The 70,677-nt window shown below is 50.1% G+C and overlaps 1 protein-coding gene across 2 annotated transcripts; it reads right to left on the bottom strand.

Moving 5' to 3' along the window:
• Nucleotides 1-6,347: 6,347 nt before the first annotated feature.
• BLK (BLK proto-oncogene, Src family tyrosine kinase) lies at nucleotides 6,348-52,750 on the bottom strand. 2 transcript variants are annotated; one of them, XM_004278695.4, is made up of 13 exons: nucleotides 52,576-52,750; nucleotides 25,391-25,499; nucleotides 23,051-23,105; nucleotides 21,474-21,567; nucleotides 20,462-20,560; nucleotides 19,357-19,460; nucleotides 14,871-15,017; nucleotides 14,277-14,429; nucleotides 12,846-13,025; nucleotides 11,643-11,719; nucleotides 8,951-9,101; nucleotides 7,713-7,844; nucleotides 6,348-7,014 (listed from the first exon to the last, which is right to left on the bottom strand). In XM_004278695.4, the coding sequence occupies exons 2-13, from the start codon at nucleotides 25,496-25,498 to the stop codon at nucleotides 6,809-6,811; spliced, it is 1,506 nt and encodes a 501-aa protein (XP_004278743.1). In that variant the 5' UTR covers nucleotide 25,499; nucleotides 52,576-52,750; the 3' UTR covers nucleotides 6,348-6,808. The 2 variants fall into 2 exon arrangements, with proteins under 2 accessions (XP_004278743.1, XP_033259516.1); XM_033403625.2 differs by lacking the exon at nucleotides 12,846-13,025.
• Nucleotides 52,751-70,677: the final 17,927 nt, after the last annotated feature.

Below are 70,677 nucleotides of genomic sequence, written 5' to 3' on the forward strand. Positions count from 1 at the left end.
CACGTGCCAGGCTTTCTGCGGAGGGCTGGAGACGCACCGCCTGTATCATGCACGCAAGGTGAGGCCCCGCGTAGTGGGTGCACTTGACGAGGGAGGACTCGGGCTTGAGGAGTCAGCTGACTTGCCAAAGGCCACCTGGCTGAACAGGGCTCCAGCCCCCAGAGCCATGACCGCTGGCTCTTGTCTTCCCAGCCTCAGCCCCCTTATTGATGTGGCTCACACCATCCTTGCCTGAGCCCTGATTGGGCCTATTGTTTTGACTTTAATATGTTACTATCTATCGGATGTGGACAAAGAGCAAAATAGCAACTCGTCCCCATTCATTCATGTATTTGACGAATATCCACTGAGCACTTTCTATGTTCCAGGCTCTGTACTAGGGGCTGGGGACACAGTGGGAAAAAGAAACAGCCCAGCTCAACAGAAGGGACGGCCTGGCCAAACCTTTCCGCATTTTACTTTATCATTTACTCGCTCACTTAATAAATACCCGTGGATCATCTGGGATTCAGGAGGCCCTGCCTATTTTTCTTAATCTCAGGTGGGGTGCACGGGGGTGCAGCAGGCCTACTGTTCAAATCTAGGGGCTAGAAATGAGTAAGAAAGAAGCAACACAATCAAGAAATAATGCCAATGGCAAAAAGCTTGCACAATTCTGGGACTGAGTCTCTTTCCCAGGTGCCCTTGCCTGGTGAGTTAGGCGTGCAGGCAGGCCCGCCGGTGCAAGCACTCATACACCCTCACGTGCACGTGCCCCACCCCTCTTGTCCAGCCTCTGGAACAGAGGCCACATATTCTACTTCCCTCTGGAGAGCGGAGGGCTCGCAGGCCAGTCGGTCTGTGCAAGCCCAGTCCTGGTGGCTCATGGGAAAGGCCGTTCCATCCAGAGTGATGAGCTGCAGAGCGACCTTGGCCCAGAGGGAACGGCTCCAGCAGAGGTGCCTCCAGATGGTACCCTTGTCCTTCCAGAAGACCTCAGGCTGAGATTAGGGCCCCCCTGTCCTCCTGCCTCCCCTTCCTCGCAGGCGATGCTGTCAGCTCACGGGCAGCTATCCCCTTCACCTCATCAGTCCTCGGTAATCTGCCTGAAGACCTCTTGGGACTGGCTCCCATCAGCCCCGACAGCCTCTGCTGCCCACGGGGGCCTGGTGGCCCAGGGGCCAAGCTGATTGGAAAGGGGAGGCAGATGGGCCCCGGGGTGGGCAGGCTGGGCTCCCACACTGACTCCCAGGTGACCCCAGGGAGATGCTGTCCAGCCTGGGCCCTGACGGGGGAGGGGCCGTGCATGTACTGACCTTCTACTGCACGTGTGACCCACACCCGAAACTTTATGCACGTTATCTCAGCTCATCCTCAGCTTCCCTGTGAGCTGGTACGTTTGTGTCCAATTTAAACGTGATGGAACTGAGGCCGAGAGGGGTTAAATAATTTGCCAGGGATTCCACAGCCAGTAAGAGGCACAGCCAGGAGGTGAAGCGAACACGGCCTGGTTCCTCCAAAGCCCGTCCTTCCACAGCAGGCTCGGCAAGTGGCCAGGGAGCGAGGCCACAGGGGTCTGGGCCCAGCCCGCGGATGGGTCTGGGGCAGCTCCAGCTCTGTCTCCAGCAAAGCCGTACCTCCCTCACTCTCCCAGGAACTCCCGCAGGAGGAAGCTCTGCACGGAGGCTTGCGTCCCGGATGCCCAAGCTTGGCAGGTGACCTCACCTCTCACAGCCATGGTTTTCTCATCCATGAGGGGCATGGTTTGAAACATCTAGACCAGATTCTTCCTGGAAGAATGGTTAAGAGTGGTGAGTCCTCACTCCACCATTTACCAGCTGTGTGGCCTCAGGCCAGTTACTTACCCTCTCTGTGCCCCAGTCTCCTCATGTCTAAAATTAGGATCATAGGATCTACCTCTCTCTTTATACCCAGTAAATGTTGACTGGTCATGAAGGTCTATTCAGCTCAGAATGTACACGTGGTGTCAAGGATAGCTCTTTCTTTAATCCAGAAGATTTTATGAGCTCAGCTTGGCTGGCTGTGGGACGCACCGAACAAGCCTATGTCAGTTGTCTGTTTTCCCTGATCTGCCTGCGAGTCATGGTGGCCTCTGCCCGCAGCTCTCTCCTTGTTGCCTCTGCGGCTGGGTGCCCAGAACAGGATGTGTTTCTTCCCTGTGAACATGTTGGGGTGGAGGTCTGAGCACGTGCCCACGGATGCAGACCTGCCTGGGGACGGCTGGTGAGAGCCTTGGGCAAGTAAACCCCGAGGCAGTGCTGGGCAGACTCACCCAGGGGGAAAACAGAAATAGAGTCCTTTCCCCAGAATAGAGTCCTGCCCGCCCCCCCACCCCAGACCTCCACTCAGCAGGGACCTCTCAGCCAGGTCCACAAAGCCCCCCAACACCCAGCCGCAAACAGCAGAACTTCAGAGGCACCAGCCTGAAGGGGCTTGTCACCAGCAAATACAGGGAAAAGAACTCGGGAAACTCAGACATCAAAGAGGACTGAGGTCCTGTGGTGTCCAAAGTCACAGAAACTTGGGTTAATACTATTAAAATGACACTAGCCGCCCCAAACCCATTAGGATGGCTATTATCAAGATATCAAGTGTTGGTGAGAATGTGGAGAAATCAGAACGCTTGTGTGCTGCTGGTGGGAAGGTTCAATAGTGCAGTTGCTGTGGAAAACGGTATGGTGGTTCCTGAAAACATTAAAAATAGAACTACTAGATGATCCAGGCTTGGGTCTCAAGAGATATTTGTACACCAGTGTTTATTGCAGCATTAGTCACAAAAGCCAAACGGTGGAAACAACTTGTGTCCATCGACAGATGGATAAACAAAATGCAATATATAAAATATACAATGGAATATTACTCTGTCTTAAAAAGGAAGGAAATTCTGACACATGCCACAGCTTGGATGAACCTTGAGGCCACTATGCTAAGTGAAATAAGCCAATCACAAAAGGACACATAGTGTAGGATTCCACTTACATGAGGTTCGGAGAACAGTCAAATTCAGAGACAGAAAGTAGCATGGGGATAGCCAGAGGCTGGAATGGGGAGTTAGTGTTTCATGGCAACAGACTTTCAGTTTGGGAAGATGAAAAACTTCTGAAGATGGATGGTGGTGAAGGTGGTTCAACAATGTGAATATCCTTGACACTGAACTTAAAAAGTGCCGAAGTTGGTCAATTTTATTCTATGTGTATTTTACCACACTTAAAAAAAACCCCAGACAACATGAAGCCTGGGGAAACTCGAGCCTTCCTTTTAAAGTACCTAAAGGAGTTTGTAGTGGACCCCTTTGTAAGATAAATCATTGGAGACGGTTGTATCCTTTGCGTAAATCTGGATTATCGTGTGTGAGTTTGCTGAGAGCTGGTCCACTGGTTTTCCAGCTTAGCTTTGGTTCTTCTTTATTCGTAGATGGGAAGTTTATTCACACTAAATATTCTTGTTTTTAAAACTGGTCAGTTACAAGGATACATTGACACCTGCTGTATGTCTTGCACTGGGAAGGTAGAATGGAAGGTACAAAAGAAGAAATAATTATTATATTATGTCTGTGTGTCACTATTTGCTATGGGCTGAATTTTGTTTCCCCTAAATTCCTATGTTGAAGTTCTAACTCCCAGGACCTCAGGATGTGGCTGTATTTGGAGACGGACCTTTTAAAGAGGTGATTAAATTAAATGAGGTTATTGGACTGGACCTTAATCCAACACGACTGCTGTCTCTGTAAGAAGAGGAGAGAAGGACCAGACACACACAGAGGGAAGACCACGTGAGGACGAGGACACAGGGAGAAGACGGCCGTCTGTAAGCCAAGGAGAGAGGCCTCAAAAGAAACAACTCTCCCGACACCTTGATCTTGGACTTCCAGCCTCCAGAGCTGTGAGAAAATAAACGTCTGTTGTTGAAGCCCCGCAGGCTGCGGGGTTTGGTACTGCAGCCAAACGCACCAACTCAAAGTCTCTTTAAATCCTGAAAACAGCCCTGCAAGGGAGTCACTGCTCTTCCCTGCCTGGAGGAGGGGAAATCGAGGCTCAGAGGACTTGAGTTACTCACTCAAGGTCACACAGCTGGAAAGTGCTGGGTAAACTCAGGTCCCTGACTTCAACACCCGGGGCTGCTCTTCTCGTAGTTCTGCCCCGAGGGTGGGAGCAGTGTGACGGCAGACAAAGAAAAATCCTAGCAACCAATAAAGAACAAAACGCTGAGGGGCACAGTTTGAAGCCCACCCTGGGAGACAAAGAGGACAGGGGACACCCAGTTAAGGCGGTTGGAGGTTGTGGATCAGGGTCTCTGAAGGCCTTTCTTTGGGGGCTGTCACAATAATAAGAGCTTGGGCTTTCCCAGTGGCGCGGTGGTTAGGAATCCGCCTGCCAATGCAGGGAACACGGGTTCAAGCCCTGGTCCGGGAAGATCCCACATGCCACGGAGCAACTGAGCCCGTGTGCCACAACTACTGAGCCTGCGCTCCAGAGCCCGCAATCCACAACTCCTGAGCCCACGTGCCATAACTCCTGAAGCCTGGGCGCCTAGAGCCCCTGCTCTGCAACAAGAGTAGCCACTGCAATGAGAAGCCCTTGCAGCGCAAAGAAGAGTAGCCCCCGCTCACCGCAACTAGAGAAGGCCCGCGCACAGCAACAAAGACCCAACGCAGCCAGAAAAAAAGAAAAAAAAAAGAGCTAAAGTTTCTGAGCATTTACCATAAGACAGGCACTGGGATAAACACCCCATGTGTTCTATTTTGTCTAAACCTCAAAACAAGCCTATAACGTAGGAGTTATTAATGTGCCCATTTTCCAGATGAAGAAACTGAGACTCAGGGAAGTCAAGCAAAGTGTCTGAGTTCACACACCCGGGAGAGGAAGAGCTTGAATTTGAACCCAGGTGTATCTGATCCCAAAGGTCTTGCTGTTACTCATTTTACAATAGCACTGCAAATGCCCTGGCTCTGGAGAGGGAGGGAGAAGGGGAAGCACAAAATCCATGAGGGGTCCGAGGCTGGGGCGTACTCCTTACCAGAGCTCTGGTTGGGGGGCAGCAGTCATAGGCTCCACTCTCTCAGGCCTGGGCCCCTTTCCAATACCCTCACACGGACAGCTTGGGGCTGGGAGAATACTACCTCCACAGCCATGAATAGGGGCTGAGGGCAAAGAGTGGGTTCAGATCCAGGGTCCAGCACTGGCCAGCTAAGAGCCTCTGGACAGGCCTGGTGTGTGGAGTCTCTGCCGGTTTCCTCATTTGGGAAAAGAGTTTAGGCATAATAATGGTGAGCCCCCGCCCGCCTCTCCATCCCTCCCGGGGCTGTTTGGGAAAGCACCCTGGAAACAGCAATACTATGCAGGTGTCTGTCCTCCTTTGCCTGTGCGGCAGCCCCTCCTTGAGGCTCTCCCAGCCCAGCATCCCCCATTCTCTGCTGCCACAGTCCAGCTGCTCTGCTTGGGGGCACATCCCTATCCCGCTACTAATGAGCTGTGTGACCATGGAAACACCGCGTACGCTCTCTGTTGCTGGTTTCTTTCTCTGTATTCCCACCTCCTTGATTGTCACATGATCAGAGGAGTCGAAACAAGGCAAGTTGTTGGCCAGAGGTCCAGGGGGAGGGAGAGAGGAAATAGGTGGAGCGCAGAAAATGGCAATGAAAGTATGCCGTATGGTAGTATGATGACATGCGATTTTACATTTGTCCAAACCCACAGAATACAAGGCAAAGAGTGGATCCCAGCGTAAACTATGGACTGCAGTTAATAATCCGTCAGCGTCAGCTCATCAGTTGTAACAAATGTACCGCCACTATTGCAAGATGTTAATTATAGGGGAAATTGGGGGTGGGGCGGGGTGAGGGGTAAATGGGGATTCTCTACACTTTTCATTTCTTTTTCTGTAAACCTAACAGCTCAAAAAAAGGAAAATCTGTTACAAACAAAACAAAAACATGACAAATGGGGAGCCTCCATGAACAGTGAGGAACCCTGGAACCTTCCTTGGTGTTACCAGCCCCGCCTCATCAGTTTAGGCGGCTGGTCCCGGCGCCACCGGAGCCCAGGGCTGCTTCGCCTCCCCGGTGCGCGCACGGTCAGCTCTGCGCTCTGCAGAGCAACGGCCCTCCCACCCGCGACCCCGACTCAGACCTGGAGGCCAAGGATTTCTGAGGTGAGAGCGCCACCTGCTGGTCCTACTCAAGCTGCCCTAAAAGGCAGTGACTGTCGGGTCTGCGTCCTCGTCCTGGGGGGATGGGGGCTTGACTTTCACCCAGGGCCGTCCGCGAGTCCCTAGCGGCACCACTCATGCAAACACGAAGGTCATGTATGCGATGTCCAGGCTTTTCACCAGGAACGACACGGGAAAGGTCAGATCTCGTGACTTTATTACGGAAAAGTCCCAAAGTGCTCGAGCGCAGTACGGGTCAGGTGGGAGCCCGCGGGATTCAGGTCACCTGCGGTAGACTCCTGGCTTTTGGTGCCAGCACAGGAAGCCTTATATGACATGAGGACAAACACTTACGAGTGTGCCGGACACTATTCTGAACACCTTAGCGGGTCATCCTCGTGAAGAAGATGCAAGGTAGATACAACTGTGGCTCTTCCCCGTTGTGCCAATGAGACGGCGGAGGCACAGGGAGGCTAAGTAACTCGCCCAGGGGCACACAGCCGGAGAAGGTTCGTGCTGAGATTGGATCCGGAGTCCAAGCCGTGACCCACCTGCCAGGCCGCTCTACCTCTAGTTTGCTCATCTGAGAAATGGGCTTGCCGACCCCTCCCTGCCTTTCCAGCGCATCTGGGGCTGAGGAAGCCGCCAGTTGCACACGGGCCTAGGGCTGCAGCTCGTACTGGCCCTCGGTGGCCGTGTGGAAGTCCTCGAGCACCGACTGCAGGAACTCAAAGGTGGGCCGCTCCTCAGGCCGGCTGCGCCAGCACTCGGCGATGACGCTGCTGTACAGCTCGGGTGGGCACGAGTCTGGGCACGGCATGCGGTAGCCGCGCCCCAGGTTGCCAATGACTTCGGGGTTGCTCATCCCTGGAGGCGGAGGGGACGCGGCTGAAGGGCGGCAGGGGCCCGCCAGGCACGGACCGCCATCTCCGCCCTCGCAGCCCGGCTGGTGCCACCTTTACGCATCCCACCGTTTACTTTCCATTGCTTGGAGAACAGCCGGAAACGAGGCTGTAGATTATCTCAGTGCGGGACAGTTCCTCCTGGGTGGGACCCTACCTCGCTTACCCGTGACTGCGCGGCACACAGGCGAGCATCACTCACTGCGCAGGTACTTGGTGAACAGGCCCCAGCCCCTCCCAGAGGCTGCTAAGAGGCCCCAGCCCTCCGGGCCTGAGGCTGCGGGGCTGGGGGTTGTTGACCCTCAAGATGGGGCTTTGTACGCAAGGTGCAAGACCAAGGGAGGGGCCACCTGCCCTCAGTTGAGGGCAAACGAGTTGGAGGAAACCTGAGTTCAGACCCCAACCTTAACTGAATTCCAGGTTTGGGGGCTCAGGGACCTCTGCTGGATGAAGGGGACACAGCTCTGTTGCCAAGAGCAACGTTGAGGAAGGGGGTGGAAGCCCCGCCCCCAGAGTGGCACCCTTGGGTTTCTGTTTCAACCACTGGGCTCCATTCTGACGTGCAGGTGGGCAACCCCAGGCACTGAGGATGGGACATCTGCCATCGCAGTCACGTCAGGACAGCCCCGAGCAGTAGAGTCGCTGCACGATGCAGCCGCCTACCTGGGTAGGGCACACGCCCGTAAGTGATGATCTCCATGAGGAGGATTCCAAATGACCACACGTCTGCTTTGATGGTGAACACCCCGAACTGGATGGCCTCTGGGGCAGTCCACTTGATGGGGAACTTGGCCCCTGTGAGACAGCCAAGAGCAGCTCTGTGAGGCCGTGACTGACCGCCCCTGCACGCCCCCCGACGCCCTGCTGTCCCTCCCCTCCACCCTGCCCTGCCTGGCGGAGTTAGGGCAGCTGCGCCAGACACAGATGCATCCAGGGAGTCACTCTGACCCCTAGGACACACGACCAGGAATGTGCAGACCCCGGGGGTCCGCAGCATGAGAGGACCAAGACCACCCCTGTCACCCGCTTTGGGTCTTTGCCCAGTGGGCTTCATTGGGCAACCAGCATGTGTTTCCATCTGGGATGGAAGAATCCTTTGCCACCTCCCATGAGTCTTGTTTACTAACAGGAACCCATGGCTTGGGAAAGTCATTTAACTTGTCCCCGCATTCATCCTCTCCTGCAAAAGGGAAGTGGTGACACATGACTCATATACCTCCTAGGGCCACAGTGAGGAAGGAATTCAAATCCTGCTGTCCATGAAGCCCACCGGACGGCCCTGCCCTTGATCACCTGCACCTTGCCTGGCTTTATCCCCTGAAGCTCCCTCAGGGAACGAGTCATGTCAATCCTTCTCCCGTATCAACTGATGAATGTGCTGAGCTAACACTGCTCACTAACTTGCTTGATGAAATGTATTTTGATCCTTTCAAATCCTCTTGTGAAGAGGGTTTTTTGCCAAAGTTTTACAAAGTAAAGTAGAGACCCGTGGAGACCCCAATTCAGGTATTAGGTTTCGCCGCTCATACTTAAGAGCAGTGTTTTCCAAAGTGTGTTCTGTGAACCCCTGGTTCTGTGGGAGGTTCACAGAAGTTACATGGAAAAAGTATTTGGGATTCCAATTAGTTTGGGAGACCCGAGGTGAGGCACAAGTACACTGTTCCTTAGCTGCAGGACTTCTCAGTGCCTTTAATATGCTGCTGTGGGCTGGGAGTCTCCAAGGGAGGGCTGGATGGACTGGGCGGTGTCTCCAAACTTACTCCCTCGCAGAGCTATTCCTCCTGAAGCACCTGTGCTCTACAGAACACTTTAGGGAAAGGCTGGACTAGCTGGGGGGCAAGGCCAGAATTGCACGACAAGGAGTCCAAAGGGACTGGGGGGAGTTGGGAGGCTCCGCTCACCCTCTTGGGCAGTGTACTCATTGTCGATGATCCGGGCCAAGCCGAAGTCACCGATTTTGCAGCACAAGGTCTCAGACACCAGGATGTTGGCCGCCCTCAGGTCCCGGTGGATTGAATTCATCTGCTCGATATACGCCATTCCTTCTGCAATCTGAGGGAATGGGCCCCACGGTGAAGGCCAGCGCCCCTCGGGGAGAAGGACTCCGGCCGCCCTCTGCGTCAGAGCCAGGGGCCCTGCCCTGCTCACCCACCTCTCCTCTCCTTCCAAGGGTCTGCAGGGCAGGAAGGTGGCAGATGGCAGGCAGGAGAAAAGGAAGGAAGGGGCGTGAGAGGAGGGGAAGGCAGGAGGTTGGGCAGAGGGTTTCATTTCCTCAGCAAGTTGCAAGCAGTGGTCCTGGAGCAGGGAGCCCTGGATTGCAATCATTGCTTAAGCTCCTCGGGGGAGGGGGAATCACTGCCCTGACATGGAACGTGAGGGGATGGGTCTCCAGGGCCCCAGGGTTGCGGTGAGCATTAGGTGAGACCGGTAGGAGGACCTAACCCAGCAGGATCCTGACAGAACGGAGGCAGTGAAAGAAAAGAGTTGTTTCTGTCTCAGGTCACCAGCATTGGGCCAGGAGGAGCTGTTTGTCCTGCTCTTGTGCCGTTTAGCCAAAGAAACGAACTCAGGGTTTATTCACTGCGCTCCCAGTGGATGGATGAAGAAACTGAGGCAGAGAGTAGAAAGCCAATTTACCTCCTCAAAGCCAGCACTGGAATTGATCCCACTCCTACTTAGGCTTCCATTGCACTGGTTTATTCATTTATTCATTCATTTGTATATTCTATCTTCATATTTATTCCTTCGCTAAGTCATTCCATCATACGTATGTGTTGGTATGGTACTGTGAGGACTATAGGGCTGAATACCAAATATCTTATATCTGGACAGCATTTAGCAGTATTCATCCCATTAAGAAATATGTACTATATTGTATTCACGTATATATGTACTATACGAGCGGTATTAGAAATTTTAAAAAAAGGTCTAGCAGGACCCGGATCTGCTTTCAAGAAGCAACCACCAGGCACGATGCTAGGGGACACATGACCAAGGTGCTCTCTGCACTTTCTTGTCCAGAAAAAATGAACAGAAGTGACCTTGACCTGGGTCGTGAACGTTGATTAGGATTCTGCCAGCTGAGAAGAGAGGCAAAGGCATCCTGGGCAGAGGGGACAGTCTGGGCAAAGGCTCCCAGATGTGACAGGACAGGGGGGAGCTGCCGTGTGGCTGCAAAGTGGGGCACATGGGCTTGTGGTTGGAGGGGAGCTTGGCATTTCATGCCTTAGAGCAGGAAAAGGAGCGCCCAGGAGGCGGTGAGGGTGTGCGTGTGCGTGTGCGTGTGTGTGTGCACGCAGTGAGGTGTTAGCATGATCAGAATGTGGTTGAGAAGCTGCTCGCCTGGAAGGTTCTGATTTTCTTGTTTCCTAACCTTCAGATTCTTGACCACACCTACTTATAAACTCAGGTGGCTTTTCGCATCTTTTGCCTCTGGGTGACCCAAGATTTCCCAAAGGATTGACTAAGAGACAGCGGACAGAGAGAGAGAAGGAAAAGAACGGGGGAAAAAAAGAGTGGGCAGGCTGATCACTGCGCTGTGCTTTGAAACCGGTCACCAGCGTTAATTTTCCGAGATCACCTCACCAGCCTGTTGGACCCGGCCTGTGCTCACCTCGGTGCAGAGAAGAGGGGTGGTGACCTCAGTGCCTGTCCTGATATTAACAGCAGATAACGGTAGAGGAGAAGGTAGATGCGGGAGGGTGCCCTCTGCAGCAGGATGTGTGTGTGTGTGTGTGTGTGTGTGTGTGTGTGTGTGTGTGTGTGTGTGTGTGTGTGTGTGTGTGTGTGTGTGTGTGTGTGTCTCACGGGCTGACCACAGACCGGAGCTTTTCTGCTGAGAGTTCCAGTTTTAACCTGGAGCCACCAGATGTGCTTTGCTGCCGGTTAGAACCCTCAGCTAAAATCCCCGGGGAGGAAAGATCCCTCCCCTTCCTTTTGCTCTTTACCTCACGCCGTCTGAGTCTACAGAAGGCATTTGTGGGCACCGTCTGAGGACAGGCGAGGTCACCACAAAACACGGGCCTACCGTGTGGCATGGAATTCGTGGGAACTCTCTGGGTCTCCCACACCATCCTTTCCTCCTTCTCGTCCTTATCAATAGAACCCACCTCGCTCCTTCACGGCTGCCCAGGATAAAGACTACATTTCCCAGGTTCCCTTGCAGTAGGTGTTGGCTGGTGACCGCTGGCCAGGGGGCTGGGAGAGCAAGGGTAGTGGGTGACTTTGGGGACGTGTCTCTAAAGGGAGGGAGGTGGGCTTCCCCCCACCCGCCGCCCCCCTACTTCTTCTTGCTGGCTGAGGAGGACAAGATGCTAAAGTGTGAGCAGTCTCCCTCGGTGGGAAGACGACCTGCTAAGACCTGGAGGGTGGAAGAAACCTGGGTCCCTGCTCTGAGGAGTGGCCCCGCTGCCCGCCCCAGGCTGCCCACCTCTGGTGTTTACACATTTAAGCCATGATGACTTTGGGCTCTCTGTCCTTCACAGCCCAGCCTAAATCTAATGGACACAACCTCTAACTAGTTGATATTGTTAAGCCATGGGGACGGAGGAGAGGGTCTGGGGGCCTGGCCCGCTGCACTCGGTTCTCACAAACCTGGGCCGACATGTCGATCAGCCTTGGGAGGGACAATCGGCTACCTTCATCCGTCTTCAGGAAATCCAGCAAGCAGCCTGAGGAAAGAGAAGTTGTAGCTGCATTTGTGCAGTGACCCAACCCTGGCTGGGCCAGCCTCTCAGGGTATGGGCTGTTCCCCACCTGCGGCAGGAAGTGGGTGGCACCGGATCTCTAGTGCCCAGAGACAAACCCACCCACAGCTGCAGGTGCCTCTGCTCTACAGAAACTCCCATCTCAGTCCTCACAGCGCCCAGGAGGTGCTGATCTGCTACCAGCTGCTCGGAGGATGTTAGATCTCTGCCAAGTTCAGGGTCATGCAGCCAGGGAACCGGAGCAGAACATGCTCGTTCCCTGCACCACATTCCGAAGCATCTTCCTGCCCCCTTCTCTGTCTGTTGGCAGAGATTCTTCCTCCGAGGACCAAGGGCACAAGAAAGCACCAGAACGGAGAGACCCATCTCCTGGGTTGGTGCAGGGAACAAACGCAGCTCCCCTTTGGCGTCTAAGAGTTGGGGGATGCTCACCACAGGGGTGGCTAAGAGGTGAGCTGGGGAGTCAGGTGCTCAGCGTGGGCCCCTTCATGACGACCTTTCAGGAACTGTATTAGCAGAGCACGTTAGGATCTGACCAGAATCAGTGTGCCGTCAGGGCCACAGGAGGGGTGAGAAGGAGCCCCTGTCCCGGGAGAGCGTGGCCACACCATGGACCTCAGAGGCCATCTCGCCCAACCTCTCTTTTCATCCATGTTGTAAAATGCTCATAGGGTTGTCAAACGTTCTCTGGACTAGAACCGTCTCTGGACACCCAGCCTACTGTTCTTTGGACTTTGCCTCGCTCTGTCCTCCCCAGGGGGCATCAAGCAGTGCCAGGCACAGAAGGCGCGCTCCAAAAATGCTGGTTCAAGGGCTCCTGCACCGAGGACACCGCTCTGTGAGGACCACTTATCCGTCTTGTTCTCATCATCCTTCCCTCCGCCCCCCACGCACACCGAACTCCCTAGATCTGAAAGATGTTGGCTAACCGATCCAGCCCGTGGCTCAGGGATCTCCTGCCGAGGTCTCCTGGCCAGGCAAGCCCATGGCAGCAGATCAGCCTCAGCCTTCTCGGGCCCCCAAGCCTGGACTCCCACCCTCAAGCCTCCCTGCCTCTGTCTGAAGGATGCAGTCCCGGGCAGGGCACCACCTCTGGCCATGTACTCGGTCACGATGTAGATGGGCTCCTTGGTGACCACAGCGTAGAGACGGACCAGCCTCTCGTGCTGGAGAGTTTTCATCAGGTTGGCCTCACCCAGGAAGGCCTCCGGAGACATGGTTCCCTCCTTCAAGGTCTTGATGGCCACCTTGATGTTGTTTTTGTAATAACCTGAGCCCCAGGGATGGAGAATGAGGAGGACATTCAGAAGACCCAGAGGCTATGGGAGGTGACCCCTTAACCAAAATCGACATAAGCTTCCAGGAGCCATCCCTGTTCTATAGATGGGGCACTGAGGCCACCGCCGCCCCCGCCCCGCCCCCGGAAGTGGTCCTGGGCTGGAATGACAGCTCCTGAGACGGACGGATGTGCCTGCTTACCTTGCGGGATGCCAGCTTGTCCCAGTCTCCCCTGCCAGATGGGAGCGCCAGGCAGTGGAGGAACTTACCCGGCCTGGGAGGGGGGCCCATTTCACCTCCTTGCCCCTACACCCGGGTCTGGGGTGCATCTCTTGTCCTTCAAGTAGCCTGCCTCCTACCCCTATGTAATGAGTCTCTTCTACCACTTGATAGCTTCAGCGTGGCAGGGAGTATCACAGCCCACGACAAAAGCATAGAGAACGCAGAGGGGGCCTGGAGACTCCTTCCCCCTTTCTGCGCCCTGTGATGTTTCCCTTACAGCGCCGGCACCTGCACACACCCACCCCCACCATGAGGTCCCCATCCACACTGAAGGGAGAAGGCGAGTCATGACTCAGACTTGCAACAATCCAGGTGGAGCTCCTGCCAGGGGCGCCTCAGGCATCAGTCCTGGCTGCCAGAGGACTGCGGGGGGTGGGGGGGGCTGCAGGATCCCACCGTGAAATCATGCCCACAGACATGGACCTTTCCGGGGATAAAATAAAGCACCTTGTGTTCTGAGAGTGCCCATGCTGAGCAGAGGAGCGACCGTCAACTGTCATTGAAGGTGAGGCCACAGGAGTCCAGAAGTTAAGGGACTGGCTAGTCTCACAGCTGCAAGTGCTGGCTTTGGTCTGTTACCAGCGTCTTGGGGCCCCTGGTTCACCGCTCACCACGGTTAACACGTGTTGCCGCTCTATGAGTTAGCAAGGCGTTCCAGGTCACACACAAATCAATGGCAAAGGCAGCTCTGGGCAGCGAAGAACCAAGGAGGGGCTGGGCTGAGGGGGTGGGAGAGTTGGATTCTACTCCTGCTTCACCGCCATGTGCGGAACAGCTGAAGGCAAGTCACTTTAGTGTCCTATGCCTCCATTACCTCATCTGTAAAATGGGTATATAGCCGCAGTCCCTTCCCCTTCATAAGCCTTTATGGGAAGCATGATGCCCTGTGCAAATCCCAAGACTTCTGTGCTTCGGGACGCAGGACAGGGAGAGAGCGGCTCCCGGCGTGACACATACTCACCCATCCAGACTTCGCCAAACTGCCCAGACCCAAGTTTCCTGACCAGCTTGAGAGACTGCCGGGGGATTTCCCATTCATCCTGGGCCCAGGGGTTCTGGAGAGTCAGGCTCACACAGGGTTGGGTCAGCCTCTGGCACAAACCATCCCCCTTCTCTGCATTAGGAAAGAAGAGGTGGGGCTGGAGCCAGACTGGTCTCATTCTCATGGGAGCCACATCACTCTCAGCTGCGTCCCTGCCCCCTATTGCCTGCCCTACCCCACCCCTACCCGTCGTGCACACACCACACACACACAGCTCTCTGCATTCGTTTTGCACTAAGCAAGGAATGCTATCATTGTCTTGCTGTCTCTAAGACTGAAAATACTTGTTACTCCCCGAGTGCTCACAGCCAGTAGAGGGGATGAGGGACACAGAATGTGAATCAGTATGTTGACAGTTGTCAACTCCTTAGGTCCAGCCTTGGGATAATCCTCCACCCCTCCACCAAGATGGTACCAGTAATTCACACCATCCTGAGATCTTAGTGATAGGGAGATACAAGGGCTCCTCTGGTACAAGCCCCCCACGCGCCCTCATCAGACGCCCCCTCTTACTAGAATAGTGCTGCACCAGAGCCTGCAGGGTGGGGAAGGTGTTTCGGGGGGAGATGTAATAGCCGCCTTCATCCAGGGAGCGGATCTTATAGTGTTTGATCACCTCCCCCTGGGTGGTCACATCCTTCACAGACAGAGAAAAGGCACCTGGAGGGTTAATAAAGACACATACGTGAGAAGCAAGGCATAGAGGGAAACCCAGGACTGGGATTTGGGCTTCATTTCAATACCCTGGAAAAAAGTTCCCCAAATTCTGCTCTCCATTTTGACCATTTCCATCAAAAGTTATCTTTTCCTTCATCTCACCCTCCACCCTCCTGGAAGCCTTTCCTCTCAGCTCCATCTGACTCTGTCCTTGACGTTCCTCCCCAAAATCTCCCCAAACTCAGCCAGAGAATCCCAGAGCTCTGGAGCAGGCAGGATGTTATCTTAGCAATCAGGCTGTCCCCCAACTTGGGCCCTGGGGCTTGCGGACCCTTTGCCATGGGATATTGAGAAATATAGAGTTGTTGGAGGGACTAAGAGACTGACTCATTCATTCATTCATTCCAGCTGAAAGGCTGACCCGACCCCACATGCAATACTAAATTACAACCCCAAGCACTCCTGTCCATGGGGGAGAACATAAGACACTCCCCAGGGGTTCTGTTCAAATCCATACACACAACTAGGTATTCTGTCTTCTCGGTGAATGTAGCAGATGGCAAGCGTTAAGAGCAATTTAGGTGGCAAGAGTTTTCAGCTGAAAAACATTCCACGAACTTGATGGTTTTTATAAAGCGCCTCTCTCCAGCTCTCTGGGCACCACACTCCTCCACTCTTATTTGGAAGATGAGGAAGCTGAGGCCCAGAAGGGGAATGTCGCTTTGCCCCAGGGCCCTCCGCTGGCTAGCAGCAGGCTTGGGGGCTCCCGTGCCCTTTCTAAGGGCTCGCCTACCTCGAGCAGTACCAGCCCTCCCCGCCAGGTGTCAGGCTTGGACACCTCTTGTCCTGGGTGTGGGCGCTTGATTTTGCTCTGCGGTGTTTGTCTTTACGCGTCTTTCCTCCCCCATCAGACCATCAGCCCATCTCAGATCCCTTCTCCCCTAACCCTTGGCCATTGCGCCTCTCTTATTGCCTACCTGCAAAAGGATGCGGAGAAGCCTTGCGCCCCGCGGCGCGCCCTGCCTCCGCCACAGCCCGCTCCACGCGCCCGACCCCAGCCCAGCCCGCACGCGGCAAACTGTGGTCCCGACTTCGCCCCGGGTGGGTGCAACGTGCCCCGGTATCTCAGGAACCAGAGAGTGGCTCTAGTGAGTCCATTCATCCGCGCATCACCCTAGTGAGGAAGGGAGCTGTTCTCCCCGTTCCCTCCGCTGCACCCTGCTTGTGAATCCTCTAGATCAGCCAGGGAGACCGGGCTCTCCTCCAGCAGGGCTGCAGAAGCTCGGATTTAGGGCCTCTCTTGTGTGGGCTCCTCCTAGGGACTGTCCCGAATATCTATTTACAATCTGGCATTCCTTCCTCTTAAAGGGGACTTCAATCCTTGCGGTTCACAAAATCTGGATCCCCTTGTCCTGTCTCCACGCTGCGTGTGGGCTGCGCTGGGCATAGGCAAGGCTGGGCTCCCAGAGATTGAGATTTCTTAACACTGTAAGGACCACCTGCCCTTGAACTGGGAAACTAGTCAGTCCTCACACAGATACCAATTAAATGAAGCTTGAGAAGCTAAGGGATGTCCTGGAGGCTTCTCGGGGCTAGAACTCGCTCTCTGGCTTCTGGGGGCAGTGTTCCTTCCCCACCTCCCATCCTCTGTCTGTGGCCTCCAGATGCTTTGGAGTTCGGTGGAGTGTGCGCATGTGTATGCAGGGATGTGTATATGTGTGTGGGGTCCTGAAGCCTCAGCTCCATCTGGCCAATCCCAGCCTGGACTAGCTGGGGAGGGGGGCAAGGACAGGAGGAGACACCCGCCACCCTTAGAGACCCCTTCCTCCTTCACACTGAGGCTGGGGACGCCCTTTCCCTCCAGGGGGTCCCTTAGCAATAGGCAACAATTAAAACATCATTTCCGGGTGAAATGACGTGATGTCTGGGATTTGCTTCAAAGTAAGAGTGGTGGGTGGCGATATACACAAAACGAGATTAGCTGGGTTGATTATTGTTAAGCTGGGTGTTGGGTACAGGGGCTCCATTATACTATTTGCTTTACTTCCATATGCATTTGAAATATTCTACAGCAAACAAAACACTTATGTCATCTCTAATGATTCCCATATTGTTTCTTGGACATAGGTGCCCTGCTATTCAGATGGAATAGTGGCAATATCCTAATATGTATGTGTATATAATTTAATGCATCCATCGGCGCATATCCGGAAATTCTGCACAGAGCGCCCCAACGCACCATTGCATCCTTCCACCTCCCCCACCTGGTTCTGACCCTTTGAGGGGCAGTGAGCTGTGGGAGCTCCCCTGAGCCTCCAGTGGGCTGTAAGCAGCTCTCTTTGTCCAGCTTTTGCTGCTTTCGTGTTTCCACTCACTGCAGTTCTCAAGCCATGGATGGAGCTGAAGCGTAAGCCAGTGGGCGGGGGAGGGGGTGGTGCTCCCACCAGGAAAGCCCTGTCCTTTCTCTTTGCCCCAACACAGGGGGCCAGGCTCACAGCCCGGCCACCCTCTCTCCCCTTCACCTCTGATGTCGCTGCTGCCACCTCCTCTCCTGTAACAGGTCCCTCTGTGCAGTGTCCTGATAACAAAGGCTTTCTTCGCCCTGCTTGGGAAACTCCCCTCCATCCACCCAGGTTAGGCCAGTTGGACACGTTTTAGAGCTTGTGAAGATTTTTGGTGCCCCTCAGATGATCTGGGCCCTGACGCTTGTTCACTGTTGGTCTTGAATGAGTCATTTCTTCCCTCAGGGAGTCAGTTTTCTCATCTTTCAAATGGGGGTATTGGCCCAGTACCTCAAAGATGGAAGACTAGTGGCAAACGTGTACCAGGAAGCATATATAACAAGGTTCATAGCAGCACGGTCATAACAGCCCCAAACCGGAAACAACCCCAAGTCCACCAACGTTAGCGTGGAGAAATAGCAATAACTTATGGAATATTCATATACTAGATTCCGTATAGCAGTCAAAGTGAACTGTTGCTATCCTCAACAACACGAGTGAGTCTGTTATGGGCTGAATTGTGTCCCCACATCTCCCCACAAATTCCTGTGCTGAAGTCCTAACCCCCAGTACATCAGAATGTGACTATCTTTGGAAATAGGGTCTTTAAAGAGGTGATTACATTAAAATGAGGTCATTGGGGTGGGCCCTGACCCAATATGACTGGTGTCCTTATAAGAAGAGGGCATGAGGACACAGACACACACAGAGGGACAACCATGTGAGGACACAGGGAGAAGACAGCCGTCTACAAGCCAGGGAGAGAGGCCTCAGGAGAAACCAACCCTGCTGACACCTTGATCTCAGATTTCTAGCCTCCAGAACTGTGGGAAAACACATTTCTGTTGTTTAAGTCCCCCAGTTCCTGGTACTTTGCTTCAGAAGGCCTGGCACACGAATACAGAATCTTACAGTGTTGAGTGAAAGGAACAGGACACACACAAAAACAAAAATACTATGATTCCATTTGTATAAAGGTGAGAAACAGACAAAACATGGGTGGTAAAACTATAAAGAAAGATAAGGAAGGATTTCCATCCAAGTCAGGACAGTGGTGGCTTCTCTGGCGGGTGGGGAGGTGAATCAGAAAGGGGCACCGGTGGGGCAGGGAGAGGGGCTCTGGGTGTCTGGAATGTTCTCGCTCTTGTGGTCACACAGGTGTTTACTTAGCATGACTCTATAATTATGCACTCATTTATAATTTATGCAATTTTTAGATGTGTTTTATACTTTATAGCAGAAAGAACTTTGAGGAGGAAAGACAGAGAGAAAACTAAAGACAGAGAAAGAGAAAACCCAGTGGCCTGAGGGTGGTGGCAGAAACGTTCTGCTCGGTCAGTGGGTTTGAATCTGTGAGTCCACCAGATCTCAGTGATCACTGCCCCGTCCTTGTATATCACAAACTTATACCTCACAGGCTCTTGGAAGTGTCTTGAGTCACAGCCTCTAGCTGAGATTATCTCTAAGGATTCTTTCAGCTCCCAAATCCTTTGATTCCAGACGTGGCCCTGGGCCACACCCCCACTTCTGCCCCCGCCAGCCTCAGCACCCCTGCTGACCGAGGCAGTGCGAGACCAGCCCGAGATGGGAGCCACTCTCGAGCTGGGCACATTTCCAGCGGGGCCCTGGGAGAACTGTCCATGTGTACAGCCTCACGCTCAGTTACCGGATACCCATGGGCTGTCCTGGCTGGCCTGATGTGGGAGGGACCCCCCGGGGTGGACGCTGCCAGGTTCTCCTGCCTAGCACCCCACACGCTGGCCCCCTCCCAACTCCCAGAAGCAAGGCTGCAGGTGGGGCTCCCGGGCTGCACAGGGAGGGAAGCGGAGGCCCAGGCTTACCTTTGCTGGTTTCGCTCTCTCTAATTAGAAAGGAGCCGGCCTTATTGATTGGAGCCAGAAGCTGCCTCTCGGCATCTCTCCGGCAAATTGATCTAAAGAACCACCTGGAAAAGAAAAGCACGAAGGCAGACGGACCTCAGAGAGTGGCCACACTCCCGGGGATACTGCCACCCAAGTCCCTTCCCTCCAGAGATGAAATGTGTTCCCGTTGCCAACTTAACCCTGAGCTAAGCCCCTCACATTTTGATACATGAAACACCCCTCGGTCCCCTTCCCTGCTGTCAGCGATGGACTTGGTGTTTTCTTGAAATGAAAGGAGAGCAGTATTTGGTGCCCTTTGTTAATTTTGCTCTGGGAGAATGCACCTGACACCTTCCCTCACAGCCCACCCTCCTTGGGGTTGGGTCTCTAGTGCCCCTTGAGCACAGGCTGGTCAGGGTGGATGTGCCCGCCCCACACTGGTCCAGGGACAGGCACAGGGCCAGGCGTGCTGGGCAAGGAGCCCTCCTGCTGGCGAGCATCGCTGGATGGGAACACTAGATGAGGCGGCAGACCCGTGCCAGCTCGTGAGTTTGACAGACTCTGAGCTCCTTCAGGGCAGGGGTCATGTCATAATGGGTTTTGCATCCTCCTCGGTCCTGGGCAGAGCTGGGGCTCTGGCTCTGTTTGCTCAGGGCACTAATGCTCGAGGCCCTGGCTGGTGCCGTGTGCAGGTGCTGTCCCCTAAGGCCCCCATCCTGTGAGTCCCCCGAGGTGCAAGCCCTGAGTCCTGTCCTGGAGGCAGGGGAGGAGGGTGGCTGATCAAGGTGGTAGGACATGGGGTCATCTCTACCAGGTTAGCCAGGAAACGGGCAGCTCCCGTTTTACAGGTGGGAAGGGTGAGATGGGCTCCCTGAGTGACACCCTCAGTGTCACACAGAGATTTAAACGTTGCTGGGACATTAGACAAGCCTTTCCCAGCAGCACCAAGTCCCCACCCCTCTCCTGCCCCTTCTGTGCCGGGTTCACACCCTGCTCTCTATTTAGATACTTTCTGGCTCTGCCCTGAGCAGGCTAGAAGCCCCCAGCACACGCCTCTGCTCTGAGGGGCCGTCTGTCCACCTACTTTTCCACTTCCAGGGTCTCTATTCGGGTCACAAAGTTGCTGGGCACGTAGCCTTCTCTTCCTGTGATGAGAGACTTGGCCAACCACCAGTCTCCAGCTCTAGGTGGGAAAGAAAAACAAAACAGGTAGTGGCTCCCACAAGGCTCTCTGGGCAGCTCACAGCCCACAGCATCTCACCCCTGGGAGGCAGAGGATTCGAGAGGCAGGTGGTCGGGCAGAGGGAGGGAACTGGGGCCAGGGGCTCAGTGATGCGGGGTGTCCAGGTCATTCCAACTCGCCAGCATCCGATGGGCCCAAGATGCTCCTGGCCCAGGGGAGGAAAGGGAACAATGCAGTCTCCGGGAGAGGTTTGTCTCCGTAGCCTGATCCACCCACGAGGGCCCCAGTCCTCTGGTGAGCCGCCTTCCTCTCGATTAATGGGACACGTTTAGGGTTTGGGGAGTGAGGTTGGACTGGACGGAAAAGACAGAAACAAGGAGGGCTGCGGAGGAGAGGACCAGCCGGAGCCCACAGGTGGTCAAAAGGTCAGGGCCTTCACACTTCATCGCAGAACATCGAGAAATAAAGGAGTCCTCAGCCTCCACAGGACAAGCCCGATGTGCGACAGAGTGGCTTTAGAGCAGTTTCTGAGAAGAACCTCTGGATAAACTAAAGCTGAATTCACAGGTAGGGTCTCGTGCGAGATCTTGTCTGGCAAGGGAGACAAATCTGGACACAACAGACTCCAGTCCAGAGCTGTGATGGAGCAGCCAGGCAAGCGTTGTGGGCATCAGGAGGGCTTCATGGAGGAGGTGACGTTAAAGGTGGGTTTTGAAGGAAGAGTAGGGTTTTGACAGCAGAGCAGGAGGTAGTGAATACGAACCCCTACTACTGAGTGACTGGGCTGGGCTGGGGGGCAGGGCACTGGAGAAGATATTCTGGAGGCAGCCGTGCAGGGCGGTGGGTTGGGGGAAAGGTAGGTGGGTGGGGGGTGGGGTCCTGCAGTCACAGGGACGGTGTCCGGGACACTTACTCCTTCAGGATCTGCAGCTTCTCCCCCTTCAGCATCTGCAGGTCCCGGTCGTTCACGGCTTTGTAGTCATACAGGGCCACCACGAAGTGCTCCTCTAGGGTGAACAGGGAAGAGATGGTCACTGCTTGGGCTGCTAGAGCGATGGTAGGGGCTGGAAAAATCCTGAAGATCTAGGGAGATCAGCTGTGTGGACCTGAGGAATGCAGACCCACGTCTGGGAACCATCCCTTATCACGTCGGAGGCCATGACCCTCCCCTCTCTTCCCCTTCTCCCCCTGCCCTCCCTGCCTCTGTTCCAAGGGGAGTAGTGGTCTCGGAACATGGCAGCTGTAACTTTGACCTGTAACGGTACCCAGGGCCCTGTCACAGCGCTCTGGCTGGGAGTACCCAGACGAGCTGCTGGTCCCTGCAACGCAGCGGGCCCCGGAGCGTGGCCTATCGTCTTTCCAATGACCACGGCTTTTCTGCACAGCCCTGGGGAGCGAAGACCCCCTGCCCCGAAAAAGGTCACCTGGAGACCACTTAGCGTCCCCAGAAGTAGATGACTCAGCTTGGTCACCAGAGTGTGGCTGTTCCCCTCCCCTCGGCGGGAAGGGGGGCTGGAATAGGTGACAGAGGCCGCCTCCGGTTCTGAGAGTCAAGGGCTTGTGCCAAAGGCAGTTGGTTTTACTTCCTTCTCCTGAACTTCCTTCCTGGAGATGCGAAGCCCCCGGCAGGAAGTAAGGATCTCCCCCAATGGTAATTAACCGTGATCCTCAGCACGGATAAGACACACCAGGCACCAGGTGAGGCCACTAACTGGGTTGCAGCTCTTGACTGACAGACTCTGAGCTCCTTCGCGGAGGGGCCCCATCGTAATTAGCTTTGCATCCTCCGCAGTCCTGGGGCAGAGCCGGTCCCTGGGTTGTTTGTTCAGTGCAGTCGTGCGAGTGCTCTAATGCCTGAGGCCTCCCGGTGCTGGATGCAGGTGGGTTATGAAGATGCTGGGGCAGAGCTCTCCCGGAAGCCCCATCCTGTGAGCCCCCTGCCCCGGCCTGAACCCCCGAGGTCATTCATTATATCACCTCCACAGTCCGGCCCATCAGAGTGGAAGTGGAGACCAGGGGTGGTTAGAAGGCCGGCAGGGGGCCTTTGAAAGTGGGCTGGGAAACTAGATATGGGAAACTCCATATGGAACAGAGCAAGGGCTGGGACGCAGAGCCATCGGCCTTCGCCCTTGGAGGTTGGGAGCTAGAATTTTTGAAAGCCAGGGTTTGACGATGCTGTTTGTATTTGCTGTAACTCTTTTGGTGCTCGTTTGTAGTTTGTAAAGTCTTTAAAAAAAAAAAAAAAGCCCACCCAGGCTCAGGTACACTAAATGAGCCGGTGCTTGGCTCCTGGAGGGACATCCCCCAAGGGCAGGTGAAGCCTAGGGCACCTCACTCAGCCTCCCCCCAGGCCTCCTCCTCTCCGACCCTCGAGGGCCCATCTTCCCCAGGAAGCCACTCCCACCTCGGCCCCTGTTCCAACTGCACGAAGCCGGGGGCCCGGAGGACGTGGCCAGGGGAGCCTCAGCTGCCGAAGCAGCCCCTTCTTACCTTGGTCCGGGTGCCTGGTGTCAGGAGGGGGCGGAGCCAGGTGGTTAAACACGACCTAGAGCGGAAATGCACGTGCTCTGTGTTAGGTCACGCCCCGAGGCCTGGGCAGGGCAGGAGGGGTGAGACTGCTGCGTGCCAGCTGGAGGGTCTGGGGGAGCCTCTGCTGGCCCAGGAGGCTGCACAGGTAAATTCTACACGTGCTGCCTCAAGCCCCAGGTGCCAGTGCCACGTCCCACAAGCCGGGACCGCCTGCCCAACCACACACGTGGCTGGAGGAGGGGTACATGGGGATGCCCCAACTTCGTAAGAGGCAGCTGTGGAACTGTGGGAGGAAGCCGTATCACCCAGGTTGAAGTCCTGGTTCTTCTTTAAAAGAGAAATTGCAAAAGAGTATTTGCTCTCAAGGGAAATTATTTTAAAAGCATATTTCCCTCAAACTCAACAGATGTATTCCCAGGTATGTACCCTGTAGAGAAACCTTTGCACCGGAAGGCTCCCAGAAAAAAAATTAAAAAAATAAACATCGTTGAAGTGTGGAAATCACCGTTTGACCAAAAAGATAGACGAATAGACAAACTGGAGCGAGTCATGCAACGAAACCCGGGGCAAGTGCGTGGCTACAGCCCCAGGCATCCCCGTGGATAAAACCCACAAACGTAACGGAGATCCAAAACCCACGTCTCGGACGAATACGTGCTGTCTGATTCGAATGATTTAAAGTTCACAACGGGTAAAATCAAACTGAAGAGTGTTTAGAAACACATACATATGTGATCACACCGAAAAAGCGAAGCTAAGGAATGATACACACTCTCAGGATAGTGGGGCCTGGGGTGACGAGGATAGACTGGGGGCAGCAGACAGTCTCAACCGGTCACCTTCTACTTCTGAAGATGACGGGGCTGTGCTGGCTCTTCATTCTGTTCTTTGTTCAACTTGACATATGCGTTACAATTTTTTTTTTGGCCACGCAGCATGTGGGATTCCCCCACCAGGGATCGAACCCGTGCCCCCTGCATTGGGAGCATGGAGTCTTAACCACTGGGGCCGTCAGGGAAGTCTCCAAATATTCTTTTTGTATTCCATATTTATTGAAAACAATTTTGAAGTAGGATTTTGCAAAATGGCATGTATAGCGTGGTTCCATTGACAATATAAACATGTAATATAAATAACCCACAGAAAAGGGGTCTGGAGGCAGGAGCTCTGAAGTGCTAACTCCAGGTATCATTGGGCAGTGGAAAAATGAGTATTTACGATGTTTTCCATAATTAATAGATATGATGTGACTTTTAAAAAAGTTTAAAACCTTCCAGGCTCTACTACTTATTAGCATATAATGAACACAGTCCAAGTCGGCGTTTTCCCAGTCGATCATTCATTCATTCAACAAACATTTCATTGCTACCTGCCAAGCCCCGCACTAAATTGGGACACGGATAGATAAGATTTCTCTAAGAAACAGGATCGGCAATCCCCCCTCCCCTCCCCCATCAGGTCACTGTCAGAATAAAGCAATGGCCAGTCGAACGTGCTGGTGAGGGTTGGGGGACCCAGGCATGACTCCCAACTGACCCAAACCAAAAGCGGGTAGGTGGCCGGGCGGGGGAGACACAAACATCATCATCTAAAAGTGCCTCTTTGGGAATGCTATCGTCAAAGGGTGCCAACAGCTTTGTGAACAGACCAGAACTGCATGACAGGCTCCATGAGAACTTGAGGGCCTGCTGTGGAGGAGAGGGCCCCTCCAGTACTAGGCTGCCTTATCCCAGGACGGCAAGCTGCTTGCAATGCCAGCAGCAGTGCCACGAAAGGGACAATGACCATCAGGAGCTTCTGGGCAGGGGGTGGGGGCAGCAGATGTTGCTAAATGCCCCAGACCCCCCCTCGCCCCACCCTTTGTTCAAGTTGACATTTTTGATTTCCTTTCCTCTTCAAGGCTGCCCGTGTGCATTGAAAACTGGCTAAGAATTACCGGGAGCCCCCTAGGCCCGGCCCTGTGCCTTGCACACCTGCATATGGTCACGTCCCCATCAGAAAGGCATTCTTACTGTAACCATTTTACAGATGCGGACACTGAGGCACAGAGGAGTTAAGTAACCTCCCTGGAAGCACACCGCCCATAGATTTAAGCTCGGCAATCTGGCTGCTAAGCTTGGTACTATGCCACCACTGCGACGTGGGTCGTGGTGGCAGTGGGAGGGGTCTACTTGTTGGTGCCCCGCGTTGTCTAGAGATGGCGCTGGTGCTGGCTGGAGACGAGCAGCAGCCCCCGAGCCGCGCGGGGGAGCTCCGTGCGCCCCTCTCCCACCCCTCCAGCTGCGCACAGCAGTCACTCACCAGGGGCGGCAGTGGTGGGGCCTCTTTGCCCTGGGTGCTGGCCTTCTCGGGGCTCCATCTGCCCTTCCCCTTCTCCTTGACCTGCCTTTTGCTGCTCACCACTCCCATCCTGTTGGAGAGCACACAGCAGATTGGCCATGTGAGTAGGTTTTCAGAGCCTCTGTGCACAAGAGCATCCCCAAACCCCTTCTGGTTGCCGATTAGAAAGGTGGGGAAGCAGGGGGGCAGAGAAGGTCAAAGTCAGAACATGGGGTCAGAAGGGGCTTGGGTGGGCTAAGCTTGCCTCCATCGTTTTTCCCAGAGCAGGAAGAAGTGGCCCAGAGAGGAGAGACTCCTGGGTTTAGGACACAGAGATGGTCTGGCCTGAGGAAACTGCCAGAAACCGCCAGGGTGGATCCCAGGCCCCTGGGGGTAGGAGCCTTGCCGTCTAGAAAGAGGCTGACCAATGTGTCTGGTGGTCTGGGTTTCAGTCTTCACTTGGGAAGACATTCCCTCTCCTGGCCCACGTTAGAACATTCTGAGGTTCTTTCCAGCTCAGATTTTCAGGTGAGATGCTGTAATTTAGGTCACAAAGATAGTACAGGCATCTAATGCCAACTTTTCAACAATATCGGGGAACCTTCTTGACAGGTGAGTGAAATACGATCAAGATTTTTCTTGGGTAAAGAATCTTCAAACGACAGATGTGGGAAAGACCCCGGGGACCACAACCAAGAGCATCGCCACTTCACCACCACCCGCATTCCAGGGCCGGCTGTTCAAGGAGGGCTTACTCTTGACGAAGAACTTCACCTATCTTGTATCATCCTTTCAAGTCTCTAAAATAAGTGCAAGTAGGAGGTCTGAGATGTTAAGCAGCTGGTTCCCGGTCAAAGAGTTAAGCAATGCAGAGCCAACCGTGGAGCCCTGGCGGACACTAGACCACCACACTTACCCACATTTTGGATAACAGATTATGGGGTTGTACTAGGAAGCGCTGCTGACTTTTATCAGGGGACTATTTAATATCTATTTATATGATAATTTTCTTCTTTAATTTGTTGATGTAATGAGTTATGTTGATCAATTTTCTGCTACTGAAACATCCTTGCATTCTGGAATAAAAGCTATTTGGGGGCTTCCCTGGTGGCGCAGTGGTTGAGAGTCCGCCTGCCGATGCAGGGGACGCGGGTTCATGCCCCGGTCCAGGAAGATCCCACATGCCGCGGAGCGGCTGTGCCCATGAGCCATGGCCGCTGAGCCTGTGCGTCCGGAGCCTGTGCTCCGCAACGGGAGAGGCCGCAACAGTGAGAGGCCCGCATACCGTGAAAAAACAAAAACAAACAAACAAAAAGCTATTTGGTTACAGTGCCTTAGTCTTTTTGATACACGGATGGGTCCTATTTGCTAATATTTTATTTTGAATGAAAATCTATATTCCTGAGCGTGATTGGTCTATAAGGAATTAACCTTAAGATGATTCTGGCTTCATAACATACCGGGGATCTCTTCGTCTTTGTTCCTATGATCTTGAATCGTTTAATAACATTGGCGTTAACTGTTCTTTAAAGACTACATGGAACTCAGCTGGTAAGTCATCTGTTCCTGGGACCCTTTTAATAGTAGATCTCAAAATAAATTTCCAGTTTCTTCCACAGGAATTTATTGCCACTTTTCCTCCTTCTTGCACCACTTTGATAATTTATAGGACATCTTTGATTTCCTCTCCATTTCCAATTTACCACGAAGTTTTACATCGTATTGTTTTGTAATTATTTTCATCTCTTCTCTTTATTGATTATAACTTATTTGTTGTTCCCAATATAAATTAAATGTACTTTCAATAATTACAATTTTTAATTGGATAACATTATCTGAAGGTTTCTATGACCAAATAAAGTCCTACCCTAGCTTTAAAATTATGAAAAAGGAGAGTAAAATCAAACCTGCCTGAAAGTGGAATAGGAATAGACATATCATCAGTGACGCATAATAATTAGAATGCAAACAGATTCCAGTACGTATGGAAACTGCATATATGAAAACAGTGGCATTTTAATTCAGTGGAGAACTGAGGGTTTATTTTAATAAAAGGTATTGGGGAAATAGCTATCTACCTAGAACAAAATACAACTGGATGCCAACCTCACACTATATTAAAAAAATAAATTCCAGGTGTATTGAAAAAATATATTAAAAATTAAACAATTTTAATTGGAAGAAAATTTAGGAGACCATACATATGACGCAGAGCTTGGAGATAACAATTGACAAAGATGGAATAGCTAGAAGCTGAGAGAGGACAAAAAGACATGTTCATAACAAAAGGACAGATTCATAAATGTTAAAGGTACTACACAGTAAAAGAAACCATCATGAAGATAAGCAATAGTTGGGGAAAAGATTTGCAAAGCACATGGCAAACAAATGTCCACTTATACGCAGAGGTCATGAAATTTGGCCAGAAGTATGGGTTTAGCATATAATCTACTCGATAGAAAAATGAGTAAAAATTATAAATAGACAATCCATCCAAAACAAATCCAAATCACTAAATAGGCATGTGAAAAATGTTGAAATTACTTACCAATTGGAAAATGCAAATCAAAATAACAAGAACGTTGCATCAATAAGATGGGGAAATATATGAGGAATGGTAGAGGGAAGAGATATGGAAACATATGTATATGTATAACTGATTCACTTTGCTATAAAGCAGAAACTAACACACCATTGTAAAGCAATTATACCCCCAATAAAGATGTTAAAAAAAGAAAAAAAAGAGGAATGGTAATACCAATTGTTGATGGTAAAGAAAAGGAAAATTGTGTTTTCTTACATTTCTGGTACAAAAGTATTTATTATTGTTATTTCATCTGTTCTTTCCCACTCCATTTCTAAGATGAAACCTCTGTGACGTCTGGGATCTTTGCATTATACATTGTTAATCCAAATTGCTAAAACAATGCGTGGCACAGAGTAAGTGCTTAATAAATATTGAACAAATAAAATATGAAATATTGCCAAACTTGCAGAAAGCAATCTCTCAAGCTCTATTAAAATGAAAAACTACACATACCTTTCGATTTACAATCCCACTTCCAAGAATCTCACTGTGTACTAAGACGTCCTTATATAGGAATATATGAGATACAAACACGTTTATTGCCGCAATAGTTGTAGCAACAAAAAACAAAACAAAAGAAACTTTGTAACTGCTCACCAACTGGGGAATTGTTGAGTAAATCTGCACTTTAAAAGTCTCTAAAATATTATGCATCTATCAAAAAGAACATGTTAGATCTTTACCAGCGAGGCTAAGAGGAATTGCTACAACATATAGTTAGGTGAGAAAAGCAGGATGTGAAAAGTGAGGCTGTCCCATATTCGGAAAAACCAAAGAATGAGACAAGAAACCCCTATGTAGGCACATGTACGTGTTTTTATATTACATGGAAATAGGTTTGGGAGGATAAACACGAAGGTGTTTACTTTGGTGACTGGTAGAGGAGGTAGAGACAGAGGGGGGGCAGAGACAGAAAGGGAGGAAGCACGCCCACACCCAACAGAAAAAACAGCAAATTTTAAAAAGTGCGTGTGTGGGTGTTAATGCAAAGCAGGACTCCAAAAAGATATTTCCTAAAGTGTTAATATTGTTTATCTCAAGTAATGAGACCTCGTGTGACTTTTGCCTTCTTTCTTATGATTTTATATATTCCTTGAATCCTTTAACAGGAAACATAATCTTATTGGTACAAGCAGAAAATGAAAAGAGATGTAAATGACTTGCCAGGGACCAGAGGGGGCGTAAGGCCTGGACCCGGGTCAGCTCCAGCTCTGGAGAACGGCTGCCTGGGCCTCAGGCCTTTCCTCCCTCTCCCACCCAGCCTCCTGGCGCAATGAAGCGTCAACCATACTGCCACCAATTTTAAACTTCCTGGGCAGACCTTTATGTCCACTTAAATAGCAGAACTGAACATCTACATAACTTGACAGGAAGTAAAATTCCTCCGATTAAATCACCACTACTTACACTTCCTCGTCCTTTGACTCCTTAGTGGTGTGTATGCAGATGCTTTTCCACGGGTTTTATAAACACATCGGTTCTCTAGGGTCCCTCCACCCCAGAGGCTCTGACTGGAGCCTGAGTTACGCAGGAAGCCATGTGACAAGCAGAGCTGTGTCCGCGTGCTCGGGCTGCCACCCCGCTGTGATATTTTAGAAGTTTCGGGCTGGGTGGAGCCAGGAAACAAACGCAGCGTCCACGCAGAAGCCCAAGGCAACACGTGCGGCTCCCTGGGTGTTCAGGGGGCTTTGCTGCACTTAGAGGGCACTGGCCTCCTCCCAGCGGGGAAGGATGGATGGGAGAAGGATGTGAGTTGTGTGTGTGTGTATGTGTGAGAGACAGTGCACACACGTGCACCTGCGTGTGTCTGTGAGTGCATGACAGAGCAAGCATGTGAATGCACCCGTGTGTGTGTGTGGGTGTGTAGTGCAGGGGGTAGGGGTTAGAAAGAGGAGGGGATGTTGGGGGAGGCGACCTCTGCTTGTTTATTTGAAATGAATTAGACGCCGCTGCCCACCTTAACCAAAGCAGGGAGATCAATGTAGGCCCCCGGGGAGACGCTTAAAACCTGAAACAGGGGCTTCCCTGGTGGCGCAGTGGTTGAGAGTCCGCCTGCCGATGCAGGGGACACGGGTTCGTGCCCCGGTCCGGGAAGATCCCACGTGCCGCGGAGCGGCTGCGCCCGTGAGCCATGGCCGCTGAGCCTGCGCCTCCGGAGCCTGTGCTCCGCAACGGGAGAGGCCACAACCGTGAGAGGCCCGCGTACCGCAAAAAACAAACAAACAAACAAACAAACAAAACCTGAAACACAGCCTCAGCCTGGCAGGGGATGTGGCAGAGGCAGTAACTAATAGAGAAACTGGAAACCCTTTATTTACAGTGGCCAGCATTTCACAGGATGAAAGCACTTGACATATATGATTCATTCAGTATTCATGTAGCATCCATAGGGTGGTTACAATTACAGTAAGTCCCCTACACACGAACGAGTTCCTTTCCGACAGAGCTGTCATAAGTCCAAAACAGCCCAGGTACCCAACTAACACAGTCGGCTATATAGCACTGTACTGTAATAGGTATATAATGCTTTTCACACAAATAATACATAAAAAACAAGCACAAAAAATAAACATTTTAAATCTTACAGTACAGTACCTTGAATAGTACGGTACAACAGCTGGCATACAGGGGCACGTTCGCGTCTTTGAAAGTTCTCAGCTGGACGGCTCGTATGTAGGGAACTTACGCTATTCTCATTTCACAGCTGAGGACGGAGTGGCAAGGTGGCTTGTTAAGGTCACACTGAAGGTGACAGAGCCAGGTGCCAGAGGGGGTTCTCAGCCCCCCCGCTGCCCCCGACCTCCCTGCCCAAATCAGGGACATGGGTGCCCTGCCTGGGGCTCCATCCCCTGGGCCCACAGCTCAGGCTCAGACACACAGTCCTCTCCGCTGGGGAGGCTGCACCTTCCTCCAAAGCCCTCCTGCCGGGAGGAAAAACCTCTAGGGAGCTGCTGGACGGGGGAGGTCTGGAATTCCAGGCAGAGCCTCATACAGCCATCTCCCTCCTCCCTGGCTCTGGGGGGAGTGGGTGGTCCAGGCAAGCTGGGCTCAAAAGCAAGCCACGAATTCACTGTGTGAACCTGGGCAAATCACCTCATCACCTAGGCTCAGTCTCCTGACCTATAAAATTGGGAAGTATGAAACTACTCCCCGTTTTCATACATAAAGACTTCCTGAGAAAACATACTCAAAAGTGAATGCCGAAAAAAGCCAAACAATGGACTTTCCTGTTTGGGGCTGAAGGGGCAGTTCTGTTTCTGTGGAAATTAAACCAGGTTTCGGTGCACTTTTCTGCTTGCAATGCCCTATGGGTGCGATTCCTTCATCCCGATCCTGGCTTTATGGAATGCCATATCTTTAGCATGTTTTTAAACAAAAACTAATAACGTGTCAATTATGTCTTGCCTATTTGGCAAATCTTTGTCTATTTTTAGCCTTTCACAGATGTCTTTTAATTATGCACTTACCCATGATTACAGGCGTAATTCCAATGACTACTTGTGTAAAATTTGGGGGCAGATGCACCAAAACATTAAAACACTTGTGAAAACACTATTACCCAGATGAAAATGGTTGTCCTGCCAAGACGGAGCTGTTGGCAGGCGGGTGGCAGTCCATTCACCAGCTGACGTGCTCAAGTCCGAATTCAACACATGGAAAATGTTTGGGGATGTTGACCCATAATGCACAACTACACAGGTTTTATAGAGTTCAAGGACCAACAGCCTGTACATAAATCACGTGGTTGTCATGCTGACCAAACAAGATGAGGGTCAGAAAAGAACGAGAGCAGAGAGGATGCTAAATAAATTCTAACTAGAGGATGAACTGGGTGACAGAGGAGAGCTTCATGGTGCCCTAAGCTACCACTGGGGTCCTTCGGGATTTCCTAACCTTTCCTTTGGGGGTGAGAGCCTGGGTGGTGGTGGAGACGGTAAGTGGGGGACAGAGGCCACCGAGGATGGCGGGCTGTCGTGTGGCCCCGGGAAGTGTTGATGGCCCTGAGTCCCTCCACCTGAACTGGCTGCTCCAGAAGCAGGTTATTTGAGAGGCAGGAGGATGATGTGGTAGAAAAAATCTTCTGCATAAAATCAACCCTGGAATGCACATGGTTGCATGACAGAAAAATCAGTTTGACTCTGGTTTACTTTTTTTAATTTAATTTTTTAAATTGAGGTATAGTTCATTTACAATGTTGCGACTCTGGTCTATTCTTTTAAATAGCAGGTGCTGTCATGTGTTAGGCGGTCCCCCTGTGCCAGATACTGAGCCAGATGCCCCATGAACACTGTCTTGTTTGAGAGAGACCGTGGAGCACCGTTGACAAGAATGCTGAGTTCTGAATCCTGGTTTCGCTACTTTTGACCTGTGTGTCCTTGGGTAAGTTGCTTAATATTTCCGTCTCTTAGTCTCCAGATGGTAACAGTTCCTGCTCCCAGAGCGTGGTAAGGATTAGATTAGTTATTACATGCTACTGGAACATCTTAGAACAGTGCCTGGCCCATAGTGTTTAATAAATATTTTACTATTATTCCACATATACAAATAATCAACAATAATATTTCCTTTAGTAACTGTGGGACAGGCAATGCTACCTTCTTTCTACAGATGAGATGGACTTGAGAGTTGAAGCCACGTCAAGCTAGTGAGCTGCGGAGCCAGCCTTACACCCACCTCTGACTGGTTCCTAAGTCTGGGATCTGGAAACACTGCCATGTTATTAGCCGAAAGCTCTACCCTCTGACTTAACCTGCCAGACACGGGTGGGTAGCTTCAAGTTGGAACAGGTAAGCCTGTGTGCAGACCCAGGGCCCATCCTGGGCGTTGGACGTCATGGTGAGACGCCAGCCTCTCATTGGCGAGTTCCTTCTGCCCTCGTGGAACATTTGTCTACTTCCAAGCATTCCGAGGCCTGCCCCCCACGAATCCACTAGTGCAATGCCCATTTCCCAGAGAGTACAGTGATGGGCCTATGACTCTAAACTAAAGAAGAGGCCAAAGAACTTGAATTGAAACTTATTTTTCGAGTCTCAAGTTCAGGATAACTCAACTTGAATGACGCTACATCACCTTTGCCCGTATCGCTCCACCCACATGTGATCATGAAACAGCTGCAGTGTTGGCTCTTAGAAACTATATTCTTGTGTTCATTCAGTCACTGTCAGCCGTGTACTGTGTCAGACACAGCGAAGACATAGAGATGAAACAAGGAAGGCGTCCGTTCTCGGGGGACGATAAGAGGTGAGACATACACTTAAGTCACAACAATCAGGGTAGGCAGGTGACATACAGAAGAGAGGCCTTGTGAGCTCAGCAAGAAGAAATCACTTCCACCTGGAAGAAAACACTAGGTAGTCCTTAACGGATGGCTCAGATATCACTTTTTTAGATTAAAACTATTTTTAATGAAAACTTTCTAAATATAAAAATAAAGAGTATAATGAACACCTCCATACTCATCCCCCTAGATTCACCAATTATCTTTAGAAATTGTTTTCTTGATTGAAGTACTTTAGGTGTTTTAAGACAAATCATTTTATAAATAAAGGATTGAAACTTTGAAATGAAATGAAACTCATGGCTTGAAACATGCCGTGTCACCTCCACATACTCTGCACGTGTCTTTAAAACATGGAGACATTTTCTCACAATGTCATTATCACACCTAACAAAATGAGCAATAATTCTGTGGTTTTATGTAACATCCAATCCGTAATCAATTTCCCCAGTTGTCTCAAAAATGCCTTCTTGCTGTTGGTTTGTCCTATCCAGGATTCAAACAAGCTTCACACATTCTATGGGATGGTTGAGTCTCTCTCAAGTCATCTTTACTGGAACTGCCCCCCAGCCCCTGTTTAGGTTTGTTTCATGCCACTGAGTTATCGGATCCAGAGTGGTGGTCCTGTGGAATGTTCTGCGTGCTGGAGTTTGCATCCTCGTGGTGGCTCACAACCTGCTGCTCTACCTACCTCTTCCTCATACATAGAACTAACTCTGCGGGGTCCACTACATTCAGGTTCATCTTTTCCTGGTAGGGATGCCTTATGGGGGTGACGTGAGCTCTGTGTCACAACCTATCTGGAGGCCCAACTGTCCAGCGGCACCGCTTCAGTGATGCTAAGATAGATCTGGGTTCAGGTGATGCTGGTTTGATCCTTCTATCGATCATCTCCTCATCAACATTTCAACTAATGGTTCCATGAGGGGTCACTAAATACTGATGTGCTAATTCCAGCATTCCTTCCACGCTTGTTAGTTGGGAGTTGAGAGAGTAAAGGATGAGAGCGAGAGAACACCAGAAAAAAATGCCCTGCATAATTCCACCAGGGCTGGGTAGTATCTGCATATACAGAAATGGTGCTTTCCCAAAGACGTCGACGCAAGAACCTTGTTCAGAGTTTTCCACTGGCTGGATGCTAATGCTAGAATTAGTCAAGAAACCACAGTTAACACCTTGTGCGATATTTTCAATACTAGTAGAATATTTGCCCAGTGCTAGCACAGGACCCACTGTAGAGTTGTAACTCCTGCCTGAGTATGTCAGGGCCACTGGGCGAGCTAGCAGTGGACTTGGACTTGCGTGTGCCCTTGGTCAAAGCGGTCGCCAGCTTAGGCCCAGTGAAGAGGAGACACACATATGGCTATTTCAATTTTGTAAACTGAAAATATTTCTGCAGTGGAAATTCACTCCCCGCAATGGTAAATTGATCAAAATGATTTTCAGGTGGTAAAACGTTTGAGGGTGCTGAGCAAAACTTCAGGAAGGAAGACAGCCTTCTTGTGACAATGTGTTAAGTAAAATATAGACACATGCTTCCTGTGTCACCTACATTTGATTCTGCTGACATAGGCAAGCGTGAAATTTGTTAGGCAATTAGGTGGAAAGTGGCACCATGATGATATTTAAATTCTTGTGATAATTACTAGCTTATGAATAAAATTCTTTTATTGGGAGACACCATGTACATTTATACTAAAAAAAAAACCCAACAACCACGGGCTTCCCTGATGGCGCAGTGGTTAAGAATCCGCCTGCCAATGCAGAGGACACGGGTGCGAGTCCTGGTCAGGGAGGATCCCACATGCCGTGGAGCAACTGAGCCCGTGCGCCACAACTACTGAGCCCGCGCACCGCAATTACTGAAGCCCGCGCGCCTAGAGCCCGTGTGCTGCAACAAGAGAAGCCACCGCCATGAGAAGCCAGCGCACCGTAACAAAGACTAGCCACTGCTCACCACAGCTAGAGAAAGCCCGTGCTCAGCAACAAAGACCCAATGCAGCCAAAAATAAATAAAAAGAAAATAAATGAAAAAAAATAAGCAAACAAAAAACACACAGTAGTGCTAAGTAAAACATGCTACCCGTATGTCAAAACAAACAAAAAAACTACTGGTGTATTTGGTACTGATGGGACCATGGATCTTAATCTACTTTTAAGTTTCTATTTTTTTTGCACTGATTTTATTAAAAAATTAAATCATGAGTTCACTTCCTAATGGAGTCAGTTATGATTCCTTAGCACAGTAGTTCCTAAGCTTGCATTATCAAAGCTGGGAGTTTACGGCCAGTTTGAGGCCCAGTCCCAGCAGTTCTGACACGTGTAGGTCCAGCCTGGAGCCCCAGGACCTGCATTTTTAATTACTGCCCTGACCATGCGGATGCAGACAGGTTCATCAACCCCACTTCATGAAGACCCTTTCTTTCATTTGGCTGCATTTCTGGAGTATTACTTGCAAAAAGGATTAAAAGATAGTCCTGAAGACCTTGGGTATTTCTTCATATGAGTCCCTCGTAAATAACGCTTGTAGTTTTCCTGCCTGTGATCCTCTTGTCTTTAAAAGGAATGATTTTTTTTTTGGTCCTCCATACACGTGTCCCTCAAAACGACCCTGTGAGCTGAACAGAAACCTCATCCTCGTCCTCAGGAGGGTGAAGACGGAGGTGAAGAAACAGAAGCAACTGAACAGGGATTTGTGTCACATCGCTGACGGGAAGACTTGTTCTCGCAAGCTGAGGCTCACAGGTGTCTTCCCAGATGTGCGTCTGTTCACGACCTGAATTGCTTTCAAAGGCACTAGCCATCATCAGTCCTTTTGAGCCGCCTCTCCAATGTTTATTATGCACAACTCAGAGGCGGAATTTGTAAACAGAAGGGAGGCTTGTGTAGAGAAGCACCTCCCCCAGGCTGGAGGGGGCGGGGAGACATTCGGACTGAAAATGCTGGCTCTATTTTATGCTTGCATAACAGGAAACTGGAAAAGGGTAAAGACAGAAAGAAAGGAAAAGAAAAAAAAAGGTCTTAGGTCCCTGACATTTTTTTTTTTTCCTTCGGTATGCGGGCCTCTCACTGTCGTGGCCTCTCCCGTTGCGGAGCACAGGTTCCGGACACGCAGGCTCAGCGGCCATGGCTCATGGGCCCAGCCGCTCCGCGCCATGTGGGATCTTCCCGGACTGGGGCACGAACCCGTGTTCCCTGCATCGGCAGGCGGACTCTCAACCACTGCGCCACCACGGAAGCCCCCCTGACATTTTTTGGGTTAACTGTAATTATTGTGAGACATGGATGTCCGGCTAGAGGCACAGAGATCTAAAATTAACTTATAAAACTCTTTGTTGTAGGATTTGCCTATCACAGGGGAGCATGAATACTAATGATTACTAGCACTGGACCTAGTATTCCTTCCTACTCAAGGCTGGACACTCTGCCATGTGCTTTACATATAGTATATCTAGACCTGACAGTAGACATACTCCTGCCCATTTTATAGATGAAGAAACTGAGGCTGAGTGAGGTCTAAAGACTTGATCAAGACCGTACACCGAGTCAGAGACTAATATTTAAAAACCAATTCTCTGGCTTCGAAATCTGGCTGAATCTACTGTGTTCCAAAGTATGTGAAGTAATGTAAATGAAACACTTGTGATGACATCTGTGAAAAACATAAAAATGATTAGAAAATTATGTATAAGTAATAAGTGATAAACAAGTAAAAGTAGATTACAGTAGGATTTTAGAACAGGATGCAGGTCTTAGAGATTGTAAACATAGCAGCAATAGAAAAAGAAACTAAAGTGAAGTGCTTTCAATAAATAAAGAGAAATAAAACTAGAAAAAGAACAGGGCACAGCGACCTGTGAGACAACTGACCACATTAAGTGGTCAAAAAACACATAATTGGATTATCAGAAAAGGGATGGAAGAGAAAAAAATTTGAAATGAAAGATGGAAATTCCAAATTTGATGAAAACTATAAACCCAAGGATTCAAGAAAGTCACTCAACCTCATGTATGAAGAAAACCACATCAAGTTACATCATGATCAAATTGCTGAAAACTAGTGATAAAGAAAAAATCCCAAAAGCTGCTAAAAAAGATACATGATAGTTCTAGAAAAAAAATCATAGGGGAAATCTTTGTGATCCTGGCTTAGGCAAAAAAAAATCTCTTAGAACTTAAAAGCATGTAAGCATGAAAGAAAAAATGGATAAATTAGACTTTTCCAAAGTTAAAAATTTCTGCACTTTAAAAGACACTATTAAAGAAATGAACACGTAAACCACAGACAGGGGAAAATGTTTGAAAAACATATATCTGATATGAGAGTATATAAATAACTTTTTCAATGCAATAAAAGAAGGCAAAAGTTCAACTTAACAAATACTTGAATGAAGAAGATACTATATGGGGAGTATGAAAATATTGTATCTGGGCCTTCCCTGGTGGGCCAGTGGTTAAGACTCCGCACTTCCACTGCAGGGGGCAAGACTTCCATCCCTGGTTGGGGCACTAAGATCCCTCATGCCGCGTGGCACGGCCAAAAAAAAAAAAAAGAAAGAAAGAAAAAGAAAATATCCTACCAAGGGCAAAAAGAAAAAAAAAGGGAGAACTTTGCTTCAGTCTTTCTTGAATAATTCATTACTTTTTTGGAAAGGCAATCATGCTTTTTGCCCAGAAAACCTTGAAAGTGAATAATCTGGACTCATCTATAAGATGAGCAAAGGCAAAAAAGCCAAAAATACTTTTATGAAAGCAAGTTCCTGAATGATTTTTTATTAAATAAGTTGAACTATATAACTTACTTACAGTAGTGCCTTGACACATAGTAAGACTCGATAAATGTCAGTTATTATTATAGCATGGCTTGATAATATATTATTATACAGACCCCCAAACCATCAAGAAATACTGACATTTGTTTATTTAGAAGCTTGTGTGACTTGGGGCAAGATTTTTAAATCTCGCTGAGCCTCAGTTGCTTTATCTATAAAATGGGGCTAGGGATATGTTTCCTGCTTGCCTTAAAGGATCAAATGAAAATCATTTAAATAATATGTAAACTTTAAAGTACCATACATAATAAAAATCTCTGTTAAGACCAAATAATAAAACCTAAAAATTTAGAACTGTCCATCTTCCAGACTATCCGCCTCCCTACTGGATCACTAATATGTCATCAGGTGGACTTCAGTGCAGTGTTTAGAGTGAAGTGTTTTTTTTAACATCTTTATTAGAGTATAATTGCTTTACAATGTTGTGTTAGTTTCTGCTGTATAACAAAGTGAATCAGCTGTATGTATACATATATCCCCATATCCCCTCCCTCTTGAGTCTCCCTCCCACCCTCCCTATCCCACCCCTCTAGGTGGTCACAAAACACAGAGCTGATCTCCCTGTGTTATGCAGCTGTTTCCCACTAGCTAGCTATTTTACACTTGGCAGTGTATATATGTCAATGCTATACTCTTACTTCGTCCCAGCTTACCCTTCCCCCTCCCTGTGTCCTCAAGTCCATTCTCTACATCTGCGTCTTTATTCCTGTCCTGTCCCTAGGTTCTTCAGAACCTTTTTTTTTTATTTTTTAGATTCCATATATATCCGTTAGCATACGGTATTTGTTTTTCTCTTTCTGACTTACTGAGTCAAGATTTTTACATGCTAACGATGATATTGATTAGACCACATTAAGAAATGATAATAAGTTCTGAAAAAAAGCTAAGGAAACACCCAACATGATTTTCTTGGGTGTTGGTCCCTGGGTCTGATTGAAGAACTAGTCTTCATTCATGGCGTAGCCCATCCATCATCCTGGCACCCTGTTTCCATTACGTCACCCCCTCCTCTGGCCCACAGCACTTCTTACAGCACCAAACACAGTCCTTTGGGCCTTCTGTTTACTGCCTGCCTTCTAAATTAGATTTTGTGAATGCCTCAAGGGAAGGGGCTTTTTTTTTTTTATCTTTGTATCTCCAGGACCCATCTCAGCACTTGGAACGTATTCTAATATGCAGTAGAGCTTTCTCTTCTTTTGAATGAATGAATCAATCAGAGAGAACCCAAATATAAGAAAATGCCTACTTATCCACTTCCCCCTAATATCCCGCTGCCATAAAGAGTAATCAGTTTAATTTACCAGGACTATAGTAAAAAGATGCCATTTATACCAAAAGCCAGTGTTATTCTATGTACTGATTATCGATCCCTAGCCAGTACTATGTGGTCAACAAGGCACATTGATCTAATGTTTAATATTGTATTACATCTAAGATGTCCAAAATGAAATAATTTACTCCTTTTTTATTGCATGATTATTTCCCATATTTCAGGAAGTCTTTCCCCTTTAAGGGCTGCCAATTTTCAGGAATAATCAGTGGTTAACTTAGCAGAGGTTCTCAGAGGAAACAAGGAGACCTGAGATTGAATTTTGCCCCATCTTCTTGCCTCCAGGTATGCACGCTTGTGTTTAAGGAGATTCAGGACAGGATTACTAAGAGAGAAAGGAAATCAAACACATTTAGGAAGCCAAAGTCACTTAAGGGTGCCAAATAGTTTGTTGTTACTAAAAACATCTGTTTGAAGAGAAGAGGCCCCTTGGTTTTCAGGAAGTCATGGGTTGAAGTCTCCCACCCGTTGGGTTGAACTGTTGGGTTTGGTCTCTTGGATTTCAAAGTTTCTTTGGCTCCTTAAGCCTTGAGTGATAACATTTCCTGTGATAAACTCAGCTCATCTCCTATGGTTAATTAACCAACCACAAATATTTCTGTGTCAGGCCAACTCCCTGGAGAGAAATGCAAGGCCAAAACATTTCCTCTTGTTAAGAACCAAGGATGGCCATGATCATGGCAGAGTCTCTTATTTGAACACATTCGCAATTGGCTTTGGTTAAAGAAGTAAAAAGAGAAGCAACTCTCTCAACCATAAGGCACTTTAGCACAATGGGTACGCACACGCAGAGCTGGCAGTGAGACAGGCTTGGGTTCGAATCCAAGTCTCCCCAGATGGGGATCGTATGGTCACCATTCCACGCCTGGACTTCCTGTATGGAGACACAGATCTTTCGGATTCTTTTATTTCAACCCCAGACTCCCAAAAGGGGGTGGGAGGGAAGGAGAGAGAGAGAAAGAAAGGTCTGCTGTTTTTAAAAACATTTTGGGGGCCACAGCCTCCTTGGAGAATCTGACGAAGCTACAGACACCTCCCCCTGCAAACACACTTATGTGCATACATGTCCAATTGTGTGTTCATTTTCAGGACGCTTCTTCCCCAAAACCCTCACAACGATTCATGGACCTCTGACTAAGAATCTTGGTTTAGACTATGGGACAAATGAGGCCAAAGCCTTGGGTTTTGTTTCCTTATGAGTCATTTCATTTCACAGAGAGGAAAGTCTGTTTTCCGGCCAAAGACCACATCAGTAACCCTGGTCAGCGAATATAGTTGCTGACAACGAGGGAGCTAGATGAGAGGATGAAAACTCAGGCCACTATCACCACGGCTTCAAATGCAAGTCCAAGTCCACCCCACTCCACCCCCAAATAAGCATTCCGTCTCCCTATATAACTGTCGTTCCTCGGAAGGACTAGGAAAGGATACTCTTTGGCTGAGTGATGCAGTTCAGAATGACTTTGCAAGCTACATGTTATTTTGTTTTTAATCATAGCCCTCTGGGATGTTAAAAAAAGGAAACTAAAATGGCCAGTTTGAAATAGAGTTAACACAGTGAAATATTATGCAGCTTCAAAAATGATCCCTGTGAAGACATGTAGCCATGGGAAAGATGCTTATGTTAAGATGAAAAAAAGAAAGCAAGGAAAAAGCCTCCAGAATCCAAAGGTCTCTGTCCCTTATGATTCCAGCAATGAGAAGCTGCATCGTATGAACCAAGACAAGCAAGTCTTGGGTAGAAATCAGAGGTTAGTGGAATTATTGATGGCTCATATCTATTTCCAAAAATTTTTTGTATTATATGATTCTTATAGTTTTAAAGAAAGGAGGTAAATGATAAATCTGTACGAAATCAGCCTATTCTTCCAAATGGCTGTGGCGGATCTCCTGTTTCTAAGTGGCCCGGCCGTTTCTGTGGCTTCCCTGTGAGCAGGTGAAGAAGGAAGGTCCCCGGCGGACCTGGTCAGAGCTCCGCAGACCTCACGGAGCACAAAACCCCAGGCTGCAACTGGAAGAGCGGAGAGAGCGCATCCTTATTCCTAGGCTTGGGTCCTCGTCATCCGAGTCTGGGCTGACAGGGAGACTGGTTCCTGCAAACAGCATGAGGGATTTCACGTCTAAATGTACGTGACCTTCTGCTTTTTAGATTCCCCCCATCCACAAGCAGAGTCAGAACTAAAGGACACACCCAGGTGACAGACCACTCCCCTGCCAAGCTGGAAATAGACACAGGGTCCCCGCAGGGTCCGCATGGGTCCTGGGAGTTTAGCTACTCTCACAACAGCCACCAAGAGAAAATTGCCAAGGATCTTCCTTCAGTGCAGCCAGCTGGGGGGCGGGGCGGGGCGGCAGCAGCTTCATCAATAAGGACTTGACCTTCTTAAGGTCATGGTCAGTGCACTAGTCATTAGCATGGAGGCTCCACAGCCCAGCTCTGACCTCAGGCCTGGCTCACGTCCCTCAGGCGAGCTCCTAACCGCCTCCCTCTCATCTCTGCAGCCCTGCAGCTGGGGGTCGTGAACAGCGAGAGCCGCCATCACCGCATCCTGCACATGTGGCTTTTCCTTCCCAAAGCGCCCAGCACATGCAGGGCTGCCCTCCTTCTGCAGCTCCTCCACCGAGGCTCTGCTGGCCTCTAGAGAGATGAGTGGCTACCTCGTCTGATGGCCCCGAAGCCCGTGGCAGGACCTGGGGGACAGCCCCGTCACAGACAGATCCGATAGGGGTGGGCACAGCGGGTGCACATCTGACCTCACCTCACAGAGACTCTCGTTTCTGCGCCCTCGGGGCCTCGCGTGAGTCTGGCTTAGCGCACGTGGATGTGGATGCCAGGGTGTGGCACCCTGACAGCCTTGACCCAGGGCAGAGGCTGGAATAAGACATCCCAGCAGCGGCCTGCGTGGATAGAGAAGTAGGATCAGATAGGCCGCCTCAAAGGCCTGATTCCCTTGAGCTCCCCACCCCCAACCTCGGACCCAACCCTGGAGAAAGGGGGAGGGTACTGAGCTCACTGGGGGTTTTTCCACTACCCAGCAGAAACAAAGATGCTCAGACTAGATGTTTCGTTTTTGCACACTGAGTGTGGCTGAGATTCATACCCTCCCACCTGGGTCCACACTCTGCCCTGACCCCCCCTGAGCCCACCAGACATCCTTCCAGAGGCAGCAACACCTTCATCATAAACTTGCTCAAGCCGTGCTGCTACCGTCTGTGAAGCTGGTGTCCTTGTCAACAATTTCAGAGGTTCCCCTTAGCGTCATTGTTCTCACAAGCAGGACATTCTTCTTCTTCTCTATTTGGGGGTGGGGGGATAATAAATGAGCCAAATACTGATTCCTGAGTGTTCCCAGGCTGTGCGGCCTTGGGAAAGTAAAAGAGAGTAAAGCAAGGAAACAAACTCAGCACCGCGCTGTCCTCCCCTTAGGTTGGCAAGCGCAGCATGGGAAAGCTTCAAGGCAGTCTTAAGGCCAGACAGACGGAAGTGAAGAGTGACGAGGTCCAGCCCGAGGGCCAGGCCAGTCACCGATGATCTGTGTGACCTCATGAACGGTACTCTGCTCTCTGGGTGTGTGGCTGGGAGTTGGCGATACAACTGGGGTGTGTAAATGGGACCTGGGATGGAGACCGTGCCACCCAGCTTGAAGCCCAAAGTCCTTTCTCTTAAGCTCCCTGCTGGGCTCCATGGAGGGAGCCTCTAGCCAGGCCCGGGTGGAGGGGAACGGCCATAAGAAGCTCACGAGATTTTAGAGCTGGACCTTCGAGGTCCCACAGGATCTCTCCCTGGGGAGATGGGCATTTCCGGCAGAGAAGAGGATTTAACAAAAGCTCTGAGTTGTGGTGGGCCCAGTGAGCCTGGAAGCGGACGCCAGGAGAGGGGACGGAGACCCAGACTGTCTGGTCTCTGTTCTCAGTCATCGAGGAGTCAACAGAGATTTTACCCTGACTGGTGACAGGGCCACGTTTGACCTTTAGAAAGACCTCACCGGCCACATGCAGGATGGACTGGCGTGGAAGAGACTGGAAGCAGACAGATGAGCTCCCAGGATGTGCAATCATCCAGGCTAGAGTAGGGGGGACCTGAGCTAAAGCGATGGAGACCTGGGGGCGCATTTGAGAAAGGAGAAGTCAGTGTGATCACGGTGCTGCCCTCACACAGGGAAGCCTGGGGAGCTCCGGCCGTCCTCTGCCTTTGCTACACTCCTGCTTCCCCTGCACTTCAGGGCTCCTTTGTAGGAACACTCCACACTCCTCCCGGAGATGCCAGGGGAGCTGGTCACCTTAGCAGGGGATGGGAGGAAGGGCTGGCAGGGCACCCAGGGATTTCAGACCCGGCCTGTCCTGCGGAGTGTGGAGTCAGGCCAATGAACACCAGCCCCCGAGGACAGGCGGGCCTGGCACCTCCATCCTCCCCTCTGGCTTGCCCACAGCCCCAGTCCCAGCCCCGTGCTCCCGCAAACACGCCGGGCCTGGCTCTGGGTGGGAGAGTGGTGGTGGGTGCTCTCGGCCCTCCCGAGACCCACTCAGAGCAGAAGAAGACATGTCTTGCCATTTGATGACAGAAAACATTGTGCGGTAGAAAGTATGAAGGACTTTGGGGAGGAGGTGCTCCAGCGACTAGATTTCTCCAGAATGGAAGAGGCCTGGAGAACTCTTTATGGGGCAGACTGGATTCATTCACTTTTTTTTTTTTTTTTGCTGTACGTGGGCCTGTCACTGTTGCGGCCTCTCCCGTTGCGGAGCACAGGCTCAGCGGCCATGGCTCACGGGCCCAGCCACTCCGCGGCATGTGGGATCTTCCCAGACCAGGGCACAAACCCATGTCCCCTGCATTGGCAGGCAGACTCTCAACCACTGCGCCACTAGGGAAGCCTGGATTCATTCACTTTTGTTGCAAATGCAATTTGTTGTGCTGGGTGGTTTCTTGGTGTTGTTGACAAGTGTGTGTGTGTGTGTGTGTGTGTGTGTGTGTGTGTCCATGTGTACGTATGAGCCGGTGTGTCTCTGTGTGTGCTTGTGTGTCTGTGTGTGCGTGTGTGTATGTGAGCACACCTACATCAACAAGCCCCTTGCCTGCAACAGATTTTCTTTTTCGTCTTTCTAGTACAAAATTCTTAAAACAGGGTCCAAAAAGGACTACCGCACCAAACACTGCATGCCGGCAAGTTCCAGCCTCCTGAGGCTAAAACCTCAAGGGGTCCTGCCTCAGGCGTGGGAGATGGGGGCGCGCTCCTCCGTCACAGGGCCCCATGGAGCAGCAATCACCACCCTGGAAACGTCTTTTGAGCACCTGCTCAGGGGAGATTGGCTAGTGGCCCCTCCCACCTACAATGAACTGAAAGTATTTAACCAAGAGAATTCATCAAAGACCTTAAATATAAAACTTCTGACAACATTATACACCTGGACAAAACCAGCTCCTGAGGCCCGTGTTTTGTTTTTTGTTTTTTTTTGCGGTACGCGGGCCTCTCAGTGCTGTGGCCTCTCCCGTTGCGGAGCACAGGCTCCGGACGCGCAGGCTCAGCGGCCATGGCTCACGGGCCCAGCCGCTCCGCGGCATGTGGGATCTTCCCAGACCGGGGCATGAACCCGCGTCCCCTGCATCGGCAGGCGGACTCTCAACCACTGCGCCACCAGGGAAGCCCCTGAGGCCCGTGTTTCTCTCCAGTCCTTCTTACATCTTTCCCTTCCCTTCATTGTCAAGGGCCTTTCCCATCAACAGGATGAAAAGGACCACACGTGGTTACGGTGACGCTTTCACAGCAGGCAGCCCCCGCGGCAGTTCTGATGGCACACGAACAGACGGGAGGAGGGCAGGGCGCACATCACGAGAGAGTGGCTTTCTGTGCAGGCTGCAAGTAGAGGTTCCACGCGCCAGCATGAATGTGGCGGAGCCATTTGCACGGATGTGGCAAAGGCCGAGTTGCACCCACCTCGGTCCACCTGCGTGTCCCTCAAGGGGCCTCGAGGAGAAAGGTGTTAAACCCTCCCGACGCCACCAAAGTGTGACCTTCCTATGAGCAAACTCTTGTGCAAGCAAATGGGATCCTCCTGAAGACCAGAAGGAGCGAGCCAGTCACAGGGCCTGTCCCCTCGGCTCTGGGCCAGGAGCCTCTCTGGGGGTGTTATTTTCGCTTCCCGTTTGCGAGTTCTCAGAGGGCACTTGTCTTGGTGACAATGGGGCGTGGAGGACCCTAGGAAGCTCCATCTGACCAGGAGGGTAGGGTGGGAGTGGGCGCCTCTCACTGACTGCCCAGGTGGGAGCAGCCTCAGCGGGGGTCAGGCCGCGGCAGAAACATGGGCTCGCTGAGCCCCATCCCTCCTCCACACCTGTGACAGGGCCACCGGGCCCGGTTGTCAGGGGCGACATCTGCAATCTCAGCCTTGACGGCTGGGAGCCACAGCACTGTGTCCTGCACTGAGCCCCGGTCCCCTCTAGGAAGCGTCTCCGCCCATACTTCTAGGTGACAAGAGTGGCAAAGGCCTCCCCTGCGGGGGCCACCTTGCCTCATTCTTGGAGCAGGTCCCTGGAGTACACAGAAAAGCCACCTTCACCCCTTGGAAGTCAAACAGAAGCCAATCCTTCCTGTGCCAGCAGCCCCAAACCTTCCTGAAATCTGATGAAAGCTATAAACGATCTTTGCTCAAGACCTGTCCATTCCACAAAAGCTTGCATGCAAGTTCAAGGAGGTCATAGGCTCCATGAAACTCAGCAGGGGTCCATGATCTCCAAGACTTAGGTCGCCAGCTGCAGCAACAGGTGCAGAGACACGCCTGCTGTGGGGAGAGGGTCTCCATCCAGGGCCCTGCACCCCTCCTTTTTCCCTGCCACCAAGCACACAGCAGGACCACTGGATCCCTGGGCGTTTTCTGCCAGGCTTGGGACTCAGGAGAGCCCAGGAGGCAGGTTAGTCTCTACTCGGCCCTGCTCAGCAAATCCCAGATACAGACAAGGCGCAGATCGGTACTTTGGCACTGAGATATTATGCCTCTCAGGCAGCCATGTGCTGGAGCCAGCTCACGCTGGTTTGTAAGAGCCAATTGTTAAATTCGGGGGGTATTTGTGAGCTGTTTGTTAAGTACATTGTTATTCAAAATTAAAATTACATAAAATATAATTAAATGACATTAAAAACGGAGGTAATACACACTCAAACCTCATCCCTTCCTAGATACTTTACTCTTGTCTCTGCTCCTAAAGGTACTTATATCAGTAGTATCTGTAGGGTGGACACAGTATAACTGTGTGCTACCTTGCCTCTTTCCAGCCTCCCAGCTTTGCGTTCAGCCAAGTCATGCTGGCGGCTTGAAATCAGCTACGGCGAGAGTGTTTACACCACAGGAATAGGCAAGGGCTATACATCTGGGCTTGATCTGTTACGCTGATCTTCCCAACTTAAGACAGTGATGGAGAAAATGTTGATAATGTTGATTTCATTTAAAAATATTTGTAGCTGTGAATAGCACCCCCCAAAATGGGGAAAATTTTTAAAGTAATAAAAAACTATTTTCCAATTTAGTAAAGAAGTGGGTCACCACACAGTTCCGACACGTCTTTGTGGTTTCAGTCTGATCTTACTTCTTGGCATAAATGAAAATCTCAGTGAAGTTCACGTGCATCGATGGCAACCATAGCTTGACTTTGGATACAAGGGTTTGGCAAAAGTCCACAAAAGCATTCTGTGGAGAATCAATGGGCTATATGGTATTTATAAGAAAGGGTATTGTATATATTAATGTTTGTAAATTATGCATCATACATCCTTCATACCAGTAAAACTGATGATTAACTTATACGTGTGAATGTTTGCTTCCCGGAAAGCTGGTGGTTGAGCACATGACAGCACATCCCTGCTGTCAGTCCCGAAGACTCCTATCTTAACCTGACACATCCCTGACAGCACTGACAGGTGCCAGGGAGTCTGCCAGACCGACCGACAGACAGACAGACGGACACTACAAAATGGAAATGGCTCTCATTAGGAAAAGGAGACTTCAGCCTTTCCCATAAAGCCGCCCAAATAAAATCATAAAATGGCTTATTACTTTTGGTCCTATCTTCAAATGCAATACTTTTTTATTTTTTAATATCTATTTATTTTATTTTGCTGTGCCGGGTCTTAGTTGCGGCACGTGGGATCTTCGTTGCTGTGTTCAGGATCTTCGTTGCAGCATGTGGGATCTTTGGTTGTGGCATGTAGACTCTTAATTGTGGCATGCATGTGGGATCTAGTTCCCCGACCAGGGATTAAACCCGGGCCCCCTGCATTGGGAGCACGGAGTCTTAACCACTGGACCACCAGGGAAGTCCCCAAGTGCAATACTTTTTTTAAAAAAAATGAATTTATTTTTGAAAAGTCCCATTTACTTTAGAAATGGTAGGAATAAAAAGAATCTTACCATGAAATAGTTTTATATAATCTCGGTAACAATAGAGGCTAGAATAACTGTAAAAACAGACAGTTGAAACAGGCTATTTGTCTAACTATAATAGACTCACAGCTGGATGTCTCACAATAGGTTGGTCTATGCTTTGTACACAGAAAGGGAGCTAATTCTTATTCAGTACCCTCACCACGCAGCAGGCTCTTTCCAGAACACTGTCCTGTTTTTGTTTACTTATTTATTTATTTCCTGATGTTTCCAAAAAGATTTGGGGCCACTTATAAAAATAAATATGAAATAACAGGAGAGAAAAGTAGCCAAAGAAATCAGACCAAAGGGTAAGTTAGGGCAGGAAAACAAATTTGACAGTAAGGCAGGTACACAGAAATACAGACCCTGAGATGGGGCTCCCCAGCTGCTAATATGGTTAGATGGAAAATTGGCTCTAAGTGTCCTGGAGTCTGAAGCAGCGGGTGGGAAATGACCCGTTGGGAGAGTTGGTGTCTCCCGGGTCTGGAGTCTGAGAGGAATTCTCCCAAGGCTCCTTTTAGGGTGGTGCCGAGTGCAGTGGTGGGCGGCGGTCTCAACAGCGTTGCAGCAATGATGCCACAGTGAAGGGCCTGCCTTGTTTCTTACAGGCGCCTTTAGTATGAGCCAAGCACAGTGTGTCCTTGCCAAGCTGGGTGCACGGGCCTGATTCAGGAATGTGGTTGCCTGAACAGCCCAGGCACTGAGATCCAGACACACAGCTCTCGGCCCAATAAGCTCGACACAGGGGGAGCACCCAAGGCACCTAGATTCGTGTTTCTCAATCTTATTAAACCCATTTCCTCTTTTGAGAAACCAAATCACACTCTCCCTTTTCAAGATTTCAAGATAAATGTTGTGCGTACAAATAAATCTAAGAAGTTACAAATGTGAAATGTGCCTTTTCAAATTACAAGGACTCCTCTTACACGGAGAAGTGATTCTTCCATGAAGCACTGAATAGAATCTAGATGGAAATACTGTGTCCTCCTCAGCTTCAATTCACCAAAGAATTAGGACTTTGGAGTTTAATTCTTATAACACTGTGATGTGCTATCAACAAATAAAGAAATGAGACTTAAGGGTATAAGTCCCCTACTGAGATAGGTGAGGCTGCCAGTACAGTGTGAGGTCAAACAGTTGTTATTTCAGGAAGACATGTGGTGACATGCCTGAGGTGCAACAGCCAGGAAGTGGCAGGACTGAACCGTGAACTTGGGCCCTCCGTTCCACAAGCCCAGGCATCCAGCCTCTCAGCTGTAGGACCCCTCGGCCACGGCTGCTTTGCCTCTCTCCTATGCCCAAGTCCCTTCCCCTGCCTTGTACATACAGCACACTGAGATAAAATTAAATTATCCTTCCTAACCATCGGACTTGGTGAGTCCAAATATTTTGGGGTGGACAGATCCTTTTGGGAATCTGATGAAAGCCATAAATGCTCTTTGTAGAAGAATTCACGCGTCCACAAAGTTCAGGGAGCTCACAGGTCCCGTGAAACTTAAGAGGGGTCTGTGGTCTCGAGGTCAGAACTCCTGACTTAATCCATTAAACACAGAGCATCTCATATCCGTGCAGACATGTGAATATATTCGACCATCCCCTGCAGCTGAGCGATCCTGAGAGGGTGAGCCTCTTTAAATTCTGTACCCTCGGAGCCCCACTTGCCTCACCCTGGTCCTGGCGCAGCAGCCCAGGTAACAAGGTGTGCAAAGAGGTCAGCAGAGAGTGGCCTTGACAAGGCACCCGAGATAATCTCTTTCTACCCCCATGGTTTTAGGAAGCATCAGGCCTTTGGTGAGGGGGCATGCACAAGCCACACAGTGGCCCATGGGGAGCTGAAGGTCCATGGCGGAGCCTCCATGCTCCAATCATCTTGTTCAATTTAGTTCTCTCTTCTGTACCTGGAGCTGGGTGCAACTGTTTCCCCTTTACAGAGAGCTAGGTCATTTGCTCAACCCTCCCAGATCCCCCATAAGTGGCAGAGCCAGGTCCCAGTGCAGGATTGGCTGACCCCAAGGTCCAGCACCTTCCTCTGGTCCACTCTGCCTTGCAGGAGCAGAACATGCTGAAGACCTAGTGACACCCATCTCCTTCTGCAAGGGCCCCCATTAAAGCCCCGGTGTGGCCATGGTCCCGGAGTCCACTGTGACTAAGGGTGATCGTGAAATCTCACATGCTTTTCCCCCTTCCAGCTTTCTTCCTCATGTCTTAAGCTTATTTGCCTTCAAGAACGTGTCCTTGTTTCTGTCCCTCAAGAACCACTCCACAGGGAATCCACCCTGTGCTGGGCACGTTCTGGGTGCTGGGACTCAGAGGGAAGGGAGGAAGGGCCTGGTCCCTGTCCTGGAGGAGCCCAGGTCCAGAGGGGCAGCACACCAGCGAGCAAATAGCCCTAAGCATGTGCTGGAGGCCATGGGGACACAGGGATGGGTCTGGGCACTGGTGACAGAAGAGAAGACATTGGTCTTCTGATCCTGAGAATCAGGACAAGCGGGACTTGCCTGGATGAGGGGTGGGGGGCCCAGCAGGAGTGCGGACCTGTGGAGGAGGTCCAGGAGCAGTGAGGGAGCAGGGGACATGACAGGGAAGGTAATCTCCGCTCTTTAATTTTGGTCTTCATCTAAGTGATGTGATTTTCATCTAAACGCTCTCACCCCACAGCTTCATAATTCTTTCTTCTTTCTCATCTGCTTCCGCAGCGTTTCTCTAATCTGGCTGAGATATCACCTTCAAACAAGGGCACACCTGCTCTGCCGGGCCTGTGGGGTGTGCGTGCGTGCGTGCGTGTGTGTGTGTGTGTGTTGGGGAGGTCAGGCTTCTCTGTCTCCCTGGTACCTTTCCAAACACCTGCCCCTTACAAGCAAGGATGCTGCCCCTAGTGGTCTCATCTGGATACTGCAGATTCTAGGGCCGTGCAGGAGCTGGCTCTTCGAGAGTCCCAGTTCCGCTCTGCATCCCCCTGGAGATGCTCCGCTCATGGGAGAGCGTCGGCCAGCACAGCTCACTGCTGCTTGGCTGACCACAGATTCTGTGGGGATGGCTGAGCTCAGGATGGCAGAGTTCAGCGGGTATTCCATGCTGGGTCTGGGCCCTCCCTGGCCTCCATGCTCGGCCTCCTACTTCCTCACTGGTGAGGGGCCAGTTGTGGGTAGCTAGGCATGTGCTGGGGGCCCAGGAGCCTGAACCAGCGCAGTGAGCTCTGCTAGGAGACAGAGGTGGGGTGTCGGCCCTAATTTCCCTGACACAGAGTGAGGGCTCAAAAAATGTGTGCTGCATGAAAAAATAAATGAATCATGAGAAATACTATGAAGAGAGGGAAATAAGGAGCTTTCTGGGAATAGGGTGGGGAGCTCCAAGGCGATAGAGACTTCTATCCAAGAGGATAGAGACTTCCCATACATCCTTCACCCAGCTTCCCCTAATGTTGGCTTCTTTCCTAACCATGGTACATTTGTCAGAACTAAGAAAGGCACAATGATAGTCATTAGACTCCAGACTTTATTTAGACTTCACCTATTTTCACTGATGACTTTGAGGTTGTTGTTGGTCCGGAATCCAATCCAGCCCGGATATGAATTCTGGATTTAGTTGTCGCCTCTCCTCTGATGTGCGACGGTTTCCCCATCTTTACTCATTTGTCATGACCTTGACAATCTAGAAGGTCAAATAGTCTGTAGACTGTCCCTCAATTTGGGTTTGTCTGACGTTTTCTTATGACTAGACTGGGATTATGGGTTTGGGGGAAGAATAGCACACAGGTGAAGTACTTTCCTCCTTGCAGACAAAGTTACGCAATAAATACAATATGACTTATCCCTGGAGATGTTAACTTTGTGGCCAGGATTCTCCACTATAGTGTTACCGTTTTTCGCTTTCCATACACTCTACTAAGTCCAGTTCTCACTTAAGCTGAGGGGAATCAAGCTCCCTTCCGGGAGGGAGGAGTATCAACATATATTATATGGAATTCTCTATAACTACGGAAACGCGGTGATAACTCTTTAGTTCATTGGTAATGTGGGCAGTTGAGGCTAAACACAGCGGTGAACACAGTTAGGAAGTGACTAGAAAAGTTGTCAAAATCCTAGAATGTTTAAAATCCTTTCAAAATATGTTGTCAACTGTTCTTTCCTTTTCACAGTTGGCCAAATAGATCTCTTAGCCCAAAAGGCCATCGTTAAACCTATTCCATCACCCTACCCCCACATGTCTGAAAAATGGAAAACCTTATTTAAAAAAAAGAAAAAAACCCAAAATGAAACAAAAGCAACAGCCAATCGTTGACCTTGAGCCAGACGCTCCCATGCGTCACCGCTGGCCTCCATCAGCTCTGCACCGTGGTACCTTTACTCTCGCTTATAGGGAGGCTCTTGCCTGGAGCCCACAGCTGCCGTGAGTGCCCACGCATCTCGCCACCACCCGGTCCAGCCTCCTCCTCTCTTTCCTCTGTGGCACATTTACCACCTTTTCCAGCTTAGAAAGCCTGAGAAACAGAATCTACCCTGGATGGATGAACTTTTATAAATCAAACAACTCTCTAAAACAGAAATGAACAAACAACAGGGCAATCTGTTCATAGCTGCGGCTCGGATCCTAAGAATGTCTTCTCTCTCCGCCCATAACCCCCATAGCAATGTTCCTGCCCGGTCTCCCACCCACAGGCCTCCGGACACTGTTGGCACCATTTGAGGAAATGAGACGGTCGGGAAGGCAGAAGATGCATCTTACCTTGGCAATGCTCAGCGGCCGCTCACCATAGCTCTTCAGATCCCCGCGCCTTGTGGGGCAGTGTCCTTGCAGCTACAGCGAGCAGCTCGGAAGCAATCCCAAAACAGGAGCCCATCCCAGGTGTCTCAATCCATTCAGTAGCTCGTAGCTTCCTGCTGACGATGGCAATCACCCGGCCGAGGTGGCAGGCTCCCCGGTCTGTGGTCACAGCTGCCCCCAAGGAGCCCCGCCCCTCCCGCCAAGCCCTTCAAAAGCTTCCGTGGGCTCACTGGGTCCAGGAAAAGCCTGCGAGGAAGGCCCACAAGCAGCTGGTCTTTCTCTGGGCCTGGGCCGCATCGGTAACAATGCCCCTCGGCCACTGGGAAATTTTCTCATGGGGTTTTGATTGAACAACACAGATGTTGTTTTTCCTGCAGCAAAGCCTGGCAGAGTTAGTAACCTCCAAGCTAACTCGGCAAGGTATTTCGCTCTGCTTTGCAGTGTTTGTCTTCAAGGCAAGAAGGAGCCTGGGCTCTGCTGCCTTGTACCGTCTGGGTGGGCAGGGTGGCCATTCTCCCAGGCTTGCTGGATTTTTCTTGTCTTCCAGATAGTCCTGACAATACCTAGCCCATGGGATACTAAGAGCACAAACGACAGAATGAGTGAGAGGCGGCACAGAATCAGCTAATTCCCTCGTTTCTAGCACCCTAGCCAGTCCTTGATTTTGATCTCAGAGCCTCTTCGATTGTGCTATTTCACTCAGCTGTGAAAACTCAGAGGAACCGAGAATGACGCAGGTGATGGGGAAGGACCCTAACACCCAGAGTGGTGAGGTGCTGTCCTGTACCACACTGGCGGAGGGACCGATGGGACCAAGAAGGTTGCTGAGATGACCTCTGGAGACTTTGCTGGTCCAGCCAGACATGGTGAGCCACTGGACACCTGCTTTCTGACGCACAGACAAAAGGGAGCCAATGGGTGGCTTCCTCTCCTGCCTTTATGTCTGGGAACCTCAGTGAGGGTACGGCAGGGATAGAATTTAAACAGGTCTTCTTCTACTCCTGCCCTGGGACCACAGTCCAGAATTTCAGCTTCCTTATGGAGTTTCTCTCCTTGGATTTTAGGACAAAGACAGTAATTCTCTGCGAGTTCCCGGTAGGAAAGAGCTTTTTGACAGATGTTCATGGCATCAGCAGCAGAAACATGGAGTTTGTGGGTTCTAAGGCTCCTTGCAAACAGTCTGCTTCATTTCTCCCAAAAGGTTTTTTGTGAGAATAAATGGATTAATGTATAAAAAGTCTCTATTACAGTACTTAGCACGTAGTGAGCTCCAAATAACTGGTAGCTGATGTGACTATGCCTAATCTAAGTCCCAAATCTGATCCTTTAAAAAAAACTGCTTTGTCTTCTTCTATCCTTGAGAGCAAAGGGCCCAGAACAGGGCCCAGAACCAGCTGTGCTCACTGAATCACAGGTGTTATTATTTTTGTATTCACTTCCTGACACCCGAGAGTTGGACCTAAACATTTAAACACAAGTTCAAGGACTCCCAAGCTTATGCTTTAAAAGTTACTGTTTGAGATGAGATGATTCAGTCTTGTTATTTCAATTCAGTTAACACAACAGACTTTGGTGATCGTTCGCTCTAAGCACACACCAGAGGCTAGGGATACAGATATAATAGGCACGGCTCTCCTCTGAGGGACTCAGTCTAAGGAGCCTGGGAAGGGGTCTGGTAGACAGACAAGTATCATGGGATGTGGTAAGTGCAGCCATAGACGCCTCAACAAGGCACATTATTAGAACAGAGGCAGGAACAATAACTCCATCAGGGATTATTGGGGGATGTTACCAAGGGGACGGCCTTGAACATGGTTTATCACTAAGGATCCTGCAAATTCTCAGAGGCAGACACCTGGGTTGAGTCTTTTACTAACCAAGGGTCCAGTGACGCTGCCTGAATTACATCTAATTTTTTTTTGAATCTGTGGGTTTTGAAGAACTTTTATAGACTTGGACCCAAGGATACAGAGAGTACAGCAGGGAGCAGGAAACCTACCTTTCTAAAGAGAAAATCCATTTCCTCAAACTCAGACTGATCTATTCAAGGTGAGGGTGAGACAGGATGTGAGAAGTTTGCAGGGCAGGGAGTTCAGGTAAGCTGGTTTTTACATGATCTGGGAAAAAAAAAAACCCTTCACCTTTCTGTCCACCCCCAACAGACAGGGGTCGGAAAAAAACCCGAAAATGTATTCCAGCAGCCACTCAGAAAAGAACAAGGAAATGACCTTGCTCTTGAGTTTCAGTTGTTTAAGCAGAAGTGAAAGTTACTTTCTGCTACTTTCATCCTGACAGAGTCACAGAATCCATGCAAAAGGCAGGGGGAGGTAGGGGGCGAGGCAGGGCAGAAGGTGGGCAGCAGCGAGATGTGTTAGGTGAGGCTAGGGGTGTCCTTAGCAGAAACATTTGTTAGAGCACCCTGGAGAGGGCTCCCCGGGCTGCGCTGAGATTAAACCCCAGCTGTGAAACCCCCAGCTCGGTGTTCAGCCTGGCTGGCTCCCCCATTTATTTTTGCACATTTAAAGTGATTTATGCAAAATTCGGAGCTATCCTTCTATGTGTTTGCACCAGCCTTCTGACATCAGTACATTTCTGAAAAAATCAAAAGCTGTGGCAATAGAATATTTGAAAGAAAGAAACATTGAAATAATCCAGTCCAAGATTCCCTTAGGAATGGTGGTATGAGAAGCTGGTCAATTTCCCCCTGAAAAAAACAAGTGTAAAAACCAGATAAAGTTGTTAAAACCAACCATTTAAAGGCACTGGAACATGACCAAAGGCAGAACAACAAATTGAGAAGTGTTTAACCTTGAAAAACTGCTCTTGCGTCACAAATTGAGAAGTGTTTAATCTTGAAAAACTGCTCTTGCGTCAGAATGGCCATGAGTCTGTGGTCTTCTTGCATGGAGTTTCTATCCCTCGCTCCCACGTCTTAGATTGGGTGATGAGAACCACAGCTCTACTCGTGGGAATGATGGACTTGTTTGAGGGCTGTTAGTGAAAACCAACAGCCAGGTGGAGGTGACAGATCTGATCTGGAACGGGGAGGTGAAAACCTGCCGTTTTTGGGTTAAAAGGTCATGGAATCAGTTCAAGACCAAAGTGAAAAACTGCAGCTTTTCTGGCTTGAGAATATAACTTCTGTCCAGAATGGCCTGCAGATCACCCAGGAATGTAATGGGGGTAAATCCTGGAAGTAAGTTAAGAGAGCCCCCAAAGAGCTGAAATAATAAACTCCCCACATGTCCCTCACTGACTCCTAAAATACACACGAGGGCTTCCCTGGTGGCGCAGTGGTTGAGGGTCCGCCTGCCGATGCAGGGGATACGGGTTCGTGCCCCGGTCCGGGAAGATCCCACATGCCGCGGAGCGGCTGGGTCCGTGAGCCATGGCCGCTGAGCCTGCGCGTCCGGAGCCTGTGCTCCGCAACGGGAGAGGCCACAGCAGTGAGAGGACCGTGTACCGCAGAAAAATAAAGAAGAATCAAGTGGAATTTCTAGAGTTGAAAACTACAAAAACTGAGGTTGAAAATTTAGTAGATAGGCTCAACAACAGATTTGAGATGACAGAAGAAAGATGCTGTGAATTTGCAGATAGAGCAATAAAAGTTATTGAATCAAAAAAAAAAGAGAGAGCGAGAGCAAAAAGAGTTAAGAAAAATGAACAGAGACTTAGAGACCTGACAAACGATGTAAAATGTTCAAATATAAATGAAATAGGAGTCCCAAAAAAGAGGAAAGAAGAAAAGACACAGAAAAACTATTTGAAGAAAAAATAGTTGAAAATTCCTCAGTGTTAGTGAATGACATTAACTTAAAGGGTCAATGCTATGGTCTGAATAGCATTTTGGGTGTTCCCCCAAAATCCATGTGTTGAAACCTGATGTCCAATGTGCCCAACCTAATTAGGAAGTGGAACATTTGGGAAACGATTAGGCCGTGAGAGTGGAACCTCATGTAAATTGGATAGAAAAAAATTCCCCCACTTTTATTTATCTGGAAAAGAATAAGAATTAGTGCCCTTATAAAAGAAGCCTGAGAGAGCTGTCTCCTCTCTTCCACCACGTGAGGCTCGAGCAAAACGATGGCCATCAGTGAAGCGGGTTCTCACCAGACACCAAATCTGCCGGCACTGTGATCTCGGGCTAGCCAGCCTTCAGAACAGTGAGAACTAAATTTCTGTTGCTTAGAAGCCACCCAGTTTATGATATTTTGTTATAGCAGCCCAAACACACTAGCACAATCAGAAAACGGAATGCACCCAGCATAACATAGACACAAAGAGAACCATACCGAGACATCACAGTTATACACTGACAACCAAAGAAAAGAGATGATCTTGCAAGCAGCAAAAGAAAAAAATGATCCATCATATTTACGGCAACAACACAATTAATGGTTGACTTCTCATCAGAAACAAAGGTGGCTGGAAGGCAGTGAAATGCCGTTTTTTTAAAAAAAACATCTTTATTGGAGTATAATTGCTTTACAATGGTGTGTTAGTTTCTGCCTTATAACAAAGTGAATCAGCTATACATATACATATGTCCCCATATCTCTTCCCTCTTGCGTCTCCCTCCCTCCCACCCTCCCTATCCCACCCCTCTAGGTGGTCACAAAGCACAGAGCTGATCTCCCTGTGCTATGCGGCTGCTTCCCACTAGCTATCTATTTTACATTTGGTAGTGTATATATGTCCATGCCACTCTCTCACTTTGTCCCAGCTTACCCTTCTCCCTCCCCGTGCCCTCAAGTCCATTCTCTACATCTGTGTCTTTATTCCTGACCTGCCCCTAGGTTCTTCAGAACCATTTTTTTTTTTTTTTTTAGATTCCATATATATGTGTTAGCATACGGTATTTGTTTTTCTCTTTCTGACTTACTTCACTCTGTATGACAGACTCTAGGTCCATCTACCTCACTACAAATAACTCATTTTCGTTTCTTTTTATGGCTGAGTAATATTCTATTGTATATATGTGCCACATCTTCTTTATCCATTCATCTGTTGATGGACACTTAGGTTGCTTCCACGTCCTGGCTATTGTAAATAGAGCTGCAATGAACATGGTGGTACATGACTCTTTTTGAATTATGGTTTTCTCAAGGCATATGCCCAGTAGTGGGATTGCTGTCATATGGTAGTTCTATTTTTAGTTTTTAAGGAACATCCATACTTTTCTCCATAGTGGCTGTATCAATTTACATTCCCACCAACAGTGCAAGAGGGTTCCCTTTTCTCCACACCCTCTCCAGTATTTATTGTTTGTAGATTTGTTGATGATGGCCATTCTGACCGGTGTGAGGTGATACCTCATTGTAGTTTTGATTTGCATTTCTCTAATGATTAGTGATGTTGAGCATTCTTTCATGTGTTTGTTGGCAGTCTAGAAATGTCTATTTAGGTCTTCTGCCCATTTTTGGATTGGGTTGTTTGTTTTTTGATATTGAGCTGCATGAGCTGCTTGTAAATTTTGGAGATTAATCCTGTCAGTTGCTTCGTTTGCAAATATCTTCTCCCATTCTGAGGGTTGTCTTTTTGTCTTGTTTATGGTTTCCTTTGCTGTGCAAAAGCTTTTAAGTTTCATTAGGTCCCATTTGTTTATTTTTGTTTTTATTTCCATGAAATGACATATTTAAAGTGCTAAAAGAACTGTCACCTAAGAATTTGCTATCCAATAAAACTATCTTTTAAAAAAATGGAGGTGAAAGAAATACTTTTCCTGATAAATAAAACAGAGAATTTGTTTCTATCTGACTAATACTACGGAAAAAACTAAAGGAAGTCGTTATAACTGAAAGAAAATGATACCAGATGGTAACCAGTTGACAAAAAGAAATGAAAAGCACTGACAATGGCAACCATGTAAGTAAATTTAAGAATATATAATAATAAAAAAAGAATATATAATGATATATTATCTTTTCTTAACTTAAAAAAAACATATGATTGCTCAAAGCAGAAATTATAACATCATACTGTGGGTTTGTAGCACATATAAGTATATATGCCAATAATAGCACAGAAGAGGGGGTAGTGAGAAACGGAGCTACATTGTACAGAGTTTCTTTTTTTTTAAATTTTATTTATTTTTTGGCTGCGTTGGGTCTTTGTTGCTGCGCACGGGCTTTCTCTAGTTGAGGCGAACGGGAACTACTCTTCGTTGTGGTACATGGGCTTCTCATTGCAGTGGCTTCTCTTGTTGCAGAGCACGGGCTCTAGGTGCGCGGGCTTCAGTAGTTGTGGCGCGTCGGCTTAGTTGTTCTGCAGCATGTGGGATCTTCCCAGACCAGGGATCGAACCCATGTCCCCTGCACTGGCAAGTGGGTTCTTAACCACTGCACCACCAGGGAAGTCCCCAGAGTTTCTTTTTGTCACCAAAAAATCAGTATTAATTTAAAGTAGATTGTGATAAATTGAAGAGGCATACTGTAATCACTAGAGCAAACATTAAGGAAAGAAATTGAAGAAAGTTATAAAAGTAAAGAGGAGAAGTGATCTCAGCAAGTTAGCACACTAGGAAATCCCAATGCTTGTCCTTCACACACACACACACACACACACACTCACACACACACACACACTAATAAAGAACTACAAGCAGATGAAATAGCATAGCACTGGCAGAGCTCTGAATGAAAGAAAGAACTTGCAGCCACTCAGTGGAGCACAAAACCCAAGGATGACTGCATAGAAAATCGTAGGAGGCATTTTCCTGGGATCACCCCATCCCCCAGTCTGGCACAGCTCAGTGGCAAGAGGGATGCCCTCAGCAGGACCTTCCCACATGGGCGAAGGGAGATCAGGAGGACCACAGCAGCCCTTGTCACCACTGAGACACCAAAAGCTTTCACCACTGAGGACTTCCACAGAGTTTGCTGACACTGACCTCAGCAAACGGAGATGCTTGGAATCCACACTACGGTGTCTCCCTGGAGAAGAAGCCACTGTTGTGCTCCCTGCCTTGAAAGGAGCTGCCATTGCATCCCCCCCAAGGGCCAGAGCTGCCATGTCCCCACACCATCCTCCCCTCTCCAAAACAGTTGTACCCATGGCCAAGACCCTAGCTCAGAAGCCACTCTGTATACACTTGACATTGGCACCACCAGCACCACAGCAAGTTCACTGTGCCGTGAACCTCAGAGCCATAGTCACTCCATGTGTGCCTGCATCTTGGACACCGGTATCATTGTCACAGCAAGCATGCCTGCACCCTGGGTCTGGAGGCCACAGCCGCTCTGCATGTGCCAGACCTGGTCCTACGACCACGGCACACACGACTGCACCTCAGACTCCAGTGCCACCATGGTAGTGAACATGCCTTCATGCCAAACGCAGCACCGAGAGGGATCTTCTTGACCACAACATCCTCCTGTGGGGAATAAAGAGAACCAGAGCATCCCAGCAGCCTTCTCCAAAGAGGACCCCAGCCAACTCTCACCACCACCAAAAACACCCACTGAGTGTTCAGCATGAGGGATAAAATCAAGTATACCACTGCATCATAGAATTTCAGAACAATGAAGTAAAGAGAATACCCATCCACAGGCCTCCAGAGAGAAAAACAGGGGACAGAGGACCAATGACCTCAAAGTAATCATGGACGCTGGAAAATAATGGAACAATATCTCCAAAATCCTAAGGAAAAGTTATCTCCAACTTAGAATTCTGTCTTAAGCCAAACTATTAATTAGGAGAGAGAGTAGAATAAAGACATTTTGGGGCATGCAAGCTCTCAAAACATCGGTTCCACGTTGCCTTTCTCAGGAAGGGACTCGGAGATGTGCACCATCAAAACGAAAAAAGAAATCAAGGAGGAAAAAGACTTGAGATCCAAGAAAGAGAACAGCCAAGATGAGAGAGGTGAAAGAGATTCCCAAGAAAATAATGAAGAGAAATCTCAAGAAAATAACTGTGATGCAGGCTTAGGAACAACCCACGCATTTTGGAGTAGGTCAGAGGGCTCTAGGGGATTTCTTCAAGAAGGTGATATTATCATATTGCCCAATATGTTCGAATGTATTAAGAAGAGACTTACACAACTAGGGACAACTAGCTTGGAGGGTTGAATTAATGATAAACATATAGATAATTAAGCAAATGAAAAATTAAGTCAATTATATCCAGGGAAAGTTTATTATTGTGTTTGAAAAAAAAAGTGTAGTATACTATATGGCTCAGCTGCGAGTAGAATTTATGTAATCATAATACAGACACTGAATACTTATAAAAATTACATGGCTCTACTGGAGAGATGGTGAGATAAGGAGGGTGTGCTGGAGAGATTGAGAAGAGCTAAATTTGCTTCATAATAAGAAATCAAAAGGTCATGTCTGAAACTGAAAAAAATCAAGAAGTAGCAACCTAAACCTGCTACTGATATTTGGCGAAATGGGGGTAAATGTCACAAGCATCTGTTGAAATTTCTGAAAGTATGGAGTCTGGAGAGCAGAAGAGAGCCGGCAGCTGGCAGAGGCAAAGGAGCCTCTCTGAGTCTTCAAACTACATACCTGTATGACCCTGAGAGACACTAAAACTAGATTTAAAAAAAAAAAAGGAGAAAGAGAGAGAGAACAGGATGACACAGGTTATGGGGCGGGGGGTAGGGGGCAGGGCAAAGCTTCTGTACTCACAGGTGGACTATTGCCCAGAAGCAAAGGGAGATTCTGGGACAGCAACCCTGAAAAAAATCTTGAGGCAGCAGGGAAATGTGATCTTTAGCAGTTATCCAGAAGTTCACCAAATTGCACTTATCCCTAATCCTTGGGAACTCCAATAGGAAAAGGACTTGTGTTTTTGTTTTATTTTTTTATTTATTTATTTTAACATCTTTATTGGAGTGTAACTGCTTTACAATGGTGTGTCAATTTCTGCTTTATAACAAAGTGAATCAGGAAAAGGACTTGTTTTTTCAGAAATAGCTCCATTCAAAACTGGAGAGGGTACAGGGCCCATCATTAAGGTTTTGAAAGTCATAACCCCTGGGCCCTAGAGGAGGTGTCTGCAGACAAAATACTGGAAAGCACACAGCAATGGCTTGCCAAACTTTTTTTTTTTAATTGTGACCTGCAATTTACATTACAACCCAGTACACACATGTAAATAACTCAATCCAAAGTTTCACCCCAAATTACCTATTCTTACCTTCCATTTATTCTACTGTGTTCTATTCCTAACCCTTCCCCTTTCTTCTGTGTGCTTTGTTTTATTTCATTTTTTAAATGCTGGTTTTGACCTACTAAATGTCCAGCAGTCATCCTCTCCATCCCTTTTCCCCAGTCACAGTGGATCCTACGTGCTCCGTTTCCACGAGATCTGGCATCTGCCCGCTCATGACCACCTCAGCGCTCTCACCCCGCACAAGACATCACTGGCCTGGACAGTGGCGTTCTCTGGACACTCCCCCAACCCCGGTTCTCTCCCTGAGTCACCCTGTTTTATTTTTTGGATGGTACTTATCCGTAAGTAAAGTTACCGTGTTGATCGGTTTATCTGATGGCTATGCCCGTCTGTCTCCTGCGCTGACTAGAATACAGGTCAGCCCCACAAGAAAAGGCCTTACCGTTCTCGTCTGTCACTTCGTCCCCAGGGTCTCCAGCAGTCCTCAGCACACCGAAGGTGCTCGGTCATAGCTGGTGAATGACTGAAGAATCCTCACCTGGGTCCTACCGTCCCCATTTTCCAGGGCTCAGAGAAGGAAAGAGATCTGCTCGGGCTGCCAGCTGGCGCGCAGGAACACGAGGACTGGATCCCGGGACTCCTGACCCACAGGCCAGTCCGCTTTCCTCTCCAATGTGCTGCCTCCTGGAAAACTCTTCCCAGACCTCCAACCCACAAGCCCGCTAATGACCGGCTTGAGCTGAGAGCAGCTGTTCTGGGAGCTTCAAACCCTGAAGGCTGAGCTGCCGCAAATCAGACTTTCTCCGTAGTTTAAAGAGAGATCGGCAACGTCTGCAGCTTGGCCACTCTGGGCCCTCCCTGGACCCCTGAGGGGCCGCCCCGGCCTGCTGTGGCCACCCCTGATGGGACATGGCCGAGTCAGTGGAAGGGCTTTTGGGGCTGAGTGCCCAGGACGGTCCTGGGCCCCATGCAGGACAGTAGCAGAAGCTGAGACCAAGCCTGGTGACTCAGTGGAACCCAGAGCAGAAGTTCGAAGGCCCAGAGCACGCAGGGAGAAGGCACAGGCTGCCTGGGTCTTTGGGGCCTCAGCTCTCCTCTCAGGCTCCCAAGAGGGGGGTCGCCACTGCTCAGCCCTCAGTACCCTCCACTTAACTCATTTCTTTCCCCAGACTCCGGTCCTGCCTCAGCCCTGCCCCACATTCCAGCTTAAAACAGTCTCCCAAACAGGACACACAGGAGTTTCTAGCCTACTTGGGGGCCTACAGCCAGAGTGGCCTAAGTTCTCGCTCCCCTGCTTCAGCATTGGGAGGGACCACCTCCACACACACAGGACTGAATTCCAGGCCCGGAAAGGTACGGGGTAGGGAACCGCTTGCATGGCTCTGCCCCTACTCGGGTCACACACGTTCCAGGTACCCAGGTGCAAACACCTCAGCCCCCTGGGCCTTGAGGGAAGGTGGGGCAAGTTGTGGAATTTTCCCAAGTCATAAATGGAAAACATTTTAATGTCCCGAGCTCAGCTGTCAGGTTCCCATGCAGGCTGTGGGGCACTTAGAGAAGTGCTCACTCTCTCCTCGGCCTCTCCATCTGCAGAAAGGACAGAGCAAAGTTGACCCTTCGCTGATTTCCTGCAAAAGGAGATGGTATCATCTACTACCCTCTTTTAGCTCCTGAGAAAAGAGGGTTGATCACACAGGCCCTTTAATGACAGGGGAGAGAGAGCCCCTGCTGTCTTTCTGTAAGTCAGTGTCAGGGAGGCTAGTGGTGGCCAGACCACGTCCCAGGTGAACCAAGGGAGCCACGTCGACTCGTGCCTAGGATGGGAGAGGACAGACGACCCAGCTCTCAAACTACCCACCCCATCACCAGCAGTCCATCCGGGACACTCTGGCATCCCTGGCTTAGTTTGTTTCCTTCCATTTCTTCTTTGGCAGAGGAAACTAGACACAAGGTGGTACATTCAGACCACAGAACCATTCTGAATATTTCCCTTCTCTTCTCTTTTCCTCCTTTCTTCTCCCCCCCTCCTCCCCTTTCTTTTCCTCTCTCTCTCTCTCTCTCTCTCTCTCTCTCCCCTCCCCCTCCCCCTTCTCATAAGCCTCTGGCATCATCACAACAACAATTTTCAAGGAGGGCTGATTCTGTTTGCTAAACATTTTGATCCTATCAAGAAACATTAACCTGAAAGTGACTCACAAGGGGTTCTGCAGAAGTAATTTCTCTGTGTGTTCACCATCTGTCACCTGTCCCTTGGTCTCCCACATCCTTGAGAGCATCAGTAGGCCCATCTCAGGGTGCTTCTCCCTGTCTGCTGCCAGTTCTGTCCTTGGACCAGAAACAGTCCTAGTCATGAGATGGTAGTCAGGGTAGTGGCAGGCGACCCTGCTAAGCGCTGGCTGCGTCCCCTGAGTCTGTGCCTGAGGACTGCGGCTGAACCACGGGGTATGTGGCTCTGCTCCGTGCTCTGTCCTATTTTCCTAGTGTCAGGTTCCAAACAGCTACTTCATGTTCAAGGAAGACAAACAAGGCAGCTAAGGCACTCGGGAATCCTGCCGGCTTGATCGTTTCATATTTACTCACGCTGCGGTTTAGGCTAGAACGCGCCACACGCACGACCCTTCTCAGATGGGGCACAATCGGAGGATCAGTTGGCGCACAGACATGGTAAAAAAAACACGTCGTTTACTGGGTTCCTACTCTGTTCCAAACTTCTGTCAGGCGTTTTATAGGCATTGCTTCTAATCCTCACAACGACCCGTAGTGGGAGGCACTGTCATGTGTAGGTGAGGAAACTGAGGCTCAGAAGGGTTAGATATTTGCCCAAAGCCGCCCAGCAGCAAGTGGCAGAGCCAGGATCAGACCCAAGGTCCCCGAAGCCCGAACTGGGCACTCAGTACACTTCGTCCCCTCCTGGCTGGTCAGGATGGGGTGGGAGAGAAAGTGTGTATCCCATTTGCTTCAACTTCTATGGGGGCAGTCAGTTTGAGTTGATCTGGGGAGAGAAGTTAAGTATAAGGGAGATTAAGGAGGCCTGTCCTTGCGGTACAATTCTCGGAAAGGGGGTGAACATGAAGACCCACAGACTGGTTTCCCCCAGAATCCCTCCCCAGTGATGGATAACAAGCATGCCGTGATCTTTTCTGACTTGGCCCTGTTTCTGCCTCTAAAGCCCATGCTCATGGTCTAGGTTTCCTTAGTGATAGAAAGATCAACTTTATCCCTGTATGTGACAACTTCTCCTGACACCCATCCTTGGCCTCTGTATCATTAGAGATCGGCTGGTGGATATGAAAAGAATAAAGTCATCGGCCGCTAGGAGCGCTGCTGAGCTCGTGAAGCAACTGGGAGTTGGCGGCTGTGCTTCCATCAGTCGGGAGCACCTCACCCCACCCCACCCGCCAGATTAAAGCAAGGCAGAGAACAAGCAGGCGCTACCCAAGATATGGGGGTACAGCCTTGTCTGTGAGTGTCTCACCTGCTGGCTCTCACCCCAGCCTCATTGCAAACCCACAGGACTCTTTCTCTCTGTCTAGCTGGCCTTGACCTCTTGCTGACCCAGACTTGAAGTATCTGCCAGACCCTCCCACTTTGCAGCTTCCGGTCCTGCCTTCTGCCCAGCATGATACATTCTTTTCGGTGAGTGGGGAGCATCATGGAATCCTGGGTCAGAAGGTGCCAGAGCTTGAACCTCTCGTTCCAGTGATTTGACAAAGATCTAATGAGTAACAGAGCCAGGACTGGAGCCTGGATCTCCCGGTTCCTATCCAAGGCTCTTTCCATCATTCAAAGGAGGTGAAATGATGCTTAAAGGCTCTCCTCTGACCATCAGGGCTGCTTCACCGCCATCATTAGTGGCATCATTTCTTCTTTCCTTCCAGAGTTGGGAGTGCCAGGGAGGCCTCATTCCAGCTGTCACTCAAATGTGCTGGTGCTGGGCCTGGAAATACCCTGCAGCATCTTCTAGATGGTGAGTCTTACAAATGTCCATAAGATAAAAGTGCAAACTCTGCAGGACAAGCCATGGTGGAGAGGAGAGTGACCGGGTGACAAGAGTTCACACTTGCGTGCAGTGTCCTGGGCTTCTTAAACAAACCAGCAAGCCGGGCCTGTAATCAGGCCCACCCTCAATGTTTGAGAGGCCCAAAGCCAACACGTAAATGGAGGCCCACGCGCCATGTGTCCAAATATTTGAGAGTTGTAAACCAAGCTAACGAACTGTTAGACAATGTTTGTTCTTTCCTCTTGCCTGGACAAACATATCTTTATAACAACCTCAAAGGCAGGTTTCAATTCCAAATCCTTGGACTCCTGCAATGCCAGGGGCAGGGAGGTGAGGTCTCAGTCTCACCTGTGGCCTTCCCTCTTTCCTTTCTGACCTGAGGGCCCTTGCGCTTATGCAGGAGAAGCCCCATCCTGAGGGTCCAACCTTCACCCACACTCCGGAGACCAGGAAAGAGGTCTGCACGGGCCCAGATGCTGGCCATTCGGGCAGGAAATTCCTGGATCCTGGATGCCTAGAGCACAGAATAAGGAAGGAACGGATTTGGAGTGGGCACGTTCTCTGGCCTCATGGCCCCCTTACCTGGAGGAGACCCAGAGCAGGGCTCTCTAAAGCGTGGGGTCCAAGGCAGGCCCTCTTGCCCATGTATAAGGCTAGTACTACTAAAATGAGTTCCATTGTACAGACGAAGTAACTATAACTAAAATTTGAGTGATGCCATACAGGCGCACGCCAGTCACAGAAGAGCTAGGACTTCAACCTGAGCCTGCCGGCCTACAGATCCCCTGCTGTGCCCCTTCCCCCAACACCCCGCGGTCCAGCATCACCTGGGAAACGCAGTGAGCCACTCCCTGCCAGACTAGTAAGATGGAAACCATCTCTTTATTGGTCTCCTTTCCTCCTGTCTTGTCCCGTCAGCCATCCAGGTTTTCTAAGACACAAAATCCGTGACACTCATCCTTCTTAACCCCCTGCCTTCAGAGTCATGTTCAAAGACCTCACCTTGGCCCGTCATGTCCTCTTGCACCCTTCCTCTCAGCCACGGTCAAGCCCCTTCCGGCCTGAACACACTCTTGCAAACGCTGTTCCTCTCCTGCCACGCTCCTTGTCAGGCCTCCCCGCTGCCTCTCCTAGCCAGCTCCCTCATCTTCCTCAGCTGGGCTTAGACGGCATCTGACGCCTGCCCAACTCCAGTTCTAAGGTAGATGCTCTTTGTTAATTACTTCCTACACCAATAAACGGCAGGCACCGCACCCGATACTTAGCACCGGCTGGTACGGAGCAAGCCGCCCATAAATGCTCATTAACCCCCCCCCGCTGGGCTCCCTACAGGATGGCAAGCTGGTCCCCCACCTCCCTTCAGTGCTTCTGCCTGAGTCAACCTCTTCTGAGAGATAAGGGCAGCAAAGAGCCATTATCCTTGCCAACATCAATGCCTCCAAATGACAAACACTTCCTGGATCCTCTTAAAATGCTGGACCCATGATGGAAATGTCCCTCCCAAAGGCAGATGGTAGAAACTAGAGGACTCTGGTCGGGGACTGCGAGTTCTAATTGGGGACGGTGTCAGCACCCTCCGTGTCTTCCGGAAATAGAGCCAAACAGAAATTTCTTCTTTCCTTCCTTCTCTCATCCAATGAATGGGGACCAAATTCTCATCACCAGGAGGGATACACAGGAGCCTTAGACAAAGGAGTTTGTCCGTGAGTAGCTTAAAAAGGCTGGTGGGAACAGGTAAGACTAATTTAGACTTCGGGTTGTGGGAGCTGAAGACAGCAGAGACCCATCCCAGGTGTGCATTCTTTGCATTCCCTGGGGGAAAGGCGCGTCCTTACAATGGTCTGCCAGGTCCATAGGATCTGCCAGCACCCCTGCCCTGTCACCTCCCTGGCATCATCTCCCACAGCTCTCGTCACCCACCCCTCACCCCTGCACTGCACTCCCGCATGAGGCACCCTTGCGCAGGCACGTGTGCCCACAAGGTGCCTCTGCATTGGCTGTGCCCTCTGCCTGGAACACCCTTCCTCCCCTCAACTCCTGACCAACTCCCTCATCTCCGTCAAATCTCTGCTCACAAGTCACCTTATACACGAGGTCATCCCCGGCCATTGCACGTGGATCGAGCGCATTGTGGTTACTGAGGCTGCCCTGCCCATTGCTTGGAGGGACTATGGGGTCAGTGCGCTGCAGAACAAAGTGCTCTAGATTTGGGGCCAGACCAGCTGGGTGACTCTGAGTAAGCCCCCTAACCTCTCCAAGTTCGGTGTCCTCACAGGTAAGGTAGGGAGAATAGTTCTTGAGTGCCCTATTTCACAGGACTTCTGTAGGATCAAAAGATGCCTCACTCATCTTGCCTCTTGAAAACTAACTTGGATCCCTAGGATTGATCCAAAAGGCAACTTTAGAATCAGTGTGCTGTCACCAAGTCCAGACGTACTCTCCCAGGCTTGGCCCAATGTTCCCTGATCCAAAGGGCCACCGGAGGGGAAGAGCTCCCAGGTGGCCCGGCTGCTCTGGGCTCCAGCCCAACCTCAGAGCACCTCATATAAAAGACAGCTCCATTCAGAGCAGGAGACATCAGGTATGTACTCCAAACACGGGGCCATCTTCTCTTTGTCATAGTGTCTCTTGACATTGCTAATTACAAAAACTATTCGCTGCAGAAAATGTAAAAAATTAATGCCAGTCTGTAGAAGAAATGTAAAATCCTGTTATCGCACCATCGAGAGAAAAACCACAGCTAATATTTGCATATACCCTCCCAATCTTTTTTCTACACATATAAGAGAATTAGATATTATTAGAATTAAACCTTTCATCATGTCTTGTTTACTTTGACATTGGATGTTCCAGTCTTATTTATTTAGCATGAGATCATTAGCATTTTCCTACGTCATCAAATTTGTTTTGAGAATGTTATTTGGATGGCTACATGCTATCCTGTGCCAGAGCGCGAACTATAACTCAATTGACCCCGTCCTGTGGTTAGGCGGTAGACGCGAGACTGTTCCAGCAGAGGTCGGGCTCTACTTCCTCTTTTTCCCGTCTCTGCCTTGCTGACTCTCCTGGTTGAGGATCCAGGCCTGTATGTACCAGGCAGAATGGGAAGCAGCGGGCAGAGACCCTGCCTGCCCTGGACAGGCTGCCTGTCTGTGTGAAGACAGAAGACAATGTACTCACAAGAAGCAGGAGCTCCATGCCGAATGAGGGGCTGGGAGGGTGAAGATGGGAGACAGCATTTCCAGATGGGGTGGGACGGCTCCACTAAGGAGAGCATTTGCCACATGCTGGGGCCGGAATACACTGGTGAGCAATGGTGCAAACACTGAGTATTCAGCCAGGGACAGCCAGCCCAGGAGGATGCCGAGTTCCTAAGCGGGACCACGCCTTCTGCCTGCAGACGTGATTCCTGCCCCTCAAAGCCTACAGCCTCCCTCGGAGGGAGACAGATACTAATCAAATAGCCTCACAAATAAAGATAAAATGACAACTGGCCCAGGAAGGAGAGGATCACGTAGGTTCCCTCAGGAGGCAGAAGTGCGGCCCGCCCCCTGCCGGAGGAGCAGGTGTGAAGAGCATCGGTCTGGAGAGCAGAGCGTCAAGCTAGGCCAGGCCCAAGAGGTAGGCAGAGCCAGGCCACACGGGCCCGGTGGCCATGCTGTTTTTTGTTTTTTGTGGTATGCGGGCCTCTCACTGTTGTGGCCTCTCCCGTTGCGGAGCACAGGCTCCGGACGCGCAGGCTCAGCGGCCATAGCTCACGGGCCCAGCCGCTCCGCGGCATGTGGGATCCTCCCGGACCGGGGCACGAACCCGTGTCCCCTGCATCGGCAGGCGGACTCTCAACCACTGCGCCACCAGGGAAGCCCCATGCTGGGTTTTGACCCTGGAAGGGATGGGAGCTGTTGGGGGTCTGTAAACAGAGAGAAGCCAGGATCGGCTTTCCATTCTGCGTCGGCTCCGGCTATGGAGGAAAAGCTGGCTCAGGGGAAGAGGTCGGGGGCCAGGAGCGGGTGCAGGGCCGTGAGCAAGGGGCTGGTGCTGGAGCTGGGGCGAGCCGACGTGAGCCAGGGCAGCGGCACAGGGGACGGGAAGAAGTGGAAGAATTGGATCCGTATTTAGGAGCTAGAGTCAAGAGGTTGGGTCAATGCTGTGACTCCCCAGAAAGCCCCTGTTCGGGCACACTTGCTGCTTTAGCCCCACCAGCCCGTTCGCATGAAGAGGTGCCCCCATTCGTGGGATGTCTCCTTAGACAAAGTCCTTAGCGGATGTCCTAGAGAAGAGGGAAGGAAGGGAGTGGGACCGGGCCCAGATGGGGACTTGCAGTGAAGGACAAGGGGACAGCACAAGTGTCTCAGGCACAGTGGGGGCCGAGTCCCACAGAAAACAAGGCCAGCCACCTTGGGTCAAGTCACTTTGCAGTGTGTACACCTACCCTGGAAATAACGACGCCTGCCCTGCACCCCCAGTGCTGTTGTGAGCATGGCAGATGAGGTAACTTTGAAGGACCCTGCAAACCCCAGGAGTCTGGGAAAAGAACTTGGCCATGTCTAGGCTGCCGCAAGAGTAAGGCAAACTTCCAGTAGTCAGCCCTGGGGGACAGAGGTCCCAGGAGGAAGCAGAACACCCCCTCACCCCCTCCCTCCCCTACCCCCATCTGAACTGGAGTCCCCTGTCTGCCGTCAGAACTGATCCCAAAGGCCAAGCTGTGGTTAGTGGAGGAAACACATGGTCTGGGGCAGGCCCCCCTGGGCTACTCCCGTCTAGTCTGGGAAGAACGTCTGTTTCTACTTCTCCTCTCTGAGCCTCAGTTTCCTCATCTGTAAGCTAGGGATGCCCACATCTGCCCCACCGAGTGGCTGTGACAGTGTTGTGACACGTGCTAGGCACTCAGTATGGGCCTTGCTGCTGGCAGCTGGAACTCAAGCCGCTGGTGGGTGGAGTGT

This window comes from Orcinus orca, chromosome 6 (genome assembly GCF_937001465.1).
Source record: "Orcinus orca chromosome 6, mOrcOrc1.1, whole genome shotgun sequence".
NCBI classification, from domain to species: domain Eukaryota; kingdom Metazoa; phylum Chordata; class Mammalia; order Artiodactyla; family Delphinidae; genus Orcinus; species Orcinus orca.

Bases quoted from the DNA above. Each gene is read 5' to 3' on its own strand.
- BLK (XM_004278695.4), bottom strand. From the start codon at position 25,498: ATGGGAGTGGTGAGCAGCAAAAGGCAGGTCAAGGAGAAGGGGAAGGGC. The intron at 19,461-20,461 runs GTAGGTGGACAG...TTTCTTTTCCAG, and splicing joins GAGACCCTGGAAGTGGAAAA to GTGGTTCTTTAGATCAATTT. The intron at 11,720-12,845 runs GTGGTGCCCTGC...CTCTTTCCTCAG, and splicing joins GACCGAGTACATGGCCAGAG to GCTGCTTGCTGGATTTCCTG.